General features: G+C 41.8%; 1 protein-coding gene, 1 long non-coding RNA gene and 1 pseudogene across 4 annotated transcripts; 1 reads left to right on the top strand and 2 right to left on the bottom strand.

Annotated features, from left to right (window-relative positions):
- Positions 1-6,594: 6,594 nt before the first annotated feature.
- Positions 6,595-25,638, top strand: LOC148801799 (uncharacterized). Of its 2 annotated transcripts, XR_016083770.1 has the most exons (6): positions 6,595-7,730; positions 19,253-19,324; positions 19,409-19,468; positions 25,048-25,123; positions 25,215-25,271; positions 25,363-25,638. It is a non-coding gene; the product is annotated as an uncharacterized LOC148801799 (long non-coding RNA). The 2 variants fall into 2 exon arrangements; XR_016083771.1 differs by having other exon boundaries at positions 25,215-25,638.
- Positions 25,639-41,247: 15,609 nt separating this feature from the next.
- On the bottom strand, positions 41,248-41,796 carry LOC104599057 (putative invertase inhibitor). Its single transcript, XM_010261426.2, has one exon. It carries the CDS (start codon positions 41,794-41,796, stop codon positions 41,248-41,250), a length of 549 nt encoding a protein of 182 aa, XP_010259728.1.
- A 13,152-nt stretch (positions 41,797-54,948) lies between these two features.
- On the bottom strand, positions 54,949-56,524 carry LOC104598898 (RING-H2 finger protein ATL2 pseudogene; annotated as a pseudogene). Its single transcript, XR_016083623.1, has one exon. The product of XR_016083623.1 is annotated as an RING-H2 finger protein ATL2 pseudogene (transcript).
- Positions 56,525-58,108: the final 1,584 nt, after the last annotated feature.

Genomic DNA, 58,108 nt, shown 5'->3' with positions numbered 1-58,108 from the left:
AAGCTTGGCCCAAACTGGGAAGGGCCCAACAAAATCAAGCAAGTAGTAGGACCCGACACCTTTTGGCTGGAATATATGGGTGGAAGACTAATACATCGTACCTGGAACTTTGAAAATCTCTAGATGTACTATCAATAGAAATGTAAATATCTTAGTGGAAATTTCTGAATGAAAAGTACAAGTTCTTCTTACTTCCATTAAATACTTCTTTGTGTAAACATTCTCGTCCCCTCTAGTCACCAAGACCCCTCGACTGACCGACCATAGCATATAATCTTCATTAAAGTTATATGCTCGGACCAGACGTTAGCCCAAGGCACATGACACCTTTCCAATTATATGTCTAGTTGCATGTTGTCCTTTTTTGTCTAAGGCAAGAACTTTCAAGACCTCGACGATTGTCAATAAGTGGCCTACGACCTCGACCTCTGCCTCAAAGACCCTAAGAAAAGAGTCTTTGTGAACGCCAAAGAACCGACAACAACTGCTCACTTAAGAAGAACACGATGAATGACTCACTAAGTAAACAACACTTCTCCACTAAGGCAACTGCTTGTGACCTCGGCCATAAAGCCCCTATGAAATGACGCACTCAACAAAAGGGCATGTTCCTGGATAAGGCAACCACCTTCCTTTTTCGTTATGGCTAGAAGTTTCGAGACCTCGTTAACTACCATCGAGTGACTTATGATTTCGGCCTCAACCTAAAAGACTCTAAGGAAAAATGTCTTCACGAAGGGCTAAGTAAAGATCATTTTCACAAAAGATATTTTATTAAAAATTGCAAGTTTCTTTACAAAAATGCCTCCTTAGAGGGAAGTATCGGACCCTCGCATGAAAGAAGAAAGAGAAGAAAGAGAAGAAGAAAAGAAGAGCATCTTTTGACAAGAAATTCAAGTTCCATTAACTCAAGTGTCTTTACAAAAAATGGTCTCTTATGGGGAGGTGTTGATCCTTACAACAATTGGGGCTTGTAGTCATCAAAGCCCTCCAGGTGAACTTGTGAGGGAAAGGAAGCTTGGTCCATGTTGTGCTCCTTCAAGCTCTTGTATTTTTCGATCGCCTTCACGGACGACTCCTCCAGTTGTTCCTCCGTTGACACCAAGGAGGACTTCAGATCCTTTACAAGCACCCTTTTGGTGGCCACCTCGGCCTCAACCTTTTTGCGATGTTTGTACTCATCGCAGACCCAGCCCTCAGCCGCCTCCCTATCGGACTACGCCTTGGCTAATTGTTTCCTTTGGTGCTCAATCTCTTCTTGTGCTTGCAAAAGTTGTTGGATCAACACTTCCACCTTGTCGCAAAGGCCGGCCAAACAGGAGTCCATCTGCACACAAAAAGGAAAACTTGTCAGGCACATTCCGCCAAGAAGACCTCAACGACAAAACGGACTCGAAGAAGTACGCACAAACCTCAGCGGCCTTGTCCAAGAACATGTCCCAAACTGATTCCATAGTGTGTTGTGTTTGGGACTGGTGGTCGCCGTGAAGAACCATGATGACCGTGAGTTGTTAGCTGATGCCTACCACGGACAGGGAGTCCCCCTCTCAAATGCTCCACTACGGTTGGTAGATGCGACGAGTGGTGAACGGATCGTTCTCTTGTGGATCAGAGGGTCAAGGCGCCCCTGGTGTGACCCGCCCGAGGTTCCATTAGCTTGTTGTTTGGCGGTTGCCTCCTCTTGTTGGCATCAAGGCATGTTCTTGGCAGCTCTCTTGGATGCTACAACCTCTAGCAACTTTTCCTTCTTGTTGTTGTCCATCTCTACAAGAAAGAAACTAGAAACAATTAGAAAATTTCCAATATTTAACATAAAGCATAAATAGCAAAGTGGCAAGAGCGTCCGTACTTGGGGGGAAGACTAAGGTTGGCTTTCACCAAGGCTTCCTCCTTCACCAAGTGATGGGAGTGCTTACCAAGGCACCGGCCCTTGGCTTGGTAGATCCAATACTCTCACAAACGAATCCCTCACTCTGAGAGTCGCGCTCGACCCCCCAAGCGGCGGTCCTCTCCCTCAACACCTGGACGCTGGACATCCAAGAGGATCTCTCAGAGTTACTGTTGTCGCTCTCATCATTATTAGGAGTGCTATTAGGAGCACTCCAGTCGGGAAGTTCGTAAGCTTCAGGACCAGAATCCGAGGCCAATATGTCAAGGACATAAGTTCTTTACCTAAAGTTGTTCACAAAAGGAAGTTTAAGGAACTGCTTGTGGAAAGCCAAGGTGTCCTCAGTAACTCCAAGACTAAAGGTTTGGAGCAAATGGTGAAGTCTCACTCAACTAGCCTCTCTATTTAAAGGAAAATGTACAACCCAAATTCAATTGATCAAATGGCCGCGGACCGGCCAACCTAACAACCCGAACCGACGGGCTCCACGTGGCACCAACCTCGTGAGACAAAGCGACGCCAAGAGATGGGACCGGTTCGCCCGTCAACCCCAGCTCAAGGAGATGCCAAATCGGATAGCACCCTCCGTATCATCTCGTTCACGGCCTCAATCAGTCAACCCCGGCACCCATCTTGTCTACGAAACTACGATAGATGACATCAACACCTGTTTGGAGCACGGGCAATGCACACAGATAGCCTATGCCTGTACGGGCCACGGCCACACACCCTCGGCCTGAAATGATCGTTTATTGACACGAAGGATGAATGGAGGAGTAGTCGTCGCACAACCACTAAGAAGAGCTCCATAGTTGAGGCCGACACCTCCATGCAAATCCACCATACTCTCTTTGGCCTAAGCCGAGACCTCCACAACTTGCCAACTGACCTCGAACGCTACGACCTTGAGAGTGGGGAGCAAGTGATGTAGGAATATTTGGCCGACCTATGGATCTTGACATGTGGCATCGGCCAGATGCATCCTGGTCATCCATCATCATCTACTATCAACCATTCCCATCTACTCCTCTTCTAAGGCAACTTTGGCTATAAAAGGGGCTCCCACATTGAGATAAATACACATAAACTTGAACTCCAAGTTTTCTCACTTGTTTGATCTGACCCCTCATAGCCCTTGGCAAACTTGATCACCGAAGCCTTTGCCCTTGGGGTAACTCCAAGGCCTCTGACATCTTCTTTGTCTCAACAAGTTGGATCCGTCAGTCTCAGGCACCAAAAATATAGTTGTTGCCCTCGGCTCCATATTTGGTGTTGTTGTATGTCAATCTCCTCTTTTTATTTGCTCTATTTGGCTCATGCAGTCGCTACGTTCCTTCATCTACGTATTAACATCTACCAGGTTACAGGCTTGCAGCTTGCAAATCAATTCCTTTCCCCTTATCCTTAATTAACTTGTGCAAATTCATAACCATGGTCATCACTGCTAAATGCCAACTCCTTGATGGACTATAGTATTTCTTGTTTGGTTCCTTTCAGAGTGGAGGTAGGAGGGAGGATTAATATTTGTTTGGGAATGAGATAGAGAAAAAAAATGATGTGATCCCACTTCTTATCAGAGAATTGACTTAGTTGAGTTACAAGAAAGGTGGTGCCAATTAATGCTCCCAATGCATGAAAAATGAGCAAAAGGTAGAAACTTTGTATCAGAATGAAGTACAAGTCATAGTTATACATAAAACGATGAAAAACTGAACCGATGTATCTGATATTCTATGTGGTTAACTAACGTAGTAGTAATGACAGGGCGAAGTGCTGGAATCCAAAAGTGTAAGGTTCTTTGTTGGTTCTTTGTTAGAAAACAAAGCTCATGGGGCTAAGGAACTGTTTCTTAACAGCTGAAGCGACCGAATGGAAAAGCTTATAACTTGTCTATTAAGATTTTGAGGAGGTTGTAGACTTGTAGGCTTCTAGTGGAAGCTGAAGTTGTGTCAATTAGGCTGCGTTTAGAAACGATGCAAATGGAGTGTAAATCCTGGTTCAGGGTAAATTTATACTCTTGTTCACTTTTGCTATTATTTGGTAACATTATATTTATGTTTTGACAAATGACAGACCAATACGTATTTACATTGATAATAAGATGTAAAAGTATATCAATAAAAAAAAAGTAAATTTGCATTCAAGTAGGCTTTTGATAAAAAAAAAGTATATGTTTTATTGGAATTCGTGTTTGCATCCATTATAGCTAAAAATCTGTTTGGTAAGAAGATAAATTTGTCAGTGCAAAACTAACCCAACTTTGCAATTTATATGAACCGATTTACACTCTACATATTTGCATTCACAATTATTTGCATCGCTTCCAAACGCAGCCTTACGATTAGGGACATTCCACCCTAGGTACCGGCCCACGTGCAGCCCACGGGTCGTCTCAAGCCGTGCCTCCCTCCCTTGTGATATTTTGAGGGTCGGCCCGGCATGGCCAACGGACCGAGCCCATGCAGGCTTGTGCCAAGCCAGGTTAGGCCACGGGCCGGGTTGATCCGTGGGCCGAGCCTTGGGCTAGGTTAGGCCATGGACCGGGCCAAAGTCATGGGCCACAGGCAACATGATACGACAATACGGGCCATACCAGCACGATCCGTGGACCATTGGACCGGGTTGGGCCAGGTTGCGGGCAACACGACCCGATTTACACCTCTATCTCGTCCTACCATCCCTAATAGAGCAGGGCGTATGATATTATGCTAAATTCAACCCGTATAAAAATGAATAGGGTATGATATTACAACTCGTATAAAAATGAATAGGGTATGATATTATGCTAAATTCAACCCTCCCAAATCCATACATTGCTAAGAATAATTAATAATTATTTGTCTTTTACATGTTTCAATCAATTAATCAGAAATTTTTGTATTTGTTCATGTCATTTTACTTATTCATTGCTTGTATATAATAGGAAATAGATGTATTCCTAGACCCAACCCGCTCACCCTCAAATGCAAAGAAATAGGATTTAAAAGAGTTTTGCATTTTCTTATACAAGAAAGATTTACATTTATCAAATCCACTGTAAGTTTTGAGGAGGGGATGGGCTGCGAGGTTTGAAGAGGCGAAAAAGGTCTTGAATTTTTAAAACCCTCCCCGATACTATCCTAATACTTTATTAATTAATTACTTTATCCGTCAAAAGAAAAAGCAATAGATTTTCAATTCAACAACTTCATCAGCTATTATCAAATTAAACAGCCCTGATCGATCATTTCGGCATAGGCTCACATAACCTGGCCCGGCGAGGATATAAACATATTTGATATATGTATATCATAAGTTTATATATCGTATTTCTACCCAAAAATGTATATATCATATACCATATTCATATGTACCATCTACGAATATTCCAATACCAAAACCGTCATCTAACCGGACCTAAAAAGGCTACCAGTTCCCACTTTTCAAAGTCCAATCGTCCGGTCTGTCTCGAGTCTTAAAACAGTCTTAAATCAATAAGGCTATGTTTAGGACTTTAGTTAGACTTCTACTTTTCTATTTTTAATGATACGAAAGTACAAAGTATAAATATAAATTTTACTTTGATATTTTTGCTTTGAAAATCATCTGGGTAAAAAATTTTGAAAATCATGTATTTTATAAAACAGAAATAAAACACCCTATCATACATGTATTTCATCTTTGTCTTATACGTGACAAAGGCCACATTACCCATAATTAATCACCTGAATACATTGAAGATGCACACACATGTTATATATACACATCATGTACACATGTTAGACTTGGCATTTGGTTTAGGAAACGAAGTGGTTTTGTACGGGTATAACATTACAGTAAACAAGCTATAAAAATATTCCATTAAGCTTTAAGAATAGTTTAGGAAACTAAGAAATTGACAACAGTGATTCCGGTGGCGATGGCGGTAAATATGCAAAAATATACCATTAAGCTTGAAGGTATTGTATGAAGTGGAGAAAAAGATTAAAAGAAAGGGGAGAAATATGAAATCAGGATCCATACTTACGATTCCGGTGAGGGCTATACTTCTAGCGGCAATGTCTGGTGGTAATGGTTGTCAAAGATGGGTGATAGTGGTGCAAGAACCCATGGGGGAGTCTTGACTGAGGGGTTTTACTTGAAGGGTTGGTCACATGAAATGGAAGCGCAAAAGCACGAGGTAATAAAAGTTGACTTTGTGCTTTTGAGGGTTTCGTGCTTTTAAAAAGTATGAAAACCAAAGTACTAAGTATTCCATCCAAACACTATGTGGTTTTTTCATACTTCCTTACTTTCAAAAGTACAAAAGTTCTTTTAAAAAATTTATCCAAATAAGACATAAATTTCTCAAAGAAAAGTACAAACAAACCTAATGTAGATTTCTGAATTCCACTGTAGACTTATAAAATATTCAAAATATCAAAAAACCCCATTCTATACACCAATACCCACCCGCAGGATTGGCATCAATTCCAAACTGACAAATCAAAAATCGAATTATAGGAAGTAAAATACAGTCTCCTCGTACCATAAAAAAAATGCTTTAGGCTGCGTTTGAAAGTGGTGTAAATTTTGATTCGTTGTTATTTTACACTCTGGTGCAGTTTTGCGGCCATTCGAATGGAATGTAAAATAACAACAACATTGATGTAAACAACATTTTCGTCAGACTTTTACATCGATGTGAAAAATACATCGATTTTTTCGATGTAAAAACCTCATCTTCGCCTCTCCATCGGGTGTAAAAGTACCACATCTCTCTCTCACACACACTTCAAGAATCATCATGATATGCAATCTCAGAGCGATCCCTTGCCGTTGCTGAAATGAATAGAATAATAGAGTTTGCTGTGGAGGCGAAACCACGACACAACGTCTGGGATTCCGACTGCACACGGTGACCGTTGGTTTAGAACAAAGGCCCACCTCCTTTTTTGTCTCATTAGAACAAAGCCCCACCTTGACCGTGGGATCCGACAACCTATATTTTACCCTCCTGTGTTGCGATCTCAGAAGTCAGAGCAATCCCTGAAATGAAGAGAAGAACAGAGGTTGCTTTGAAGGCGGAATCACGACGCAACGTCCGAGATTTCGAGATGGAATCTGGTTGGCGGTGTAAACCCAGCTATCGTTGGTATGAATCAGTTGGTCGGCGATGAAAACTCGGCCATTCGTTGTCGCTGCTGAAATAAAGAGGAGAGGGATTGAGCTACATTTACATCGATCATCCAAACGCATAAAAGTGTAAAACGAGCATAAGACCGGCTCGCTTAATTTTTAAACTGACAATTCTGACGGTTCTTAAATTCCATCTTTGTAGTTTTGTATTTACATTGCATGAGAGAGAATTGAACTAAGAAGAAGGTGGTGCAAATTTTACATTTCATAAGCTGATACAAAATTTGCACCGTTAATAAGTTAAATGAGACAAAAACTACGAGATGCAAATTATGGTTACAACTAACAAATACATAACTGAACTGGATACAAAATTGATATCCAGTTCAGATTTGCAGTGACGGTACATTCAAACATCTGATCATTGAGGCTGAGGGATCAGTGACAGTAGCGGCGTTGCTTCACTGTCACCGCCGATGAGCTGTGGTCCGATTCGACTTGCCCTTGTTTTGAATCGCAATAAAAGCTAAACAGGAAATAGAGGTTCTATAATTCATCTATGATCGCATCCTCGTTATCATCTGATTTTTCGTCTTTGTCTCGTCGAGATCGTCGCCGCCGCCGTAGAGAAAAAAGACGCTCTCATGATTCGTAAGAAAAGCCGCTCGAGAACAAAGCACAGACGACGACATCACTCTTCGGACGATTACTCTTCTTCTTTTTCCTCTTCGTCGGATGATTACAGGTTAAATAATCCCTAGCTCGGTGCTTTCTCCTCCTTTTCCTGAATTCCTTCCTTTAGCTTATGTAATTTCACTTGGTGCTTTTAAATTTCAGTATTTTCTTTCCGTATATAAGTTTGGCCTTTTTTCCCTTCAGAGCCAGGGTTTCGGATTTGCCATTCTGTTTTTTGCTTTAACATCTACTGTTTTCATTAGTAAAGTTCATATTGTAATGGCAATTTGATTTCTACTTCTCGCTTTGACCTATTGAATTATAAACGATCCCTCCCAAAAATAAACTAGGGATTCTTTATACTGCATGTTCCGGCTTTACTCAACGTGGAAGAATATTGGTTTTCGTGTTGGTTTGAGAGTGATCACCGAACTTGGTTGTTTTGGCGCATGTTTGGCATGATGAATATCTTACCTAGAAGAGTAGCCGATGAAGGAAGATTTGGCCCGACCTATTAACCACTCAATACGTGGCAAAGGCAACAGCTCGGCACAACAACATGCCCAAGGTGCGAGCTCCGAAGGGAGGAACTAGCGGCCCGAACTCCCTACAAGGAGCCCGAACTCCCCACAAAGAGCCCGAACTCCCCGCAAGGAGCCCGGGCTCTCCCTTAGGCCCCGAGCCTTACGAAACAACCCGAACTGGCCCGGCCCATGGTAGTTCGGGCCACACATCTATCCGAACTCAAGACTTAACCTCGCACACCACTCTAACACTTCGCCTCCAGGACGCCGAACTAAACAAACCGCACTGTACCTGACACCGAAGGAGTCCATATCCAGGGGCGGCGCACCTGACTGGCTTGGGATCTGACGCTTGACAGCCACACTCCAACGGCCACCTGCCACCGCCATCTCCAGTTACAGAGACGGCTCCGACAAAGAGAGCAGTGGCGATTTTGCCCCAGCAAAGGTGATGACACCCAAACTGGCAGAAGCACAGAAGTAATCATACCCGACCTGACAGAAGCCTAGGAGTGAGTGCGCGAAGTGGTTATAAAAGGCTCTCTACCCCCCGAGGACAAGGGATGTGAAATTTGTGCCATCTGGTTTTATCTTGCCTTTGAGGAAATACTAACTTGAGCTTCGGAGCACTCACTGGGTTCTTCCCCGGAGATTACTCTCTTTCCCCTTCGTTTCAGGCACCTTCTGCTCCAGCCCGAGGCAAGATCTTTGACAGCTAGGACCCGTTGGATTGCGCACCATCAATTGGCGCCGTCTATGGGAACGCTTCTAAAAGCCTCCCTTTAAAACTCTCATAACCTCTTTTTTCCAAAAACCCCAACACTCATGGCTTCTTCCAACAATGCCGGACGTGGCACGACGATGAACACCATCGGGGAACAACTTCAAGTCCCCGTGGTGTGCATCGGACAGTTCACCATCCCCCTTCCGGTGGATGGGATCCCCAGCCTGAATGCGCCACAAACAGTGGCGCCCGTAAACCTTCCTGCCATGAACGTCCCCTTTCCTCTCCCTATCGAAACAACCTTTACTGAACCAACTGCTGTCCCCCTGGCAACTAGCCAGAACCAGTTGGATGACCTGATGCAATGCATGCGGGCAATGCAAGCCCAAATGCAACAATTCCAGCAACATCAGTTCCAACAGCACCAAGTACTGCACCACATCTCTCAGTATCACTATCAGCAGCAGTTCCCCCAACTGCCTCTAAACCAACCACTGCTTCCACCTCGGCACCCTGCTCCAAAGCTGGTTAAGCCCTCCCCTCAGGGAGGACGCCATCACCGAGGAGAGGCCTCCCAACCTCAGAACCCCCACAAGAGCCAGGCCTCATCCCCAGGCCGAGGGGAAAGAAAAATCACCCCTGCCTCGCAGCTTGCCGGTGGGTCGGGAACCTCGCCCGCCAAGTCAGTATCTCGGCACTCCAAGTCTGAGCTCCCGTTGACAGAGAATCGATTCAGCGTCCTAGCGGCAGACTACCAACAGCCCGGGCCCATCGAGCTCGGCAACACAGAGGCCAGCAGCGCCAGCACTAGGCCCACTCAGCAACGAAGGCGCCGGCGAAGTTGCTGAACTGCCACCCGTGTCCTACCCGAGCTCAAAGGTAAAGAAGAGACAAGCTCGGACGAGGGAAAAGCCGCCCCGATTCTCTCAGTTCTTTCCTCCCTCGCATCGGAACTCCTGGCAGTCCCCATGCCTAGAGACTTCAAGCTCCCACCTTTGGACAAGTATGACGGGTCCTTCGACCCTAACGACCACGTCGATGCTTTCCAGTCCCAAATGCACCTAGCTAGGGCCAGTGAATCGTGCATGTGCGTGGCCTTCACCACCACCTTCAGGGGGTGGCCCGCACTTGGTACAGGAACTTGGCCCCCGGGTCGATAAGAAGCTGGACCCAGTTCGTGCAGGTCTTCACCGAACACTTTGTCACCAGCAAGCGATACCCCAGAACCGAGGAGAGCATCTTCGGAGTAGTCCAGAGGGAAGGAGAGTCCATCTGGGGCTACATCAAGCGGTTCAATGACGCGTGCTTGCAGATACCGCGATTGGACCCTGCGGTGCAGCTCGCGGCAACCAAGAGAGGAGTAACACACAAGGAGTTCAAATGGCACATGGTAGCTAACCAGCCCACGACCGTAGCCAAATTCCTCAAGCTCACGGATAAGTTCATGAGAACAGAGGAAGAGATCAACCAAAGGACCGAAAGCGGGATCGAGAAAAGAAAGAGGGAAGGCGAGCCCTCCAACCCAGTAGATAGAAGAAAAAACCCGGCCCGGGAGCCGAAGCCGAGCCAGCCGTTCCAAGCTCCCTTAGCAGTTCGAACGGACTACACACCGTTAAACATGAGACGGACCGAGATCTTGATGACGATCAAAGACGCCCCATACGTAAAATGGCCACCTCGCCTAAAGGGGAACCCAAACGAGAATTAAAAACTTGTACTGTAGTTTTCATAGAGATCACGGTCATAGTACCGAACAGTGTAATAATCTCCGGGACGAGATATAGGAATTCATTCGTCACAGATACTTGAGAAATTTTGTACAACATAATAATAATAATAATAACAATAAGGCAGGTCGACAAGGGGAGCACGGAAGGGATGCCCCCAAATCCAGTAGCAGGCCAACCGAACCATTGCAACGACAACCTCTGGAAGAAAGGCCAATTCGGGGAACCATCCATGTGATAGTGGGAGGTTCGGTGGTAGTAGGTTGTACTTCGGCAGCGGCCTGGACGTCAGTTCGCGAAGTAGCCCGAGAAGAACAGAACCCTCCCAAGAGGCCGAAGACTAAAGAACCGATCTTCTTCACGGAAGACGATGCGCGACGTTGCAGAGACCAGCTACAGTTGGTCTCGGGCAACTCGGCCGACGTTCTCTTGTGGATTCGGGCAACTCGGTCGACGTTCTCTTCAAGTCGTTATTTGACCAGCTACAGTTGCAGAGAAGCGAGTTGAAACCCGCGAACACTCCTCTGGTGGGCTTCAGTGGAGAGGAAGTCATGCCCCTCGGGAAAATAACAGTACCTGTGGAAGTCGGCACATGGCCTTGTGCGGACAGATTCAACCACGATTTCCTGGTGGTCGCGACCCCCTCCCCATACAATGCCATAATAGGGCGGCCAATTATGCATATCCTACGGGCAGTGGTCTCCACCTACTATTTGGCAATGAAGTTCCCTACAAACTTCGGTGGGGGGTGGCGCGGGGCGACTAGCTTGAGTCCCGCAAGTGTTATGTTGCCGCCCTGAAGGGAAAAACCAAGGCGGCCGACGACCTCGAACTGGAGTGGCCTACAGAGCAGGGCGAGGAGCGAGCTTCACCCACAGAGGAAACAGTCGCAATCCCAACTTCGGCTACGGACCCGGTTCAAACACTACAGATCGGTGCTTCCGTCAAGGAACCACTACGAACCGAACTGGTGAGTTTCTTACTTCAAAATTTAGATATTTTTGCATGGCCCATGGCCGATATGCCCGGTATTGACCCTAGCCTTATAACTCACAAACTTAATACTGACCCTGTAGTCAGACCCATTAGACAGAAGAAACGCAACTTAGCCCCAGAGCGCTAGAGGGCGGTCGACGAGGAGGTCGAAAAGCTCATCGCAGTTGACTTCATAAGGGAAGTTCATTACCCAAGCTGGGTAGCCATCCCAGTGTTGGTGAAAAAGGCAAATGGCAAGTGGCACATGTGCGTCGACTACACCGACCTGAACCGAGCTTGCCCGAAAGACTGCTTCCCCCTCCCCAGAATTGACCGCCTAGTGGACGCGACCTCGGGACATGAGTTGCTAAGCTTCTTGGACGCCTACTCGGGCTACAACCAAATCAGGATGGACCAGTCCGATGAGGAAAAAAACAACTTCATAACCGAGTTCGGCCTGTACTACTACAAGGTCATGCCCTTCGGATTGAAGAATGCTGGGGCGACCTTCCAAAGACTTGTGAATAAGCTATTTCGGCCCTTAATTGGCACGAAAATAGAATGTTATGTAGACGACATGGTCGTCAAGACGCAGTTTTCACAGGAATTAATACAAGACTTAGATTCTGTCTTCCAAATTTTGCGTCAATTTAGCATGAAACTGAACCCTAATAAGTGTGTCTTCGGTGTTACCTTGGGTAAGTTCCTAGGGTACATTGTCAACCGGCGCGGTATTGAGGCCAACCCGGACAAGATAAAGGCCATCCTAGATATGAGACCACCCCGAAAAGTAAAAGAGGTTCAGAGGCTAAACGACCGCATAGCCGCTCTGAGTCGCTTCATGTCCAAATCAGCAGACCGCTGCCTGCCTTTCTTTAAAGCAATCAAAGGCAAAGGGTTCGAATGGTCCCGAGACTGCCAGCTCGCGTTCGACGAGCAAAAAACTACCTCGCTAGTGTGCCGATCTTAACCCGGCCCGAGGAGGGTGAGGTCTTGGAACTGTACCTCTCGGCAAGCGACGAGGTGGTCAGTTCGATACTAATAAAAGAATTAGATTGGGTCCAATGACCCATCTATTATGTTAGTAAAAATTTGCAGGGAGTAGAGATGAGATATCCGCAGATAGAAAAGCTAGCATACGCACTGGTAATTGCAGATCGGAAACTCCGCCCATATTTCCAAGCTCACACTGTCATCATCTTGACTGACAAACCTCTGAGGCAAGTCTTACTCAAGCCCGAGGTTTCCGGTCGACTGACGAAGTGGGCCATCGAGCTCAGCAAGTACGACCTCCAGTATAACCCACGAACTGCTATTAAGGCCCAAGCCTTAGCAGATTTTATCGCCGAGTGCACGTTCAGCCTCGAAGTCCCTAGGCCAGTTGAGCTCCAGATCCCCAGTTCGGGTGAGCACGGAGCTCCCAAGCCAATAGAGTCTGAACCCCGTGAAGTAGCAGCCAATGTGGCATCTCTCCTGGTTAGGCCAAACCCGAACTGGGATGAGGAGCCTTGGATCCTTCACGTAGATGGCTCCTCGAACTAGTAGGGCAGCGGGGCTGGAATAGTGCTACGCAGCCCGGGTGGCACGAAATTGGAATACGCGCTACGCTTTGAGTTTGCGACATCCAACAACGAGGCGGAGTATGAGGCACTGATACCCGGACTGAACCTCGCACAAAAAGTAAGAGCAAAACACATAGTTATCTGCAGCGATTCTCAGCTTGTGGTCAACCAGGTTACGGGCGAATACGAAGCACGCAAGCTAACTATGATCGCCTACCTGGCAAAAGTAAAGGAGGCTCTGCTCAACTTTCAGTCACACTTCATCAGGCAAATCCCGAGGTCAGAGAACACTGAGGCCGACGCCCTGTCCCGGTTAGCCAGCATGAGTCACAACGCCATGAGAACCGTGTACATAGAGGACTTACCTTGGCCTAGCATTCTCGGTGGGGTAGAGGAGGTCGCTCTCGTCCTTAAAGCAGAGCCGAGCTGGATCGACCCACTCACGAGCTTCTTGCTAGATGGAACCCTCCCTGCGGACCGCAATGCAACCAGGAGGGTGCAGCGCCAGGCAGCCAAATACGTCATAATAGACGAATGGTTTTACCGGCAGTCCTACACGCTCCCTTTCCAGCGTTGCCTGTGACTTACCAAAGCCGAGCTCGTACTCCGCGACACTCATGAAGGTTTGTGCGGCGGACACTTGGGAGGCCGGGCCCTCGCCCAAAAGGCACTTCGACAAGGGTACTACTGGCCAACGATGAAGGCAGAGGCCGTCAAACTCGTCAGAAAATGCGACAAGTGTCAGAAGCATGCCAATATCCACCATCAGCCTGCCGCCGACCTCAAGTACCTCACCAGTCCATGGCCCTTTGCGCAATGGGGCATCAACCTCCTGGGGCCATTCCCGCCAGCAACAGGTGGGAGGAAGTTCCTAGTGGTGGCGGTAGATTATTTCACAAAGTGAATAGAAGTTGAACCTCTGGCAACAGTTACAGTCCGAAACATACAGAACTTCTTTTGGAAGAACATAGTATGTCGCTTCGGTTTACCTTGGGTTCTGATCTCCGACAACGGAAAGTAGTTCGAGGATATCAAGTTCCAGGAATGGTGCCAAGATATGGGAATTCGACAGAACTTCACATCGGTCGCACATCCACAAGCAAACGGTTAGACAGAAGTAATGAACAGAGCTATCCTCCGTGGACTCAAAGCGCGACTAGACCGAGCTAAAGGGTTGTGGGCGAACGAGCTTCCAAGTGTTCTATGGGCTTACCGAACTACGGAAAAAACCACCACGGGAGAGACCCCCTTTAACCTCACCTACGACACTAAAGCGGTAATCCCGGCGGAGATCGAAGTACCTACACTACGACTAGAACCATATGACGATTAGACAAACGGAGATGAGTTACGTACCAACCTCGACCTACTGGGCGAGGTAAGAGACCTCACGTACATCCGGACAATAGCTTACCCGCAAAAAGTAGTTCGGTACTACAATGCCAGAGTAAAGAAGCGGAACTTCTACGTCGGCGACCTGGTTCTCCATAAGATCATGGCACCCGAACCCGGCGTAGGCAAACATGGACCAAATTGGGAAGGGCCCAACAGAGTAAAGAGAGTGCTCGGGGGGGCATATGAGCTCGAAACCTTAGAGGGCAAACAAGTACCCCGAGCGTGAAACGTCGTCAACTTAAGGCGATACTACCTATAGACCACCAAGCGAAGTGGACAAAGTCGCTACCAGAGCCTAAGGGCTAGGATGCCGAGCTAACAAAGAACCTCGGCATAGGCAAGCAAAGGCAAAAACTGCCAACCAAAGGCCTAGGAAAAGCGCTGACAACGAACTAATGGGGTAGTAACCCGGGCATCTCAGAGGCTAAGTATTAACACCAAAACAAGCCGCGTGAGCGCAACAATCCGGGCAAAAAACAGATCGGGCATATGGTTAGTTCGGCAAACACGGTCAGTTCGAGAAAAAGAGCAACCAACACTTAACCAAAAGAAAAGTCACTCCATTGCAAATAAGGGAGTGTACATTTAAAAAAAAATACACATAGAGCTCACAGACCCGGAGGCACTTCGTCATCATCAGAAGCCACTTCAACAACACCCGAAGGACCTGCCTCATCCTTAGAGTCCGGTTCAGCGTCTGCAGCGTTGGCCATCTCCTGAGTAATGCGCAAAGTGTTTATGGCGCTGATATCGAGCTCGGGGTACGTATTCTGGATCATCCACCGGCTTAGTTTAAAGCCCCTTCTGTACGAGCCCACCATAAGGTCGTCAAAGTGCGACGAGGCGATGCATTCATCAACGGCCTTCTTCTTAGCATCCTTGATGCCTTGAGAAAAGATTTGTGTCATCTCCCTAATGTCCTCCTGAAGGTATTCGACCTGATGCTGCAAATCCAGCCTCAGGTCCGCCATATGCTTCACGACAACTCCCATGGCCTTGGTATTCCTCCGAGACCTCGCCAGCTTGGCCTAAGCAGCGCGAGAAGCCGCCTCGGTAGCACGGGAAGCCTCTTCAGTAGCTCGCGCCTGCCTCGAGCTCCTTTCCACTTGTGCCGCCAAGGCGTGGATAGAAGAATTCACCTACCAAAAGGAAAAATAACAAATGATCAAAAGAACGATAGCAAGAAAGATAAAAGCAAAGAGCTCGACAAGAAAATCGTTGACTTACCACCATGGCATGAGTGACAGCACGACAAGCCACCTGGTTCAGAGGGAGATCGCTCCATGCTGCGACCTCCTCAGGATAAATGGCCTCCCTACTCTTCTAAAGAGCGTGGTTCGGCGACAACACGCTCCTGAACTCGCCTTGGTATCCCGAGCCTGAAGGCCCAGCTCGGATATAAGCGGACTCAGAGTAAGCCGGAGCCCCCGTGTAAGTAGCCTCGGCATAAGGGGCCCCTGCCGCTTCTTGTACTGGAGGGGCCATCTCGGGCTCCCTGGACGGATCCACTGGCGGGTAGTCTGGTACCTCGGGCTCCGCATCTCGGGGCAGCTCGGCATGAGTTCGCTTGGTGACTCGCTTCCTCCTCTTCATGGTGTGAAACAGATTTCCACACGAGTCTTCTCTGCATCCATCACACCTGCAAAAAGAGCTCGGCATCAGGAAAACGAAAGAACAAAGCAAAAACAAAAGGTAAGCCTTTGAGTAAGGAACCTACTTGAACTTAAACCGGCCTCGATGAGCTTGGCCTCCGTCAGATAATGGTGGCATTTTAGCTCAACCGTGCCCATTCCCGGAGGCCCTTCGCCGTCTCCTTATTGAGCATAACACTGGCATCAGGGGCAGCCATCCCCCACCCGATTTGGAACGGCCACCCCAATGCACTTTGCACCCCGAAGTAGTCTCGTTTCCACGCCGGGACCTTATTGGGAAGATCGTGTAAAAGCTTAAAACCCAGGCGATGAGACAGGTAATACGCCCGCCTACGCCCGGGAAGGGGACCCGCTTGCTTCTTAAGCATCAGAATGGAAGAAAGAATCTCCAAGTCTATGGGCAAGATCTGTTCGCAAAATAGGGAGATTGTCCCCACCAAGTTACGAATAGAATTCGGGTGAAGCTAGCTGACAGTAATGCCGAAGTGGTTCATGACCTTGACTATAAGAGGGTGGAAAGGCAGGCACAACCCAGCAGCAAGATGCTCCCGGAATATCACGATCTCATCAGGATCGTGTTCCCAAGGGAAACTGCCCGAGGGTATAAAATAAGTGTACTCCCTAGGCAAGTTAAACTGGGTAATAAGGGAGTGAAGCCCCTCAAGCGTCATGGTCAAAGGCCCAAATTTGTCTAACGTCCGACCTCGGCGGGAGGAGGACGCCAAACTACTCGAGGCGACTCGGCCTATGGGTTTGAACTCTTCCTCGAGCTCTACCTCAGGTTCGCTAGGACTATCGGGAGATGCAACTCGGTTCGCAGAACCTGCATCAGACCCCCTTGAAGAACTGTCTGAGCTATCCAAGCTAGACATCGGGAGGAGAAGATGGATTCCAGGAAAGTACTCACCCGGAAAAAGGCTTGAATGGACTAGGGGAACTTGAACGCGAGCTAAAAGCTTGAATGCGAGCTAAAGGCTTGGACGCAAGCTGAAATTTGGATGCGAGCTCAAGAAGCAAAACGCAGAACTGACAAAGCGACTGGGGTCCCCCATTATTTATACCCACAGTAACCAAAAATCAACGGTTCTGATCAAAGCAGATCCGACAGCCCACATTCACGCTGACCGCACGTTTCCTGAGACCGAGACGTGACTGGCCGCACGTCTCCTGAGAGCGAGACGTGACTGGCCACACGTCTTTTTGAAACTGAAAGAGCGCCAGCACACGTCGCCTCACATTAAAGGCAGCTGCAGCGCGCTTTTTTCAAATTTGAAAAGATGCCCGCTGTCACGTCTCCCAGCGGCGCGCTTTTTTGAATTTTGAAAAAACGCGCATTGTCACGTCTGTCAACATTTATAGACGGATTGGCACATTTTCCCGACTTTTTGGCGCTCGAGAAATCCGAAAAGATCCTAACGAACGCGCACTTCGCGCTATCAGTCAAAGCCAGTTCAAAGTACGGGACAAATCCACCCGCCACCTCGCAAACTCCCCGCACCATGGTAGGTCCCTTTGCGTGAGGAGTGGGGGGCAATTGATGAAGGAAGATTTGGCCCGACCTCGTAACCACTCAACACGTGGCAAAGGCAACAACTCGGCACAACAACACGCCCAAGGCGCGAGCTCCGAAGGGAAGAACCAGCGGCCCGAACTCCCTACAAGGAGCCCGAACTCCCCGCAAGGAGCCTGGGCTCTCCCTTAGGCCTCGAGCCTTACGAAACAACCCGAATTGGCCCGGCCCATGGGGAGCCCGAACTCCCCACAAAGAGCCCGAACTCCCCGCAAGGAGCCCGGGCTCTCCCTTAGGCCTCGAGCCTTACGAAACAACCTGAACTGGCCCGGCCCATGGCAGTTCGGGCCACACCTCTATCCGAACTCAAGACTTAACCTCGCACACCACTCCAGCACTTCGCCTCCAGGACGCCGAACTAAACAAACCGCACCATACCTGACACCGAAGGAGTCTGTATCCAGGGGCGGCGCACCTGACTGAATTGGGATCTGACGCTTGACAGCCGCACTCCAACAGCCACCTGCCATCGCCATCTCCAGTTACAGAGACGGCTTGACAAAGAGAGCAATGGCGATTCTGCCCTAGTAGAGGTGATGACACCTGAACTGGCAGAAGCACAGAAGTAATCATACCCGACCTGACAAAAGCCTAGGAGTGAGTGCGCAAAGTGGTTATAAAAGGCTCTCTACCCCCCGAGGACAAGGGATGTGAACTTTGCGTCATCTGGTTTTATCTTGCCTTTGAGGAAATACTAACTTGAGCTTCAGAGCATACTCACCGAGTTCTTCCCCGGAGATTACTCTCTTTCTCCTTCGTTTCAAGCACCTTCTGCTCCAGTCCAGGCAAGATCTTTGACAGTTAGGACCCGCCGGATTGCACACCATCAGTAGCTCTTGGCCTTTTTTTTTTCTTTTTCTGTTATAGTCATTCCTTGGTCAATTCATTAGGTAATCCTGTTATTGAAAATTATTTTGTAATCCCGTATACCAGGTTTTTATTTGAATTTTGTTGAGTTCTAGGAACGCAACTTGTATCCCATTTAATAAATGTTGGTTGTTTATGTGTTTCTCTCAAAATGGGTTCCTTTAAGCTTCGATTTGGTGAAATGTTCAGACATTTATATTGGTTAAACTGCTTATAAACTTGGTTTATGTTAGGAGTTAAAGTGAGTGAAACATTATAATATGTTGACTTGATTGTATCTTTTCTGTTATTTTTATATTTAAACTAGAAAATGCATTCGGAAACATGTTTGGAATGCTCCCTTAGGATGTATGGAAGATTTTCTATTTTCATTCATCACCCTGGACAACTATAATTCCATTTGCTACATGTGATTTTGCTTTGGAATCAACTACTAATGTTTGTGCTTTCATTCAATTTGAACTTTAAAGTCGCTTATTTCCTTTGAAGATCTTTTTTCTTTACATTTTGAAATTACCCTCTCTCATCACTTAGCTTAGAAAACCTTAGGTATTGAACTATGATTCTGATATCCCTTTCCTCTTTGTGATCCACAGTAGTAATTCTTCAGACAGTGAGCATGAGATATCCAGTCATCTCAGGAAACACAGAGTGACAAAACAAGAAAGGTGTGTGCTTTTTGTTTTTTCCTTCTTCCATGGAGCTGAATATCTGTTTTTCTATATTTTATTATCTGGATTGCTTTTCTAAAGAGCAACAAGGACAGAAGCAGGAGTCATCGACACAAGCACCATAAGCATAAAGTTAAAGAGGTAGGCCACTATTCTATCTGTAAGCTTAACATTTACAATTCAGAATGAGCCGAAATGTTTTACAGTGTTTCTGTATTCAAGATTTGTTATTTATGTGGCATGCCAATCTTATTTTAATTCTAATTGTTAGGAAGCATTTGCATTTGGTAGAGGACAAAAAAGTTTCAGAAACTATTGTTTGAAGGAAAAGAACATTGGGAATTCTGTCGTTTTCATAAAGGGGCTTTTAGAGGCAATTAAAGCCTGTTAGTGTAGGGGTATTTTTGTCTTTATACTTATGTTGAGGTTGTTGATCTGTAATATTATATTAGAACTAGTGTCCTTCACTTAAGTAAGGGCACATGTGTCTTTTCCATTATGTTAGTAATATAAAACATGTCTGGCCAAATGGGAGAGGTAATTTTTTCTCTCATTCGAACCAAACTTTTCTTCTCTCCTTTTCTCCTCTTCTTTCTCTATTTCTTTCTTCTTTCTTCTTCTCTCTTCTTGGCTGTTATCAGACTAACAGAACTCAAGGGTAGGCCGAGTGCCCAGATTTTTGTTTTCTGCGCACTCAATCTAGGGTTTTCTCTTGATTTCTTTGCTATCGATTGGAGATAAGGGAAATGGATGAAAAGGATTGGTCGTCCTCTTCCCTTGGAGGTCTCTATGCCTCAAGTTGTGCTGTTCACGGTCGGTTGTTGTGGTTTCTAAGAAGCCCTCCCCTAATCGATGAAGAGAAGAGGGATGATTTGTGTGGTGTCGTGGGTGTCTTGTGTGGTCTGATTTTCTTTTTTTGTGGTTTGTTTTTCAGGTGATGAGGTAAGAGATTTCTATGCATATTTTTGTTATGAATCAAATAAGAAGTATGTTTCAGATCGTATAATGGGATTTCAGACTATAGAGTGCTAGGGTTTATGCTATTTTTCTTGTATGGTTCAAAGGGGGAGTGGTCCTCATATAGTGGTGAGATTTCAAGTAGTCGTGGGGTAGGGTTTGTGGTGTAAAGAGTGCAATCTTCAACAATAACAAGTGCTCAAACTAGTGTGATCAGTGTGATCAAGTAGTGTGTAGTGTGCCAAATTCAGTAATAACAGAATTCAGCAATGGGAGATAACAGTGATAGAAAATCTAATGTGATGATACCTACTGACTATTTGAATGTTCAAATGACATCCATTAAACTGAATGGAGAGAATTATGTACTTTGGGTCAAATCTGTAGAAGTTTTTCTGAAGGCAAAGAAGAAGGTGAAACACATAATGGAGGAGAAACCCTCCACTGATTCTCATGAGTATGATGACTGGGAACAAGATGATGCATAGATTATCACGTGGTGGTTGTACTGGAGGTAGAGATTCAGGGGGAGCCTGTGGCAGAGGATGTGGCTCGGGTCCGAGGAGATATACTCATTGTGGTATGGATAGACATACCATTAATTATTGCTATGACTTGCATGGTCCACCCTCAACTTGGGCCAATCATGCCCTGACTAGTGATACCAGTTTCAGACAGGAGTCGTTCAGCTGATCAGATGCCTCGTACATCCACAGATGTTCCCAGGAAGGAGATGGTGAGTGTTCCCGTGATGAGTATGAGAGGTTTGTCCAATCCACATCTCAGCAGAACACGACTATTTTCACACACTCAGGTATGGTTTGTTTGGCATCCACACCTAATCCCTGGATTATTGACTCTGGAGCCTCCAATCACATGATTGGAACTCCAGGTGTGTTTTCTTCCCTTTCTCATTGCTCAACATCACAATCTGTTACCCTTGCTAATGGTTCCACATCCTCGATTTGTGGTGTTGGCAATGTTAACATGACCCCCTTATCTTTACCCTCAGTTTTGTATGTTCCTAAATTTTCGTTTAACCTTATGTCTGTTAGTAAGTTGACCAAGTTACTCAATTGCTCTATTACTTATTACCCTTTTTTGTGTGTTTTTTAGGATCTCAAGACGGGGATGAAGATTGGTGGAGGGCATGAAGCTGGTGGATTGTATTATCTTGACGGTAGTGGAAGAACATCAACAACTCTCTAATCATCTCTCTCTCCTCTCCAGTGGCACTATCGATTTGGTCATCCTTTGCTGAAAGTTTTGAATTCTTTGGTTCCTTCGTTGAGTCAACTTTCTGTTTTAGATTGTGAGTCATGCCAGTTGGGGAAACATCATCGTGTTCCCTTTAGTCCTAAGGCTGATAACCGTGTGCCGACTCATTTTTCTTTGGTTCATTCATATGTTTGGGGTCCTTATAAAGTGATGTCATATAATGGATATAAATATTTTGTCATTTCTGTTGATGATTATTCAAAGATGACGTGACTCTATTTAATGAAAGAAATGAGTGAATCGTTTACCATCTTCCAAACATTTTATGCTAAGATTCACAACTAATTTGGTGTTCACATTAAAATTTTTTGTTCCGATAATGGCGGTGAATATTTCTCTTCATCATTTCAAGAATACTTGGACCAACATGGCATTATACATCAGACCTTATGTACCTACACCCCACAACAAAATGGAGTGGCTGAGAGAAAGAATCATCATCTCTTGGAAACAGCACGAACCATCATGCATCACATGAATGTTGCCAAACCCTTTTGGAGTGATGCGGTGCTTACTTCTTGCTTCTTGATTAATCGGAAGCCCACGTCTATCTTTGATGGTCATTCCCCATTTACTACATTATTTCCCACCTTGTCTCTGTTTCTTCTTTCTCATCGGGTATTTGGGTGTCTACTTCGTCCATAATCTGGGCCCCGAGAATGACAAGATGCACGATCCCATAAGTGCATCTTCCTTAGTTATTCTCGAACCCAGAAAGGGTATAAGTGTTACCATCCTAGTTTTCGATGTTCCTTTGTGTGTGCTGATGTTACCTTCTTTGAGTCTACTCCGTTTTTCTTGGGGTCTGGTAATGCTTCTTCCTCCTCATCACCTCCCCCTCTTCCACTTCCAGTTGTTGATTATGTTCCCCTTGTTCCAGCCATGACCAAGTCCTTGCCTCCGGTGCCACCACCTGTTGAACGCCCACCTATCTGTCAAGTGTATACACATCACCCACGTGTACTGGCTGCTACTCCTCCGGCTCCATCACCGTCGATAGATCTGGCAGTTGTCTCCACACCAGCCCCGAACCCTGTATTTGATCTTGATCTTCCCATTGCCTTGCCGAACGGTAAACGCACTTGCACCCATCATCCTATTTATAATCATGTTTCACTCACTCACCTTTCCGCTTCCCATCGCCAATTTATTTCTTTGTTTATCCTCAATTGTTGTTCCTAAGGATGTCCAGGAAGCCCTTGCCTCTCCAGGGTGGTGCCGTGCAATGGAAGAAGAGCTCTCAGCTCTACTTCATAATCATACTTGGGACCACACCGCTCTTCCTCCTGAGAAGCAGGCTGTCGGTTGTAAGTGGGTTTATACTGTTAAGTATTTGCCTGATGGTAGTGTTGAGTGCCTGAAAGCTCGATTGGTTGCAAAAGGGTACTCCCAAACCTATGGTATTGACTACACAGAGACCTTCTCCCCAGTTGCTAAGATTGGGTCGGTTCGTGTTGTGATCTCTTTTGCTGCTATGTATGGTTGGCCCCTACATCAGCTTGATATCAAGAATGTCTTTTTGCATGGTGATTTGCTCGATGAGGTCTACATGGAGCAACCACCAGGGTTTGTTGCTAAAGGGGAGAATGGTAAGGTATGCAGATTCAAGAAGGCTATATATGGGCTTAAACAGTCTCCTGGAGCATGGTTTGGTAGGTTCAGTGAGGTGGTAAAGAAGTTTGGTATGAAACAGTGCCAAGTTGATCATTCCATCTTCAGTCGTGACTCTCAGGCAGGAAAAATCCTATTGGTGGTGTATGTAGAAGATATTGTTATTACTAGGAATGATAAAATGGGCATTGACAGGTTGAAGACTTTTCTACAAAAACATTTTCAAACAAAGGACCTTGGTAAATTGAAATATTTCTTGGGGATAGAAGTAGCAAGGTCTAAGCATGGTATTAATTTGTGTTAGAGGAAATATGTGCTTGATTTGCTGGAGGAAACAGGTTTGTAGGTGCTAAACCAACTGAAAAACCTATGGAAACAAATACTAAGCTGAGCAGTGATATGGGTGAAGTGTTTGAAGACCCTGGCAGATATCGGTGACTTGTAGGTAAACTGAACTACCTAACCATTACTCGGCCAGATATTTCATTTGCAGTTAGTGTGGCAAGTCATTTCATGCAGAAACCTCTGGTTCCTCATTGGGAAGTGGTTCTAAGAATTGTGAGGTATTTAAAAGGGGCTCCTAGTCATGGTTTGATATATAAAAGTGGTGAAAAACTTGAAATAAAAGGATATACTGATGCTGACTGGGCCGGTTCTATGTCTGATAGGAGGTCTACCACAAGCTATTGCACTTTTTTTAGGGGTAATATGGTGACATGGAAAAGTAAGAAGCAGACAGTCGTGATGAGAAGCAGTGCAGAGGCAAAATATAGAACTATGGCACATACTACTTGTGAATTAGTGTGGCTAAGAGACCTTCTACAGGAGATAGGATACAATATTAACACTCCAATAAAGCTCTGTTGTGACAATCAGGTTGTAGTTCATATTTCTTCTAATCCGGTGTTTCATGAAAGAACTAAGCACATAGAGGTTGATTGTCACTTTGTGAGAGAGAAGGTGATGAATGGAGTGATAGACACTGCATATGTTAACACAGGGAACCAGTGGGCAGACTTATTTACAAAAGGGTTGAGTCGGGGAAGAGTGGACTACATATGTAACAAGTTGAGATTATATGATATATACTCACTAGCTTGAGGGGGAGTGTTAGTGTAGGGGTATTTCTGTCTTTATACTTATGTTGAGGTTGTTGATCTGTAATATTATATTAGAACTAGTGTCCCTCACTTAAGTAAGGGCACATGTGTCTTTTCCATTATGTTAGTAATATAAAACATGTCTGGTCGAATGGGAGAGGTAATTTTTTCTCTCATTCGAACCAGACTTTTCTTCTCTCCTTCTCCTCTTTTCTCTCTCTCTTTCTTTCTTCTTTCTTCTTCTCTCTTCTTGGCTGTTATCAAGCTAACAGAACTCAAGGGCAGGCCGAATCATAATAAAGCCCATAGTTGGATCCTTACATTATCCCCCCCCCCCCCCCCCCCCGCTACAAATGTCTTTAGATTGAATAAGTTCCATTTGTTGGATGATATTGTGAATTATCACATTTCTTGTTATATATCTGGTGTATCCTTTTTTATCATTGTTTTCCTAAAACAATGGGGTTGTGCCAAGTCTTCCCATGATATCCTAAGATCAACGGTTTCAGTTTAACTCTAGTTTTAGAAAAGAGTGTCATATTGTGAGCCATATAACTTGTCATGGATATTAATTGTGTTCAATGTGTTTCTTTTGTTCCCATTTGGTTGATATCTGACCATGCATGACTAAGAATTTATTGGGATAGATTTTTGTTGGCTTATATTACTTGCTGCTTATTTATGGATTGGCTCTTTGACATTGGAGCTGGGGTCTGTGACCTGGTGATTGGGGTGCTGGATTGACTGGCCTGACTGTTTTGGCTCGGTCACTAGGGTTTCTCTTGGCTATGGGAGCCATATATAGAAGCAACAGAATGAGAAGAGCAGCAGCCCCGTGCAGCTATCCAAGGTTTTTTCTACTTGATTTATATAAAGTGACAAGAATTTTATCTTCCTTCTATATTCCATTTATAGTTGGCTTTGATTTGCACTCTTTGTAGTTCTTTGGGCGTGACAAGGAAGACGGCACCCGCCGTAGTGCTATATCTGGAGAAAAGGTGAGGGATCTTATACTTCTTCATTGTTAGAAGGTCATATAAGTGAACTTGCAAATGCCAGATTAGTAGTATTCTTTCATCCTTGTTTTAGATTCTATTGAAGCATGAGAAATCAAAGGAGAACAAGTTAGCAGAAAACAACTGCAATTAGTTGCTGAAGTTTCTTAGTGCTAGTTATGATTGATCATATGGCATTGGAACATGATTTCGAAATTCATGAGAAATTGTAGTGTCTTTCAACATTATGGCTAAACAGCCTGCCAAGTCAAATCGGGGGACAACTTGAACCTACTTATTCACCATGCTGTTACTTAACATGCATGTATGTCATTGGATCGTAACCTATAAAAAGTCCATTTTTATGTCTGTAGGCCCTTGATGAATTTCTGAATGAAACATATGATAAAACTGTACTTAATCATATTTTGAGCTTCACTTTACATCTTGTTATTCTTTCTTTTTTTCTTGGAGAAGGATTATTGGGAGATCTCTAATTAAAACATAAAATGATAACCTTGTTGTTGCATGGAAATCAAGATGGCAATGGGGTAATTAAATATTCCTTCTCTATGATCAGTTTCTGGAAGAAAATTGTCAGGTTTGGAAATTAAGGGTCTTCATTCTTCAAGATGTTGAATTTAGTATTTGGAATGTATGACCGAGTTTACCAAAAAAAAAAGTGCCACAGAGTGAGTCCACCAAACACTTCAACAAGGAATCTTTGCTGGTTCTTAGGACCTTTTAGTAGGGAATTCCCAACTTTTTCCTAATTTCAACCATCTACACCTATGTCAGGACTTATTCCCACTGGGATAGCTAACGGACTAGGTATCTCTTGGAACATGAAGGTGTTTTATCATTCATGTTTTTTCTTATATTTCATTTTACATGAATATTCCAAAGCATCTATGTCAAGATAGTGTGTTAAAAATTTGAGATATGCTTATCTTGCTAAAAGATACTTAAATAGTTCATCGCCGAGGATCATCAAGAGGGTTTTGATTATCTAGATAGACTGGCATATATTATATGCTTGCCTCAATGGGGCGATCAATCTCATATCACTTTTGTGAAGACTAAAAGTAAATATGTGGGTGCCTGTCAGGGAACAAATTCCCTGAACTTGACTCATTAATAAAACAGTTACATGGAGTCTCTTATTAATAGATAATTCTATCTCTAGACAATCCTTAGACCTAGGGCATCATGGATATCTTGTGCATGAGACTCCATACTTTACAATGTAAATACTTATACCCTAGTCAAGGGCATAAAGCATGCCCCATGTCGACTATAGTGACTTATACATGGAGGTACGTGAATGCACAATATGGAGTCTACCATTCTCCATGTGGAGAGAAAATGTCCTATGCAACTAGTTTTAGTGTCTTAGAAGTTCTTGGCTAAGGCAGCATGTTGTATAGAAGAGTTCCAAGCAAGGCTTAAAATATCGATACGTATCGTATCGGGGCTTCTCGATACGCCCCTATAGGAGGTGTTTCGGGGTCTTGATTGGTTCATAGGGTGGATGGACCTTAAACCGACCCCTCTTAACCAGACTCGAAAAAACTAAAAAAAATAAAAAAAAAAGCTATCAATATTGTTGAAGTATCGGGCGGATTGATATTTTGAACCTTGGTTTCAAGTGTTACCATATGAGTCATCATTAATCCAATGGGAGATATGATTGAACCAATAGGGTTTGATATAACCACCGTGACCCTCTACTCTTTTGGGACATGTGGAGAGAGAATGCCCTATGCAATTGGTTTGGTATGACTTAGAAGTCCTTGGTCAAGGCAACATGGTTTATGGAAGAATTCTAAGTATCACCATATGAGTCATCATTAATCCAATGGGAGATACGACTGACTAAATGGTGTTTGACATAACCACCATGACCCTCTGCTCTTTTAAGACAATGTAGGATAGAAGGATTCTACTATATATTACCTCCTATAGATGGAAAGGTTTAATCTTCTCAATTCAAGCTATTAGGGTAGTCATGGCATACGGCTAGGTGTCACTTATGACTTATGGAACTCTTGAGAATAATGGTCTATTATTCACATTCTAGGGAGAATTAAAAGAGTTTTAATTCATTTTAGATAGTCTGGGATGCTAAAGGAAGTTTGGCATCATTTGCCACTACCTAATAGTATTGGACCTAAGAGGTCACATACATTAAGGAGCAAAACATAAACAAAATATGAGGGAAAGCTATAATCACTGAGACCTTGTTCACTTTTTAGGAAGTTACTTATCTGGGTAAGTGCATTTATCTATGTTCTTTTATTTTTCATGTAAATAAGAAAATGACTGTTTGTTGATTAAAAAAAGAAAGTGACCATTTTATCCATAAAGTCATTATTAAATGCCCCATTCGCTTTTCGGGAAGTTAACCGAGCAAGTTCATTTATCCATAATCTTTTATTTTCCAGGTAAATAAGAAAATGATCATTTGTCGATCAAAAAAAAAAGAAATGACTATTTTATCCATAAAAACCATTATTAAAAGGGGCAATTTTGTTACACCCAAGTGTTGGCAACTTCCCCCCTAGTTGGGAAAGTTACTTGCCCACTTGGGAGGGGTAAGTAACACCTAGGGAAAAAAATAGTACAATAAAATTTTCTGTCATGTCGTGCTGCCCGTGGCCTGCGGGCTGGCACGGCTCATATATAATATAATATATATATATATATATATATATATACACTATTTTATTTAATTATTGTATATATAAGCAATTGTATACATCAAATTCCTATAAAATTAAATTTTTTATATATTTTTTTTTAATTTTTAAATAAATAACTTTGGTCCTATCCACAGCCCGGTCCGGCATAAGCCCACGCAAGCTTAGGTTGTGGGTTGTGCCGGGCCGACCCCCAAAATATACTAGGGGAAGGAGGCACAGCCCGGGACTGCCTACGGGTCATGCTGTGCTGGCCCAACACAGCCCATTTTACACGTGTGTGGGCTTATGCCGGGCCGACCCCCAAAATATGCTAGGGGAAGGAGGCACAGCCCGAGACTGCCTACGGGTCGTGCCGTGCTGGCCCAACACGGTCCATTTTACACCTCTAATTGACATGAATGTCTCTTCATCTTTAAATATAAAAATTATTCACTTCTTCCTCCAATAAACCAAGAATAACCAAACAAAACCTTAAATTTATGTTTACCAGAAGGAAACCTCCACCATTTCATTTGAATATTGAATCCAGCCAGAAATCTACAAGGATATATTGGAGATAGGACTTCTATATTATATTTAAAAACTAATCAAATCATAAGTTGCTCAAATAAAACCTAGTAAACATGGATACGAGGGCCAAAATACAAGTGGGATTTATATGGGTATTATGAGGATTTTCGAGGCATGAGTGTGTGTGTGTGGGGTGGGGGGAGTAGGGGCATGTTTCCTCTTTGCCACTCCTATCTCTGCCCCTGAGTTTCGAGATTTAAAAAGTTTAAGGGGATAGTTGTCATTAACCCATAGTAGAGGGGGTTTTTGTAATTTACTATTTTTTGCACTGGGATAGGTGTCTGCAGGGGTGTACTTCCAATCAAAATCCAACACATCATAGTTCACATGTAGGGACCCCAGTCGCATGTATAGAAAAGTAAATGGTACGTTTTAACATACAATTTTTTAAACTAAAAAAATTGAAGAAAAACCTACAAATGCCATTAATAATTGCAGGAAACTCTTTCATTTTTAAGCTTCGACATGGGGAAAAAACCATTTGCAACAAATTAATTTTTTAAATATATAAGTGGAGTTTGAAAAGTCTGCCGATATTTTATGATTTATGATCTGGAAGCAACTGATTCCAGTGATCAGTTCTGAAACCTGTGAAATGGAATTTTTGTGTAGCTTAATGACCCAAAGTAGATTTTTGCCTATAAATACAAATATGTACAGTATAAATACATACAAAATAATATAAAATGTAATGTTTTGTGCTCTACAAATTTATATTTGTATTCCATCCAAACTGAGCCTTAAGGTAAAATGAGGTTGGACATGAGACGAATGTTCCAAAAATTCTGTCACTTGTTGGGTTTGAGAGCTAGAGGCGAGGAGTGTGAGAGAGGGGAGGGGAAAACAAGAATCAGAGGGTCTGCATTAATGGCATTCAAAGAAGTAGGGCTGTTCATAAGAAGGCCCAATCTGACCAAACCGACCAACCCGGACTGACCCAATCCGAGTTGGTCGGGTTTTCATCAGCACTGGTCGGTTTCAGGTTGTACAAATTCATAAACCGATGGTTCGGGTCGGCTTCAGTTTTCTTGTGTGAAAAACGAAACCGACTTAGTTCCTACTTAACTAAAAACAAAAATATCTGAAAATATATATTTCAATATCTATATCTAAAAAATATATATTATGAAATATGTCAAATATATATTTCCAGAAAATATATATTCTAATATATTTGTATGTATTTTTTTTTGTTTACATATACATATATAGATATATATTTCTAAAATACATATTTCAGTTTTAAATATATTTCCAGAAAACTAGGTGGCCATGGGGGGCATGGATGAACTTAGAGCCAAAACTGACCCAAACCGACCCAACCTGACTCAAACCGACCAGGTCGGTTTTGCTTAACACTGAGTCGGTTTCGGTTTCTATCTTAGGTAATCCGATCAGGTCGGGTCGGTTGAAAAAACCTCAATAAACCGACCCAACCCGACCGTAAACAACCCTACAAAGAAGAAGAAATGGTGAAGAAACAAAATAATTTCTTACAAAAGAAAGAGTTTCCTGCAATCGTTAATGGAGTCTTTCTAGTCTCTTTGGTTGAGATTCTTCCTTCGTTTGAATTGGGTTTTGACTTGCCTATTTTTCACTTTTTCTTTTTTATTTGTTCCAAAAATTATATTATGAAAAACCAGCGGAAAAAAATTACCCTTTAATTTTCTCTGCACATGTGCATGGGGTGCTTAAGTAAACATGTGTTCGATTTTGATTGGATGTGCATCCCTGCACACACCCATCCGAGTACAGGAAATCCGATCTCGAGGAAAACCTGCCCTAGCTCTAAGTCTAGATGGTAGCTTGTAGCTTGACTTTCCCCCCCGAGTTCAAATCTGCCTTCTACGGAATGTGCCCCAAAATCGTTCTTCAACACATCTCAATTATGTATTGAGAACATCTACCAGTAACTAGTATGGAAGATGTTCTCAATACAGACGTTTTTGGGGCGCATTCTGTGAGGGGCAGATGTGAACTCCATTCCCGCACATCTCTCCCGTGTGGCCGTGTATGGAGGGACGTGTAAACAGAGGAAATCTTTCAAAAATATTTTCATCAGTACAAAATCCTATTTCATATTATAAGGGCATTTTGTACATTTAAAAATACTGAAAGCATGTCTTCAGCATTTTTTGTTAAATTTCCGAGGTTGATACAAGAGAAGGAGAGCAATGCCTCGGTGTCATAAGAAACCTAATAATGAGAGTTGATTATTATTTGCAAAATTGAAGGTAAAAACTTGGGAGAGGTTTCATCGATTTATCCTACGGTTTGGAAAGACTACAATTACAAATTTGTATAATGAAAATCTAAAATGCATATAAAATATAAAATGCAGCTTTATCCATTGGTTTTAGGTCAAATTGTTGGATCGTTCGATTTAAATGGTCAGTATGTGACATTTTTGAAATTTTAGAAAAGGGAAATTGTCTAAAATTCACTATCACTTTTCACGAATTCTCTTAAACTCATCATAATTTTTCAAACGTCCAAAGCTCCCCATGTCATTGAGATAACAATAACTTGACTAACGGATGTTGCTAATTTACCGTTTTACCCTTTCTTATGTTCAACCCATTTTACAATATCCCAAAATTGCCTGTCATTCTTCATCCCAAAACCCTAATAGTTTGAATGAAAGAGAACCATTGTTGTTGTTTCTTCCACCATTTGATAAAGAGAAAGCCATTGCCATTTGCCACTTTTATTGTTGTTGATTCTTCCACTGCCTAAGAACGTGAAACCCATTAACACTGATTCTTCCATTGTTTGAGAATGTGAAAACCATTGCTATTGCTTCTTACACCATCTGAGAATAAACCAGTTGGAACGAAACCAAGTGTAAGAACAAAAAGACGATGGTCACCATTGCATCCAACTAATATTGCAGAAAAAACTAATAAAATAATAAATTTTTTTCAAAAAAATCAAACAAAAGTAGCCATTGCATCCAACTAATATTGCAACAAATTTTCAAAATAAAATTAAGAGAATTAGATAAAAAATTACAAAAATATTTTTGCAAAAATTTGTAGAGCCCTGATGGGGTTTTACATTCCAGATTCAAGTTGCAAAAATTTGAAACACATATTTACATATTTCAAAACATAAGAAATCACTGGAACATTTCATCGTAACCTTTGTTCCTTCACAACTTCAACCAGATATAGGAGCAAGTGAGAGAGGGATAGCGGTGGTGTAGCGGTGGTCGGAATCGAGATTTGGGCGAGAGAGGACGATGTGACAGTTGGAATCAAAATCTGAGTGAGAGAGAGAGGGTGGAGAGATGGCCAAAATCAAAATCTGAGCAAGAAAGGATAGTGCGGCGGCTGGAATCGAAATCTGAGAGAGAGAGAGAGAGAGAAAGGGTGGAAAGACGGATGGAATCAAGATCTGAGCAAGAAAGGATGGTGTGGCAGTTGGAATCGAGATTTGAGTGAGAGGGAGGGTGTAGCGACGGTTGGAATCGAGATTTGAGAAAGAAAGGATGGTGCAACGGCCAGAATCGAGATCAGAGAGAGGGTTGGAACTGAGATCTGAGTGAGAGAGGATGGTGTGCTAGCCAAAACTGAGATTTGAGCGAGAGAGGATGGTATGTCATCCACCTATTGAAGATCTGTGCATGAAGAGAGAGAGAGAGAGAGAGAGAATTTTGGGAGAATCTAACCCTAAATGACTCTTTTTCCCTAACTCACCAGTCAAGGGTAGTTTGGTCATGAAAATGTTATTTATGCTTATGTGGACAACTTCTATCAATGAACGCTAATGATGATATAATGGAATGTGAGTTTTAGAAAATAAAAACTTACTGACACGGGGAGTTTTGGACGTTTTGAAAAGTTATGGTGAGTTTTAAGAGAATTCATGAAAAGTGAGTGAATTTTAGACAATTTCCCTTTAAAAATAAAAAATAAAAAAATACCCAAAAATTTGTTATTTAGAATTTTAGATTGAATGGTTTCGCACACCAACTCAGCAGTTAACTAAATTAGAGAACGAAGTGATTTTTTGGTATTCTACAGTTTTTTGGGAAATTATATACCAGATGCTAAACAATTTTTGGAAAATTCCAAGTCAAGGTTTGTTGACTAATTTAATAGTTTTTTTGGGGGAATTAATTCTAGCTAGATGCAAAGCGGAACTAGATAAGTGATTGATTCTCCAGTAGTGTCTAGTAATAAACGAAAGGGTAAATTTCTTAAAGTATTGTCTAGTAAAATTCTATCCTTCCTGTTTACATATTGTCTTAAAAGTACCCTTAAGTTTTCTATCAATTGTCTAAAACATCTCTTGCCATTAACTTTCTTTCATACTCGTTCACATGTGGCATTACATGACTGATATATTTTTTAAAATTCTCAAAATACTCTTTTATAGTATGACAAGGAAAAGCCACTTCTAAATCCACTCCGTCTTCATCTCTATCTTAGCTTTGCATTCTGACAAGTTACTTAGCTCCACACCCAAAGACCCCCCATTGAACGTCAGGTCGATCAAAATCCGTCCCACCGTCGATTGTCTCTGTTCTTGCTAGATTCCTGGTGGCCAAGGTCTAAGGAAGGAGACATTAGGTATTTGATTCATTTGCTTGTTCCAATCATTAGTCATTGCTTCGAGAACAAGTAGCGGTGGCTGTTCTTGCAACCTTCGGTGATTCCTCTTGTAACATCGTGTTCAAAGAAGGGAGTTTGGGGCCTTTGTTGAATATGGGTAGTGTTCCGAAGCTCATGGTTTTCAAAATCGGATCGAATTGGATGGTCAGACCAGAAAAATAGGGGACTGGTTCCGTTTTACCCCAGAATCATTTTTTCCCCAAAAACCGTTGATTTGGTTAAAAAACCGCTAACCCAGGCGATCGAACCATTCGAAGCGTCAAACAGTTTGGTTGGTTTTATTTTTTCTTTTTATTTTTTTATTTTATTGTTAGAATGAGCCATCTGTTCGGTTCGAACAGTCAGACCGTTTGACCCAGGAATCGAACCCCTGACCTACTCGTTGTCCAGTTCAGTTTTAAAAACCTTGTCCGAGCTTGTGAAAATGTGTCGTCAGTTGAAGAAATAAGGATTGCTTTGGCAGAAGATAGCCGTTCTTGTCTAGCTATTGGTTTGTAGTATCCATTCCACCCAAGAAAAAACTGCCAATAATGTTTGGAACCTCGCCTCGTCCGGAGAAGATTTTAGGGCCTCGATAATACAGGAAGGCGAATGACAAAGGCATCTACAATTAATACAAGAGTCTTCCAGTCCTCTTTGTGCCCTTTCTAATTTGAAACTTGAGACCTCAGAAGAAAAAACAGCAACACTTCAACATTCCGAAGTTCTTCTATGTCATCTGGACTCGTCACTTCTTCTATATGCAACCATTCTTTATTCTATTAATCTATTTCTGTCATGTTTTCTGTTTAATAAACTTATGGTATTTTCCATTTCTTGTTCCTTGAAGGTTGAAGCATCTGATTCTTGAACTCGAAGTTTTAGCATGATCAGTCCTCAAATTAGGTTTGCTTTCTATGGTGGTTATCCAGTCGCTGTTGGGGATTCTCAGGTCATGGGTTCAAGAGAGTCCGGATTCAGTGGACCCTAAAGTTCACGGGGGGCGTGAACCCTCGAATAGGAGGCGTGCACGTTGCCCCTTCATCTGGAAAGCCGCTTCCCTTGTCAGACCAGTTCAACCGGGTGGGAAAAAACAAAATCAATCGAAACTTCTTACCCCCTTTGATTGAATCCCTCTCTCCCCCATTTTCACCCAAGCCTTAGTTCAAGAACACAACAACACCGACGGCATCCTCACTGTTTCACCGACCTCTCATGGTGAAACATTCAACCAACGACAAGCAAAAAACCTTCGGTAAGATTCTTCTTCTTCCTCTCCTTGACCTAGAACCCTCTTATTCATCTCAAATGTCATCTTTTTCCTCTCTACAGACCACCGGCGGCGTCTTCACTATTTCACTGAGGTCAAACTCTATCTGTGTGAGTGATACTTTGAGACATTGGTTCCGCTGCCTATCGTAAGACTCTGGTACTTGAGAGGTCATCTGCAGTCTTCTGTTCTGTGTTGTTAATGCATTTGACTAATACTGTATGCCTGTTGCTGTTTGGTGGGTTGTGAGCCTATTACAATTTTCTCACACATTCATGTGGTGTAGGGCGTTAAATAACTATTTTCTCAGCTAACGTTCAGGTCAATATGAATACGTGTCCTTTTGAAGGACGTAACTCAATAAGGATTGATAAGAGGTGTGCTTGCAAGCATTGGAATGGTCATTTACATTCCACCCTCATCCTCTTTGAGCTCATACTTCAGAGCTAATGCGGTTGCGATGGGAAAAAAATTATCACCGCCAAGGGAAAAGCCAGGGGTGGCGGAGGGCAGCCATGGCCCCCCTATGCTTTGAAATTACCCACAATCCCTATTGATGATTCGTTTAACCCTTCACCCTTGTTTTATTAACTTTTGGCACCATTAGTATTTGACCCCCCTAACATAAAATCCTAACTCTGCCCTTGATCATCGCCCCACAAATTCTGGCAACTATCTAATGACGAAATTTGAATCAAATTCCTCATGTAATACGGGTGTTGAGAAGAATTTGGATATTTGCAGGGAGAAACAGTCTGGTTTTTATTATTTTTTTTACTTTTTTATCAGAACGGGCCATCTATTCGGTTTGAATGATCGGACCGTTTGACCCGGGAACCAGACCCTTAACCGATTCGTTGTCCAGTTCGGTTTTAAAAACCTTGTCGGAACTAGTGGAAGTGTATCATCGGTTGAAGAAATAAGTAGGGGTGTTCACATTAAATGTCAAACCGACCAAACCGAATAAACCGGCTTGACCCAATTCAAGTTGGTCAGCTTTTCAAAATCACTGATCGGTTTTGATTTGTATGAAAAATAAACCGACAACTCGGTTTGGACTGAAGCCAAACCGAACCGAACCGATCCTATATTTTTAAGTAGTTATTAATTAATCCCTACCCTATATATTTTATTTGTGTTTTGTTTGAACTTCAAAAAAATGGTTATTTATGATAAAAACTAAAAACGTAAAACCAATACAAATATAATGCAATGGTACAATATTTAATTCAGTTTTGTATAAATTTAAATATATATTGACAAAAAAATCAGTTTTGCATAAAAAATTAATCGATTTAAATATATATTTGGGTTTTTTCCATAAAAACTAAAAAAAATAAACTTAAATATAAATAGATATATAGATATAGATATTTTAATTTAAAATATATATAAAAACTTACTAAACCGATAAACCGGCCCAAACCGACCATTCATGTTTGGATCGGTTTTGCTTCAGGGTCTGTTGGTTTCGGTTTATTCAATGAGTAAACCGTCTAGGTTAGGTTGGTTGAAAAGAAAAGACTCAAACTGACCCAACCCAACCCGTAAACACCCTAGAAATAAGGGTTGCTTTGGCAGAAGAAGGCGTGGTCGTTGTTCTTGTCCAGCTATTGGTTTCTAGCATTGATTCCACCCAAGAAAAAGCAGCCAATAGTCTTTGGAACCTCGCCTCGTCAAGAAAAGATTTTAGGGCCTCGGTAATACAGGAAGGCGGATGACAAAGGCTTATACAATTAATACAGGTGTCTTCCAGTCCTCTCTATACCCTTTCTAATTTGAAACTTGAGACCTCAAAAGAAAAAAAGCAACACTTCAACCTTCCGAAGTTCTTCCATGTCATCTTCATTGGACTCATCACTTCTTCTGTACACAATCATTCTTTATTCTATTAATATGTTTCTGTCGTTTCTTCAGTGTAATATACATATGATATTTTCCATTTCTTATTGTTCCTTGAAGCATCTGATTCTTGAATTCGAAGTTTTAGCATGATCAGTCCTCAAATTAGGTTTGCTTTTTATTGTGGTTACCCAATTGCTGTTAGGGATTCTCGGGCCATGGGTTCAAGAGAGTGGATTCCGAATCACTATCCACGAGAAGTCTGCCCACGTCTACCTATAACATACTATCCCCGTGAATTGGAAACATTTCCCCTTGCATAATACTATATGTGTGGTTACGATGTTATGTGGGTAGACATGGGCAAAGTTTGTGTGGGCAGGAGATCTGAACTCAAGAGAGTCGACTCCAATAGGAGGCGTGCATGTCACCCCTTCGTCTACCAAGCCGTTTCCCTTGTCAAACCGGTTCGACGGGTGGGAAAAAACAAAATCAATCGAAACCTCTTTCCCCCTTCGTTTGAAATCCCTCTCGCCCATTTTCACCCAAGCCTTAGCTCAAGAACACAACAACACCGTGGTGTCCTCACTGTTAGACAGTTTTTGTATGCTCTTAACTTCAATCAGACTGATGTACATTATAAATTTATTGTAAATGAATAAAGTACATATTTGATTCATGTTCATGTGGTGTGCTTCTGTGTAATACTCTTAAACTTGACACTTATGAGACTCGTATTAGTTTAGAATGTTCACAGCCATTGGGTAAATTTGGGGAGATTTATCATACCAAGGTTAACACTGGTGTGCTACCAAATGTTGGGGTGGCCTGTCTCAGCCGCCAAGGTGAGACCCAAGGCACATATAGTGTAGGATTAATAGAACCTTTGAACCGGACCAGATTTCTAGTATTGCCCTAGACCTTGGAGATTGATGGGCAAAACTAGAAAGTTACACCCGACCCCTAAACTCGATTATAATACTGCACTAGGTGTCATATTGGACAGTCTTTGATATACCAACCAATGAGATCCTTAGCGGGGGTCAAAACCTGGGTATGTTGGGACAGTCTAAGAATTCATCTGAGTGGGTGATCCTAGTGACAGAATCAACCCCTTTATCGGACAAAGGTAATGATCGGGGATGCACTCTCACTGATGGAAACCAAGACTGTCGGTAGCTGATTTCAATCGTTGAGATTTGTTTTTGCAAAATATTATATATATATACATATATATATATATATATATATATATATATATATATATATTATGGTTTCCAAAATGTTTGCAAAACATTTTAATTCCCGGGATCCATATAAGCAGAGAGTGTAACACTGTTCCTTGCAGCCGAGGGAGAGGTCCTCTCTTGTCGGGCAGTGTTTGATCATTATGGGCTGAGAGGTTAAGTGTAAGACCATAGAGGGTAATACCTGATGGGTTAATTTTGCATCTGCCCACAGTCCTTGGGTGTTACAAGGTGGCTTGGCCCAGGGACCACTTAGGGTAAAGTGTTGGGCTCATAGAGCCCATGTGATGGGTTTCAGGGGGTGCACTGTCCATAACAGTGTATTCAGCCAGGTCTTGTAACAAAGACTGGGCTGAACCCATGTGGCTGATGTGTAGATCAATGTTTGGGTCCCATGCCATACAAGGAAGTCTAATTGGGCATCAGTTTGGAGGGCTAAGTGAGCACATAACCTTAATGGGCCTAAAGCCCATTTCGAACTGGACTGATTTGATCAGTTAAATGAGGGGCGAATTCTGAGATTGAATTAGCAGATGGATTTGAGCCTTAACCCTATCCACTCAGAGAGTATATCTGAATGTGATTCAGATATGGAAATCTCCTAATAGGATTAGGAGAGAGCTGATTCAATCTACAGATAAGATAAGGGTTTATCCTTATCACTTAAAAGGAATTCTGATTCAAATATGATTTGGATCAGCAACTCGTAATGGGATTAGGAGTTGATCCCTTTAAACTTATAAAAGGAGGAAGGGGGCGGCAGCCTTAAGACACACATACAGATACACAATCTATAGTCTTCAGAGCTGAGATTACAAAAGAAAGAATTCAGCAATCTTTGCGAAAATTCTTTCTTATTGCCTCCTTCCTGCTGCCGCCAGAACTGCCAATTTGATCTCCTGTCTTCAGTAGGAGCAATCAAGATTCGATCTTGATACCAACCCTTTGTGAAATGACTGATAGGAAACAGTGCTCACGTGCCATCCAACTATTCTTGCGAAGGATCAGGTTCTTGGAAGAACGCTGTTGATTCTACTCCATCCTGCACTGCGCCATTTTCAGTGGGAGCAGTCTTTGAATCATTCCTTGGGCATGAACACATCCATTGAGATAATATTTCTCTGTATCAGATATAATCCTCTCTTAATGCTTTTATTCAGATCTAGTTCAGTTTATGGTTCAAGATTGATCATTGAAAATATGATTTTTTAAAATAGGGAATGTGATTCCCAGTTGAAGAAAGAGAAATTTTTTTGAAATTTACCCACCTTATTCCGCAAAATTTGGGCATCTATACGATGGAACTCTCATCCCTTCACTTAGTGTTTCACCAACCTCTAATGGTGAAACATTCAACCAGAGGCAAGCAAAAAACATCCAATAAGCTTCTTCTTCTCATTCATCTAAAACCCTGTTATTCATCTCAAATGTTATGTTTTTCCTCTTCCTCTCTACAGACCATCGGCAGCGCCTTCACTGTTTAACCAACCTCCGACTGTGTCTGTGTGAATAATACTTTGAGACATTGGTTCCGCAGCCTATCGTACGACTAGGTACTTGAGAGGTCATCTGCAGCCTTCTGTTTTGTGTTGTCAATGCATTTGACCGATACTGTATGCCTGCTGCTATTGGGCAGGCTGTGAACCTATTACAATTTTCTCACACATTCATGCGGTGTGGGGCGTTAAATAACTATTTTCTCAGCTAACGTTCAGGTCAATATGAATATGTGTCCTTTTGAAGGAAGCAACTCAGTAAGGATTGACAAGAGGTGCACTTGCAACCATTGGATTGGTCATTTACAGTCCACCCTCATCCTCTTTGAGCTCATACTTCAGAGCTAATGTGGTTGTGATGGGAAAAAAAATTATCATTGCCAGGGGTGGCGAAGGGGAGCCATGGCCTCCTATGCTTTGAAAATCCTCACAATCCCTATTGATGATTCATTTATACTTTAACCCTTCACCCTTGTTTTATTAACTTTTGGCCCCCTAATCTATGTTCATTAGTATTTGACCCCCCTAACATAAAATCCTAGCTCCGCCCCTGATCATCGCTCCGCAAATTCTGGCCACTATCTAATGATGAAATTGGAATCAAATTCCTCATGTAATATGGGAGTTGAGAAGAATTTGGATATTTGCAGTGTGAGCTCGTGACCTACTTCTCATACCCGCTTCGCACCAAGGACTACTCGAGGTGCTCGACAAGCCGGAGGGGTGGAAGACAGTGACCGAGAAATACAGTGAGAAGCTCATGGAATCGGCCAGCAAGTTGTTGGGTGTGCTGTCGGAGGTGATGGGGCTTGAAACAAATGCTCTTACCAAGGCTAGTGTCGACATGGACCAAAAGGTGGTCTTCAACTATTATCCCAAATGCCCACAACCTGACCTCACTCTTGGCCTCAAGAGACAGACCGACCCCGACACCATTTCTCTTCTTCTATAGCACCAAGTTGGAGGCCTTCAAGCTACAAAGGATGGGGCAAGACATGGATCACCGTTCAGCCCGTCAAAGGGGGCTTTCATCGTCAACTTGGCGACCATGGTCACGTAAGTTTTAGCCTAATTCACAGTGAGGACGGTGAAATAGTGAGGACGCTGCCCATATTCTTGTGTTCTTGAGCTGGGGCTTGGGTGAAAATGGGGGAGAGAGGGAGTTCAAACGAAGGGGAAAGAGGTTTCGATTGGTTTATTTTTTCCTGCTCGGTTGAACCGGTCTGACAAGGGAAACGACTTGCATTTAATGTTACTTAGAGTAACAGAATAGAGGAGAGACGAAGGGGCGACGCGCACGCCTCCTATTGGAGGGTTCACTTGCCCCATGAACCTAAGGGTCCACTGAATCCGGACTCGGTTCAAGATGGTGATTAAAGGATAACTTTTATGAAAAAACCTCCAATAATAAACAATCAAAGATGTACATTAAGTTTGGAGCTTCTAAATTTAAATAGATCTCTCTCTCTTATATATATATATAGGAGAAATGGCTGAGTGGTTCAAGGTGTAGCATTTGAACTGCTATGTAGGCTTTTGTTTATCAACCATAAGGGTACATTACGAAATTTTCCCTAAAAAAAACATAAAGGGCTAGTTCAATTTTAAACTTTTGGAAGGAGAAAAGTTGGTAACCAATATACTCTTGTATTTTTTTTCAGATTTATACGGGGTCTACAAAAAAAATTATTTTCCCGAGACAATTGACAACTCTTTTATGGGGTAAAATTATCCCTTTCAATAATGACTTTTTACCAGAAAAAAAAATAATAATATATGCAAATGCACTTAACTGACTAAAAAGAATATATGCAAATGCACTCGACTGATTCAGATAACTGCATTTACCCGAGTAAAGAACTTCCGGAAAAGCAAACTAGGCTAAAGAGTTTATTGTTGGGGGAATTTCGTTGATAGACAGCCTAGAAAACAATAACACAATAACATTGTCCGGGCCTGTCCTTCTTTAACCCTAATTAAGCCCTAGGCTTCCACTTTGTTTCTATCATCTTATCCAGTTATCCTTGGACGTACCGTGACTCGAAAAAGAAATTAAGGAAAAAAAAGGAGTGAAAATCCATTAGAAAAAATTCGACTTCTCAAGAATTAGAGGTGGGTAATTTGGTAGCCACTACATACACCTTCAGCTGCTACAAATGAATATCAAAACTCATATTATAGAGGCAATGAGGCCGAACAACAAGCAAATGAATGGTGGTGTGATGTCTCCTCCTCGGCCTCTCACTACTCTGCTGCTTCACTCACGGCGGCCAGCCAAGTAATTAGCAATGGCTAAAGCGTTGCTGCATAATTTGGTGAAGAGTGCGTTCTTGTCGCTTAGCAAGGACGTATGGCCGGGCACCTCTTTGAATCCCTCCTCGCACGACTCTATTTCATTCATGGCGCCAGTCACCCAATGGTTGATGTCGCTGTAGCCTCTAGATTCCAGAGCGGAAATCGAGTCCTCCAGCTGATCGATAGCGTCTATATAATTCTCGGAGCAGTCGGTTAGGCATTGCTGAAGGTAGGGATCTGCGGTCGTCTGGATCAGCCGTCTAATGTAGTCGGAGATGTAGGTTCCATTGGAGGCTGCGATCTTCAACGCGATGGAAGCAAGGCTTTTGATATCTGATTTTGCGCTATCGGGCTCCAATTCCATGGTTTGAATGCAGAGGTCGGTGTAAACGGCGTGTTGGCACGTCTCTTTGATCAGGTCTGGAATGCCACCACCACCAGGATGATCAACTGACAACAAATTGCTCACAGCCCACGCTTGGTCTGGTACGAGGGTGAGACATATAGCCATCACCATGAGAGGTAGTAAAATGAGGAGACGACGTGAAATGGGGTGGATTTCATCTCCCATAACTGTCGTTACTAGCAGTAGCAGTGTCGTCTTCTTCTTCTTCTTCTTGGTTTTCTTTTTTCTGTTTTTAATTAGTTCTTCCTGAATCCTGAATTCCTGATCGATCGATGGAACCCTGTTGAGAATGGTTTGGAGTGGTGATTTCCAATGCAACGAGAAACGAGAAACAAAGAAGGTGATGATGATTGTTATAGTATTACAGCCTTTTTCAGTTGCAGGATGTAAGAGAAGAGAATACAGAAAGAGACATTAGTTAGTTAATGGAGAGGTAATAAAGAGGCGTTGAATGAAGAGTGTGAGCAGTGACCACCACTCATGCAAGAGAGGCACGCCTTACCGCACAAATAAACAACAACATTTGAAAGTTTGAAAGTTGAAACCATCTTCCCCTGCTAACAAGGGTGCATGTGACTATGTGAGGCCCACTGATCACACCATGGACCTATGCCTCCTAGTTTGATGGGATGCCAACTGACTATTTCAATTAGCAGTTATCATTTTTTAACCTAATCGGGTAATCGGGTCTATTTTGGGTTAAAGACTTAAACCTCCCTTCCAATTTCTCCTAAATACTGAAAACCTCCCCTCACTTTTTTAAAATAGACTAATACCTCCCCTGTCTTAATTATATCCAACAGCTTACAGAATGATTAAAAAGTCTCTTTTATTTTTATCCTTGTTAAGTCGTTAAATTTTCAAACAATGGAATTCTAACAGAAAACAGCGAAAGTGTCCCTTCTTCAAATTTCCGTCCCATTTCAAGAAACAATAATTGAAACTGCGCAACTCTATCCCCCTTAAAAATTTGGATGAAATCTTTGAATTTTGAAATAAAGAATGGTCTTTCTCAAACTTTAATTATCCGAAGAGGGCCGGGGCACAAGGAGCGAAGGCCTAATCGTCTGATTGGGCGTGTCTTAGCTTTCGTTCATCAATCCTTGTTGTTTAGGGAAAAGGGTTCTAGAGATGGATCAAATGAAAGGGTTGAAGGGATCATTTTCTAGTTTTGCATGAGAAGTCATACCCAATAATTAAAATATCGGTATCAGATATCATATCGGCAATTTAGATTCGGATATGGATATGAATACGTTTTGGAAATGCATAAATATAAATGAAAAATATGAAACGCGAAGGAAAATATATAAAAATTTCATAAATATATTAATAATATTAAATTTAAGGTGAAATAACAATAAATAATGTATAAATATATAAACAAGATATATTTTAATGATGTACATGAAAGAATATATTACAAGTCTTGTAATTTTCTAATGTAGGACGAGTTAAAAACTGGTTTTAATAAGAAAAAAAAATTATTTTTTAAGACGTGTGCAAATGTGTTTTTCATACATTTAAATTGGACAGTAAAACCAATGGCCAAAACAATTTTGGTTCCAACTTCCAAGTAGATTTTGAAAAACATTGATTCCTGATGTACAAATGGGAGAAGAATTTTTGCTCTGAACTCCACAATTACACGGGGATTCATGGGTGGGAACACAGCAGTATGCACATAAATGATAAAACCCACTGACCATATATATTAGGGAGAAGCTGTAGTTTCACGGGTTTGAATTGACTCATATTCATGCCTCATACGGTCATGCCTCCAATTTTAGTGGAATGCCTACTCTTTGGGGCCATCGGCATGTTCCAAGTTCTGAGAAATTGATTCAATTGGGATATGTTCCTTAAAAAGTGCATCTCACACCCACAGCCATAGTATATGTTTGGCATGAATGTTACAGATACAATAGGCTCAGCAGCTGATGTGTGGGTTGAAAGTACTGCTTTCTTAGAAAATGGTGTCTTTTATTTATTATTTTTTTTGGAAACGTTGCCAGGTAGGATGTTTCCTAGAGCAACAACAACACTTTTTGTCTGATATCAGTGTTTCATGTCTATTTTCAGCACCGTTACCCATTATAGGAAGTCCACATCGCTGCCACATCACATCCTCATTGATAGCTGAACAAAAAGCAAGAAAACTAGAGAAAATATTGTAGAAGAAGAAGAAATTCTTTATTACTTGTAACTGACTGAATACAACAACTAAAGCTACATTATATACACGTAAGAGTAGGAAAGAGAAAGAAGAGAAAAGAATAACAAACTAATCCAGCTCAGCAAAGTTTGTTATGAGTTGTTTAACAACCTAACTAACTCAACTAATACAGACTATTAATACTAACTAATAAATAATTCTCTACATCCCCCCCTCAAGTTGGAGCTTGATGAAGATCGATCAAGCCCAACTTGGAAAGCAAGGAATGAAATTGAGAACCTACCAATGGCTTTGTAAAGATGTTTGCGATTTGAGCATGTGTAGAAATGTATTGAGGCTTAACAAAACCCTGTTTGAACTTGTCCCTCACCAAATGGCAGTCAATTTCCAGATGTTTTGTGCGCTCATAGAAAACTGGGTTTGTTGTGATGTGTAATGTAGCTTGGTTATCACACCAAAGAGGGATTTGAAAATCTGCAAGAATGTAGGATATCCACTGCACTTCATAGACTGTAGTGGCAAGACTTCTATATTCAGCTTCGACTGAGGACCTGGATACAATTGTCTGCTTCTTAGTCTTCCAAGAAATAAGTGAAGAGCCTAGGTACACGCAGTAACCTGTAAGTGACTTTTTGGTTTGTGGACAAGATGCCCAGTCTGCATCACAGTAAGCTTGGAGATCAAACGTGCTGAAAGAGGGGAAAAACAAGCCTTTGCTGGGACAACCCTTAAGGTATTTGAGCAAGTGAACAGCTGCATTCCAGTGATCTTGAGTCGGGGAACTGACAAATTGACTCAAATGTTGGGTGGCATAAGAAAGATCAGGCCTGGTGATATTTAAATACAACAATCTGCCAATTAATCTCCTATACCTATCAGGATCAGGTAGTGCAGGACTGTTATAAAAAAACTTCAGTCCTTTAGGAAGAGGAGTTTGAGTAGGTTTAACCCCAAATAAACCTGCATCTTTGAGTATATCCAAGGCATACTTCCGTTGGTTAATATAAGTACCAGCAGTGCTCCTTGCAATTTCAAGCCTAAGGAAGTATTTTGCATAGCTAAGGTCTTTGATTGTGAAGGCAAAATCAAGAAATTGTTTTATTGAGATAATTTCACTCTCACTTGTACCTATTACAAGCACATCATCAACATATACAAGGAGAGCTAAAAATGTGTTAGGGGTATGCTTGACAAAGAGACAGTGGTCATGTTTGGATTGCAAAAAACCAAACTGTTGAAGCTTATTGCAGAATTCAAAATTCCATTTGTTGGAACCCTGTTTGAGGCCATAAAGTGGTCTTTTTAACTTACAAACCTCTCCTTTTTGTGCCTTCTGATAGTCTTCTGGTGGAAGCATATAAACTTCCTTATCCAAATAACCATGGAGAAAGGCATTGTTTATGCCAAGCTGATGTATTGGCCAATTCTTAATAGTAGCAACTGCTAGAAAAATTCTAACAATAACAAGCTTTACAACAGGACTAAAACTATCAAAATAATCAATGCCAGTTACTTAATGATAACCTTTAGCCACAAGCCTTGCTTTGTACCTTTCAATGGTACCATCAGGATTCAACTTGACCTTAAAAACCCATTTTGAGCCTATAGCTTTCTTCCCTTTAGGCAAAGCAGTCAGTTCCCAAGTCTGATTTTGTTCTAGAGCTTCTAGCTCTTTGTTCATAGCTTTAACCCACTCTAGATGAGTACTAGCTTGAGTGTAAGACTTAGGTTCTGGAATAGTTGATACATTTGCTAAAAAGCTCAAATATGCACTATCAAAAAATGGAGATTGGGTATAGGGAAAAGTAGGTGTGTAATTGGAACTAGTAGGGGGTAATGAGACCATATTAGTAGTAGGTAAATGATCAAAAATTGATAAATTTGTAACAAAGTCCTTGAGCCAAACAGGTTTGTTTTTTATTCTGGTGCTTTGTCTCAGAGGAGGTACTGTAGGAAGTTTAAGTGAAGAATGATTAGTTGAATGAGTAGAAGGATGAGACAAAATAGGAGTTGGAGAAGTATCAACAGGAGTAGACAAAACAGGATCAGATTCAATTTAGGGAACAGAATCAACAGGAGTAGTTGAATTGGGAATAGGAATTATAGATGAAACAGGAAAATTAGAATCAGAAATTGGATCTACAATTGGTAAGGGACAAGTAAAGGGTTTAGCTGAGAAAGAACGATATGGGAAAATATCTTCATGAAATATAACATCCCTGGAGGTAAAAAGTTTTCTGTCATTGAGGTCATAGAGTCTATAAGCTTTCTGTCCTAAGTTATAACCCAGAAAAATGCATTTAAGAGCTCTTGGTGCAAACTTGTCCTTATGGGGCTGAGTGTTTGTAACAAAACAAAGGCAACCAAACGTCCTTAGATATTTATAGTTAGATTTCCTTTTACACAATACTTCAAAAGGTGTTTTCCAATGTAAAACAGTAATAGGCAAAACATTTATAATATGTGTGGCCATTAGTAAAGTATGTCCCCAAAATATTTTTGGTAAATTTGCTTGAAACATCAAAGACGTTGCAATTTGAAGAAGGTGTTTGTGTTTTCTATCCACAACATCATTCTGTTGTGGAGAATAAACACAGTTTTTCTGGTGCAAAATACCTTGGTTAGAAAGAAAACTTTGAAAATCTTTATTAAGAAATTCAGTGCCATTGTCAGAACGGATACATTTAATTTTCTTATGAAATTGAGTTTCAATCATTTTGAAAAATATAATGAATGAAAATACAATCATGCTTTTATGGTTAAGCAAAAATATCCAAGTACTTCTGCTGAAATCATCAACAAGTGTAAACATATAATGTGCACCGGTAATTGAAGGATGTTTATAAGGGCCCCATAAGTCCAAGTGTATCAAATCAAGAATGCTCTCTGAATGAATTTTACTAACTGGAAAAGGCAATCTTTGTTGTTTAGCCAAATGACAGATTTCACAAATAAGTAATGATGCATTGGTAGGACAAAAATCAAGGTGTTGTAAGGCTGTAACAGATGCATGTCCTAATCTGTTATGCCAAAGAACTAATCTAGGAATAGAAGTTTTATTGAAGAAATGAGACTTATTACATGTAGCACCTTGAAAGGCTCTATTACAAGCATTATGAGTCATTGCACAATGTGCAAAATCTTTATTACAAACAAATGATTGAATTCTATCAGCAGAAAAGGAGGACTTGTCCAAAATGTACAAGTTCTTTATCATTTTACCGATTGCTAATATCTTCTCATTCTGCAGGTTCTACAGCAAGCAATAGGTAGGGTAAAAAAGTGCATTTAATGTTGTTTATAATGGCTAATTTACTAACAGATAACAAATTTAATTTAAAAGAGGGAATGTGTAAAGTATTTGTCAAAATCAGGTCAGAACTAAGTTTCACATGGCCAATATGTTGAACAAATTTTATGGTTCCATCAGGTAAATGTATAGGTATGATTTGAGTTACTGGTTTAGGTTGAGAAAGTAATTTTAAATCAGTGCACATGTGGTTTGAAGCACCAGTATCAACTATCTAGGTTCCTACATCTAACACAACAAGTGTACTATCCTTAGAGTTAAAAGCATATTGAACTTTCATACCTGCATAAACATCTGCATAAGTATCCATGTGAGCAAAATTGACATGGTTGCTATCAGCAGTCATTTGCCCTTTGACAATCTTCATGAACTCTTGTCAAATCATGTTGCTGGGATGAGGTGCTTGACTTGGATTTTGGTCAGTTGGTAACTCAGTATCTACATCCAGAGGAGTATCATCTTGATAAGCATTATTGGCCCGGTATCTTCCCGAAAAACCTCCTCTACCTCTTCATTGAGTGTTTCCCTTTTGTTCTCTCAGCTCCTTGTACCAATCGGGGTAGCCATGAATCTTGAAACAAGTTTCCTTTGTATGACCATCTCTATTGCAATGATCATAGTGTCTATATTTTGTTTTATCATAATCTTGCTTTTGTAATTCAAATCTACCATAACCTGGTGGTTTCCTGAAGGGATGAGAGATCCATCATATGGATGGCCGAACCCTGCAGGTAGGTTGGGCGAAATTTCAAAAATTTCTCTCTCCCATGTGGAAATCACATTCCCTATTTTAGAAAACTGCATTTTCAATGATCAATCTTGAACCTAAACCAGACCAGATCTGAAACCAAAAGGTAGGAGAGGGATATACCTGATACAAAGTAGTAGTAACTCCCAATGAAGGTGTTCACGCCCAAGGAGATCACCAAAAACTGCTCCCATTGAAAATGACACAACGTAGGGTGGAGCAGAAACAGCAGGGTGGTTCTTCAACAAGAACCTGATTCGTCACCAAGAATCTGATGGAGGGCGAGTGAGCACGACTTCAGATCAATTTTTCTCCAAAAACGGATATCAAGAACCTTTCTTGATCGCTTCTACAGGTGGAGGTCAAATTGGCAATGGCGGCAGCAATAGGAGAAGGCAAGAGCAGAAAATGGCGTCAGTCCAACTACATATGTCTTCTCTCTTGTATCAGTAATCTGATTGGTAAATTTGGGTTCACCCTCCTTCTCTATTTATAGCCTTAAAGAGAGGTTCTCCTAATCCCATTAGGAGTTTCCTAATCCAAATCTTGTATTTGGATCTGGACTCTCTTTAAGAGATAAGGATAATCTCTTATCTTATCTGCAAATAAAGATCATCCCTCCCAATCTAATTAGGAGTTTCCTTATCCAAATCTTTATTTGGATCTGGACTCTCTGAGTAGATAGGGACAATCCCTTATCCTATCTGTTGATCTAAATCCCAAAACCACCCCTCTTTAATTAATCTAATTAAGCCCATTAAGTCTATGTGCTCACTTATCCTCCAAACTGCTGCCCAGTTGGATGTCCTTGTATGGCGTGGGACCCAAACATTGATCTACACATCAGCCACATGGGTTCAGCCCAGCCTCTGTTACAAGGCCTGGCCGAATTCACTATAGGAGACTGTGAACCCCTGAGTCCATCACCATGGGCTCTTAATGGGCCCAACATTTACACTAAATGGTCCTTGAGTCAAGCCACCTTATAAAAACCCAAGGACTGTGGGAAGATGCAAGATTAACCCCTCAGGTATTACCCTCAATGGTCTTACACTTAACCTCTCAGCCCATAATGATCAATCACTGCCCAACAAGAGAAGACCTCTCCCTCGACTGCAAGGAACAGTGATGCACTCTCTGCTCACATGGATCCCGGGAATTAAAACCTTTTGCAAACATTTTGAAACCATTCAACGGTTGAAATTGGTTGTCGGCAGCTTTAGTTTCCATCAGAGATGGTGCATCCCCAATCATTCACTTTGTCTGACAAAGGGGTTGATCCTGTCACTATGATCACCCACTCAGATGAATTCTCGGACTATCCCAACATACCCAGGTTTTGACCCCCTCTAAGGATCTCACTGATTGACATATCAAAGACAGCCCAATTCGACACCTAGTGCAATATCATAATCGAGTCTAGGGGTTAGGTGTAACATTCCAGTTTTGCCCATCTATCTCCAAGGTCCAGGGCAATATTGGAATTCTGGTCTGGTTCAAGGTTTCAAGAAAACCCACACTACATGTACCTCAGGTCTCACCCTAGCAGCTGAGACAAGCTACCCCAACCACAACTTGGCGGCACATCAGTGTCAGCCTTGGCAGGATAAATCTCCCCAGATTTATCCAACGGCTGTAAAGATTCTAAACTAACATGAGTCTCATATGTGTCCAGTTTAAGGGTATTACACAGAAAAACACCATAATAACATGAATCAAATATGTACTTTATTGATTTACATTAAATGTCATAAGGTAGATCATTCTGATTGGAGCTAAGGGCATACACTGTCTAACACTTAGTAGCACATCTTCCTGTTCCATCTTTCCTGTAATTCTATGATGTAGCAAGCATAGCATTTCCACCAATAGTTTTAGCAAAAGCAATATGAACATCTCTTTGTTTTTCCATCCTAAGCACCAATGAATATGCCTTGTTAACAATAGGCAATGGATCCATTAGTAGGATCTGATTCTTAATATGATCAAAAGAATCATTTAGTCCCATTAAGAACTGCATCAGCATATTGGAAGAAGTAATGTCACACATTCTCTTAGCTGCACCACAAATACATTGACAAGTACATTGAGGAAGTGGCATGATACATGTCAATTCATCCCAAAGTTTCTTCAGTTTGGTATAATATTGTGCCACTGTTAGATTTCCTTGACTAATTGTACTAAATCTCGTTGCAAATGATATTGTAAAGGTCCATTTGAATCTCCAAACCTTTCTTCCAATTCTAGCCAAAGATCTCTTGCAGATTAGAGTATAGAAAAGCATCAACAATGTCCTTAGAAATAGAGTTAAGTATCCAAGAAGTTACTATACAGTCCACTCTTGTCCGTTGCTCAAAAGTAGGTGAATCAGGTTCTGGTGCTTTGCAACTTCCATTGATGAAACCTAATTTCACCTTAGCTCCAAGCGCGATCTTCATTGATCTGCTCCATGTCAAATAGTTGTTTCCAGTTAGTGGACTAGACACCAATATCATGCCTTGATGATCCGAATTCTGTAAAAATAGAGGATCTCCATTATTGCTTCCAGTATAAGCTTCTTTTCCCATACCAACGCCATTGATAACATTTCCACCATTATTGTTTGGTGTTTTTCCTGCTCTTGTCACCGAAACATCAAGATCAGCATCCATCATTCTTCAAATATCAACTTGATCAAAAAGAGAGCTCAAGATCTAGTTTGGATCTCTGGCTCTGATACCATGAACAGAAAGCAAGAAGACCAGAGAAAATATTGAAGAAGAAGAAGAAGAAATCCGGTATTACTTGTAACTGACTGAATACAACAGCTAAAGCTACATTATATACACGTAAGAGTAGGAAAGAAAAAGAAGAGAGAGAAGAGTAACAAACTAATCCAGCTCAGCAAAGTTTGTTATGAGCTGTTTAACAACCTAACTAACTCAGCTAATACAGACTATTAATACTAACTAATAAATAATTCTCTAAAGTAGCAACGAGCTGTAATGTGAAAAAATGTCAAATTTGGCATTGCTCCAAACCACACCTTCTTGATTTCCAAGGTGTGACTTAGAGCATTGTTTTTTTTATGGAAAAACAGTTCCAAACAAATAGGCATTTCTTGGAGCACCCTTTTTTCAACGTGGCATTAATGTATCACCATTTTCTAGTTCAACAACATCAATGCCAAATAAACGCATACTCTATCATGCATTGAAAACATCACCCATGAATAATAACACAAAAGTACAGGAGATAAGGTTCGATGTGTGAGAAATAGATCCAAACTCTAATTGCCAAATATAAAAAGGGAGGGGGGTGTATAGTTCAGTCCACCACTAGAGTGGAGATAGGAGTTCTAGGGATTGACTGAATCCTATCTGCGATTGTTGATGCCAAATTCACAACAGGATGCATTTTATAAGAGGGGGCTACAAATACATTAGGATTAATTTCTGATGCATTGCAGTCCACTTATCCAAAAAAAAACGTCCAATTATTAGCAGTTGGTCTTTTCTGATTTTGACTTTGATACGTACCTCTTCTACCCTACAGTAGCAGCAGTTGATCCTCATCCTTATGGAGTTTTTTATAAAAGCAGCTTCATTCATAGCTATTTCAAAATATACATGTTTTGACTACCTCCCCTGGCTAGTAGCAAAAAGTGTTCTTTTAGCCACGTAGGAGGTGTGTTAAAAAACTCAAAATATTCCTGTTTTGTACAGGCTTCGTAGGCCATTGCATGAGCTAAATTTAGTGTCCGTGATATATACGAAAAATTACAATACTCAAAGTTTTCCAGCAGCTTTTCAATTAGAACAAAATAACCATTGTCTTCCCAGCTGGACCGAGAAGCTTCTATGCTATTGAGTTGAGATAGAACAGCTGTAGCACCACAAAAAACTTGAACCCTTTGGATGTTGAGGGAGGTGAGGTAGGTTAAAGCTTCATAAATTGCTCTCCGTTCTGCTTGAATCGGCTTCCACAGCTTGCATGGCTTACCTATGGCTGCAATGAAACATCTTTCAGAGTTAAGGATTACAAAGCCATATGAAGCATAGACTATATTCCTATGAGATCCATCGTAAAAACATAGGCTGTGTTTGGCAATGAAATATTGTAGTGAGGGTTTGAATTCAGAAGCTTAGCCAGTAGAGTCTGAGAAGGTGGAGTTAGTGACTTGATTCGGAGGAGTTGTTGAAAGCGGGGGTATCCTTGTCCAAACACCATCTTGCATCTTGCCTTCCAAATGCAGAAGAGGATAGATAGTGGCTATTTTTTGTTAGTCATATGAGCTCGGGTTTGATTTTCTCCAATAGGGAAGTGCGTTCTGTGAGAAGAGAATGAAGCCTCTAGATTTGTTTGGCGCATAGAGCTTGATTCATTTCTTTAACCTTGCGCAGTCCTAGTCGTAGACCCCCATTGTCTTTGGGCCTCGTGACTCCTGGCTCGGCTGATGGGCTTGATTTCCATGGACCTTACAGATTTTTCAATTTCTGCTCGTTGTTTAGCTGGTAGAACTTGAGTGCTCATTTGGTATGTGGGTATCGCAGAGATGACAGATTGGATTAAGGTGATTCTCCCAGCTTGGGAGAGGAGCTGGGCTTTCCAACTTGACAATCTGTCTTTGATCCCTTCTTCTATCTCCTGGGTTGTGAAGGCGGTGAAGCAAACCGAGGGAGGAAGAGGAAGGTCACCTTAACTCTCCACATTTGCTCTTTATTTCATTAATTTGAATTGAGATTCTTGTTATCCAACCTACCCACCGAACTCACTCCTCCTCCGCCCCAGCTTTTTCAATGACACGTCATCTTAGAAAATCTAAATAAATTAATCCAAACTAAGACATTAATGATTCAGATTTTAAACGTATTAATGAAACAAATAAAAAATGAAAACTTCTAGCAGTCTTCAATCTGACTCCTTGACGATGAAGAAATAGTTATTGTTGCTAAACATTACAGTGTTGTGCCGCCTGTTCTCAACACGTGGACCATCTTTTAAAAACTTGTGAATGCGGTATGCACCCCACGTGTTGGGGACAGGTGGCATACAAAATAGGATGTTGTCAGCAATTGATCCCAAGTCGGTTAAAACACGCAGCTAATGTCATACCTGCGTTATATGTTAATAGGCATGGTTTTCAAAATCGGATCGGAAAAATCGGGAACTGATCCGTTTTTTTTCAAAATTGGATGTTTGTCAATTAAGGACTAGTATTTAACGACCGAACCTAAAATTAACCGAAATATCTTTACCCAATCCGATCGCCAGGTTTAATTGCCCATGGGTCAATTCGAACATTTAAGATTAAGGTCTAGTATTTAACGACCTAACCTAAAATTTAACCCGACCTAAAATCAACCCAAGTGTCTTTACCCAAGCCCAACCCGATCGCCAGGTTTAATTGCTCCACTGCCGTTTCACGCTCACGCTTTATGTCTGGAGCCTAGAATTGGGCCCGAACCATGCAATATCGGTGCCCAGCACATTTTACTTTTTACCATGGAGAGGTCAACGACTCAACGTGAAACTGGGCCAAAGGTAGAAACAACGGCTTCAGAGTTCAGACTAACATAAATCAGTTTATCCAAGTGGCCAGTAAACAACTTTGGACGGTTAAAGATTTGATCGTTAAGTTAATTGATTTAATCAATCGCACTTGTTGAATTAGTTTGTGAATCCTAAATGGTATTTATAATCCGCAATCTGCCAATTTAGGAAGTATTTTGCAGCTGCAGGTTTTGAATTGGGATCAATACAAATTTGATAAGAAATGTGTTACCACAATGCCATTGTTTGGAACCGGTGATGTGCTAAAACAATTGTACCAAATAAAAAACTGTTTTTACGTTTTTTAAAAAAACAGTATGCGTGTGTTTAGAACTACCGTGAGTGTTTATTGAATAAATACTGTCACATACACACCACTTCATCATTTATAGACTTATAAAAACAGGCTTTATTTATGTGTGTACTCCTATGTTTCTCTTAACAAATAGGCGTTTGTTCATTGTTTTGATGATGTGATTGGGGGCGGAGCCAGAAACTTTTTGAGGGGGGCCAAAACCTAATGCGGGGGAGGGGGTAATAAGTATGAACCCATAGGGGGAGCGAACCATTGGGGTAGAGAGTTTGGGAGGGGGGAAACTTACATGAAAAGCTCTATTTCCAAATGAAGAATTCTGGACCATAGGGGGGCCATGGCTCCTCTGGCTCCGCCCCTGGATGTGAAGTCTTATGACGCCTAAATGTTAATAAGCGAATTCATTATTACTTTTTTCAGTTTTGCAAGCAAATCAAATATAAACATTTAGCGAATATACGTCTACGATTCCAAACACATATTATGAGGATGTTAAGTTCTATTTACGTTTATTCAATAAACATTTTGTATTTATCACTGTAAAACCGAGAAACATATTTAATGAGAATGTTTATGACACATAGACACCGTTAAGTACCACATCAACAGATTGCCGATTAATGCCTATCCGTTTCAAAAAGCTCCAAAATGAAACTTTCCTAAAATGAGAGATGCACATAATTGCAAACTTCAATACACAAATGAAATTAATAAAGCATTTGCTAACAGGGCACTTATATGGCACCTCAATAAATATTTACTCAATAAACATAAACAAAACCAAACATATACTATATCAAACTAACACGGTTTGTTTTCTCAAAAAATACGGGTGATGTTTTGTATTGTTAAAACGTTTCAGGTAGAAAATTTACACAAAAAACAATGACAACACAACAGGCTGTACAAAACAGTAAACACCCCTTTCAACTTTTTTAACTTTAATTGCTAAAATAAAGTGTTTTTTATTTCAAAATGTCACTGCCACAGTTATTTGATTTCACCATTTATCAAATAAATAATAAAACACTTTATAAAATAACTATTTAGTTTTTCTATTTATCAAATAAATAGTAAAAAATTAAAACACTTTGATTTTTTACATAAGATATTTAAAAAAACTTAATAGGTATTAATCTGAGGTGAAAAATAAAAAACGCCGAACAACAAAATAAACGTTAAAAGGTAAAAAAATAGAAATAAACGTTTAAAATAAAAAAAAAATACAAATAAACGACTTATCCATAAACGCCAACGAAAATAAAACACATACAAAATAACTACCAAACAAATAAATAAACAAATGGCCTTTCTCTTTCTCCTCGTGCTCTCTATTTACATTTTCCATTTTTACATCTCTCATTCAATAAATAAAATCACATAATTTCTTGTTTGTGAAATCATTTATAGGGGTCACCACCGAACGAAAGGCGTCCGGTGTCTGAAAGGTACAGTCACGTGCTTCCCGTTCAACGTTCGTACGAGTCGTTGCGCGGTGGCTGAGTGGCACCGCCCTTTCACCGCGGACGTTGTTGTCCTTCCTCACTTCGCTCCAGATCATTGCTTTCTGTGACAGAAGAGTTGCAGCTCTGCACGATTGCTGCAGAAGAAGGTGAAAGTGCAGCTCTCCTATCTCTGCTCAATATCATCTTCAATGATAGAATTCGACTTCCTGGCGATTTGAACCCTTGCCCTCCTCCCGGTGAATCCACTCCCACTTCCTCCTCCATCATACCCCGAAAGGCCTCGTTGTTTCTTCTTGGCACCTCAATAGAAACACCCACCAACTCAAATGGCTTCCTTCGGTTTCCCAACGACGACGACGATGAATCCGCCGCCGCTGAGGGGGAAGACGAATTGGTAGAAGATGGCATGCGATTCATTTCGTTTTCATGGTAGCGGCACTCTGGGCAGCGCCCAGTACTTGGTACGACTTGTGTCTCGGGGGGCTCACCCACACCCACAGAAATAACAACCTCGACGTCGACGGCAGCTTCTATCTTCCGGGGAGGACTTTCGATTTCAGGATTGACAGGGGCTCGACAAAGTGGGCAGGTGGAATGAGAATGGAACCACATATCTATGCAATCGATATGGAAGCTGTGCTTGCATCTCGGAAGGAGTCGACCCTTCTCGTTCTCCTCAAACTCGGATAAGCACACGGCACATTCCAGCACCTGGTCATGGGTTGCAGAGGAGTAGACGAAGGTGGGAATGGCCTTGAGAACCGAAGCGTCGAGGCCGGGAGAGGGAGCGGAGACGGTGTTAGCCGAGGCGGCGGGGTCGGAGGAGGTAAAAACGAGATGAGTCCGGGGTCGGCCGTGACGTGTGTTATGACGCCTACGGGAGCGGGTGAGGAACCAACGGGCGTAGATGTGGAGGAAAAAGATTAACAGAACAACTGTGAACAGTATAACAATGGCGCTCAGCATTATCTTACCGCTGAGGGCGTAGCTCCTCGCCACATAGCTTCGTGTCGCATCGTTCGGACCGTCATCCATGGCCTTCGATCTTCGTGGCTGTGGCCGAGAGAGAGAGAGAGGTCCTATATGGGGTATTGGGTTTGAAGCTCAAGAGTCAAGAGCAGATAGCGAGAGGCGAGAAGGTATTTATATGAAGGAGGAACTGAGGAAGGTTCTTGGTGCTTGCCTCACGAGTCTCGCCTCTCGGTTTGACGAGCATTTATAGCTACGAAAATACCCGTGCCGATCAAACTTAAATTTCCAGGGGAAGGTAATTAACTTAATTGGACTAATATAGCCATTCGATCCGATCCTGAACAGTGGGCAGTTTGGTAAAATTATTTAAAAATCCCGCCATTGGCATTGCGGGAAGTGGGAACTCTTTACTCGGCGCGTACGTCTGGATGAGGAGTAGGAGTAGCCGAGTAGGGTAGGAGCCTCCCCCGTCCCCATTTAGTCAATTTTCTGAAACCTGTCATGTGAGCCGCCTGACGTCTGTCTTATTTAGGGGTTGGAACTTAGAAGGAAATCTATTCTATATTTCTATGTATAGAATTTCCTTTTTGAAGTTGACCAATTTGACTGACTGCCGTTGCGGGGAAAGCGGGATTTAGTCTCTCTACAGAGTACAGAGTCTAGTCTCGGAGGAAGTTTCGTTTCGACTTTCTGACACTCCTATAAGGACTGCCCCGAGTACATGCCATGCTCCTCACTCAAAGTGCCTCACACCGACTTCAAAGCAAAAGCATATCTTGGCCGCACATCGAGATCATCTTCGTACTTCTATATATTATTTATGGAGATATATTCTCAATGGAGAATAGGATGTGGCTACGAGAAAGCGCGCGTAGTATATCCCAATTCCCATGTCATGATATATTTCATGCCACGACGCTCAAATCTGAAAAAGGCAACCTAACGCCAAATTCTTTCTCCAATTGAATCGACCTTGTCGAGTCTGAGAATAGTTCATTCGGAGCTGACCGATCCTAGTGGAAACGTATCAATTTGATCATCAGTTTAGAAGGTTTAAATTTAAATTGAAAAAAAAAAGTATAATAATTAGAAAATTTTCTATTTTCTCATATTAATCACTTCTAATCATCATAGTAGCTTTATGGATCCTGTCAGACTGATTCAGTCGGTGCACTGGATAAAGCCTCTCATTGGCCATTTAGCGAGTAACCACACGGGATCTCTCATCTTTGTGTGAACTATTTTTATCAATTGTTTGCTTCCAATTGTTTCTCAAGTTATTTTTATGGGATTTTCTCACACCATCTTTAAAGGTGATAATGAAATAGTTATTAAGTTCTCATTGGAGGAAAATTCTCATCCTCCTTGGAGTATTTTTACTCTAATATCTAATTGAAATAGTCTCCTCAATCACCTTGATGGTTTTTCAGTTACTTTTACTCTGAGATCTGGTAATCAGGTAATTCATTACTTAGCTAAATTTACTCTTACTTGTCAACTTCCTCAAACCTGTTCCTCTACTCCTGAGTTTATCTCTTCTATGTTTAACAAGGATGTAACTGAGATTTGAAAATTGAATGAAAATGCCTAAAAATTTAAAAAAATATATATTAAAAATTTTAAAATTTAAATATAAAAATATATTTATGATCAGGAAGGATAAATTTTGATCGGTTTACATATAACCAAACCAAAATCAACCCAAATTCTAGTATTTAACGTAATGTCTGAACCGAAATCGACTAAAATTAATTGAAAACCGACTAACTCGAATCGGCTTGTATTGGGTTTCTTGACTAATCCATCTTATAAACAACTAATTTTTGCTCATCAACCTTTGCTTTTGTCGAGGGATTCAGTGTTGAGAGATCCACCGATCACTATCAAATATGTAGGCTTT

Source organism: Nelumbo nucifera, chromosome 3 (genome assembly GCF_055504915.1).
Source record: "Nelumbo nucifera cultivar China Antique chromosome 3, China Antique-T2T, whole genome shotgun sequence".
Taxonomy (NCBI): domain Eukaryota; kingdom Viridiplantae; phylum Streptophyta; class Magnoliopsida; order Proteales; family Nelumbonaceae; genus Nelumbo; species Nelumbo nucifera.
This window is presented reverse-complemented; position numbering and strand designations above follow the sequence as displayed.

Excerpts from the sequence above, each read along its gene's own strand:
- LOC104599057 (XM_010261426.2), bottom strand. The coding sequence starts at position 41,796 with ATGGCTATATGTCTCACCCTCGTACCAGACCAAGCGTGGGCTGTGAGC.